This window comes from Chenopodium quinoa, unplaced genomic scaffold, assembly GCF_001683475.1.
Source record: "Chenopodium quinoa cultivar QQ74 unplaced genomic scaffold, ASM168347v1, whole genome shotgun sequence".
Classification (NCBI taxonomy): Eukaryota; Viridiplantae; Streptophyta; class Magnoliopsida; order Caryophyllales; family Amaranthaceae; genus Chenopodium; species Chenopodium quinoa.
The window spans coordinates 2,266,838-2,338,926 of NW_018742309.1; the positions used below are offsets into that span (position 1 = coordinate 2,266,838).

At 39.0% G+C, this 72,089-nt stretch overlaps 1 protein-coding gene and 2 long non-coding RNA genes across 5 annotated transcripts; 1 reads left to right on the forward strand and 2 right to left on the reverse strand.

The window, feature by feature from the left end:
* Positions 1-14,828: 14,828 nt before the first annotated feature.
* On the reverse strand, positions 14,829-50,247 carry LOC110688019 (DExH-box ATP-dependent RNA helicase DExH18, mitochondrial-like). Of its 3 annotated transcripts, none has more exons than XM_021864702.1 (3): positions 47,596-50,247; positions 41,338-41,409; positions 14,829-15,075 (listed from the first exon to the last, which is right to left on the reverse strand). In XM_021864702.1, the coding sequence occupies exons 1-2, from the start codon at positions 49,866-49,868 to the stop codon at positions 41,346-41,348; spliced, it is 2,337 nt and encodes a 778-aa protein (XP_021720394.1). In that variant the 5' UTR covers positions 49,869-50,247; the 3' UTR covers positions 14,829-15,075; positions 41,338-41,345. The 3 variants fall into 3 exon arrangements, with proteins under 3 accessions (XP_021720394.1, XP_021720386.1, XP_021720378.1); XM_021864694.1 differs by lacking the exon at positions 14,829-15,075 and adding an exon at positions 37,873-38,448 and having other exon boundaries at positions 47,596-50,086; XM_021864686.1 differs by lacking the exon at positions 14,829-15,075 and adding an exon at positions 37,873-38,530 and having other exon boundaries at positions 47,596-50,086.
* A 98-nt stretch (positions 50,248-50,345) lies between these two features.
* Positions 50,346-51,783, forward strand: LOC110688040. The gene is made up of 3 exons (XR_002504499.1): positions 50,346-50,383; positions 50,544-50,640; positions 51,485-51,783. It is a non-coding gene; the product is annotated as an uncharacterized LOC110688040 (long non-coding RNA).
* A 214-nt stretch (positions 51,784-51,997) lies between these two features.
* On the reverse strand, positions 51,998-53,799 carry LOC110688046. The gene is made up of 2 exons (XR_002504501.1): positions 53,307-53,799; positions 51,998-52,490 (listed from the first exon to the last, which is right to left on the reverse strand). It is a non-coding gene; the product is annotated as an uncharacterized LOC110688046 (long non-coding RNA).
* Between the last annotated feature and the right edge of the window lie 18,290 nt (positions 53,800-72,089).

Sequence of the window (72,089 nt, forward strand, 5' to 3'; positions counted from 1 at the left end):
ATTAAAGACCGGCAAAATATTCAGAGCCCCGGCCCCCTGGCCGGGTAAATACAAAACAAACGGCACGCAGGCCGTGGAAAGAAGATATAAAGCTTAAGAAGGGGGCAGGTCTTCAATATTAGCAGCTGCCGCCTGGTCAGCACTCTTCTTGCTGGACTCGACTTCAGCTGCATCCTTCTTTGATGCATTACCCCCAAGCGGCACAAGCGCCACTACCGGCTGCTCCTCCTCCAACGCCTCCTCCAACGCCTCTTCCTCAGCAGCCGCCAGGATCTCTTGATTATATCTATCAGAACACCGGCGGTACGTTTTTTCTCATGAGGCAAAGTCGGCATTGGGGAAGAGGCGGCCCCAAGTCATGCGCTGGATTTGAGCAGAGTCTTCCATCATCTCCCGGACCAGCTCTTTCTTTTCTTGCTCGGCCTTTTCCGAGAGCTCCTGAGTAAGACTCTTCTCATGGGTCACCAGGTGTACCTTTACGCTCGCCAAGAATTTCTCTAAGGTTTCGTATGAGGACATCTTTTGGCGAAGAGGTTTCAGCTCGGCCTTGAGGTTGTTGATGGTCGCCTCCAGCTCGCTATTCCTCTTCTGGGCCGCCTCTAACTGAGCCCGGATAGCGGCGGTAGCCTGCGCCTGATAATAAAGAATATCAATGGTCAGAACTTCATTTTGGGCAATTTGAAACATTTCCTTATCACAAACAGAGGCGGCCATAGCTTTTGCAGCCTTTACCTCTTCGTTCTTCCGGTCAAGCGGCTTGCGAAGGCCGTTCACTCGGAGCAGGGCCTAAGTAAAAAGGGAAACAGGCGTAAGTTTCCAAACAAAAAGAAAATAGGCGTCTTGGAATTCAAATACTCAAAAATATGCTAACTATACCTCAGCAAGGACCCCTGCAATTCCGTCTAGGTCAAGGGTGCCGACACCCCTGACCGCCTCTCTTTCAGCTGGAGGAACGGCCTTGATCATAGACTTGGCCACCTCGACCAAGTCAGGCTCCTGAGGGCCGGCTGCATCAAGCATAAACAAACGGATTAGACCTAGTAAAAAAGGGAGCAAGTCTAAAATTTACAAGGACAACTTCATACTTCTAGGCGGCCCAGCTGGAGTTTTAGAAGAAGTGGACGGCTGTTTCTCAGCCGCCGCATGTTTCCTGGAAGAACCAGGAGAGCTCGCAACAGTCGCCCTCCGGGCCTTGGGGTCCGGCTGTTGGGAAGAAGAAGCTCTTGGAGCGCCCGTCTAAAAAAGAAGAAGTCAGTATATGCATAAACACAACTCCAAAAAGAGGGTGAAAGGTTCGAAGCCCACCAAGGGTGCCCCCTTGTTGGGGGAGTCGGTTGAAGACTGTTGCATGATGGAGGCCCGCAACATGGTCGCCGCAGTCTTGGAGGCGATAATTTTGCTCATAGCGTCCGCTGCAAAAACAAATAGCAAAGTTAATAAGTCATAACAAGAAATGCATGGAACAACAGAGTATTCGACAGGCCGGCTACCTCTTGAGCACCGACTGCTGAGGCCACAGGCGGCCAAAAAGTACTCGTCGTAGAGCCATTTGAAGCTCGGGACGCAGTGCAGGGGTACTTGCTCTCGTACCCCTGAAGTAGAGTTCACTTTCGACTCTACTTTGAAGAGTCCTTTATCTAGGATCTCTTTCTTAGCCTTGGGGGGAACAGGCGGCATGCTGCGGCCGCCTGCAAGAAGGGGCGGATTCCTGTTCCACCTGTTGAAGCGCTTGTTCAGCTCTGTGTCTGAACTCTCAATGATGAGGAAGGTGCTCCGCCAGTCCTTCCATTTGTTTGCTTTACCTCTCGTCATGAGGTAGCCCCTGTGGCTCGTAAATTGATACCAGTCGGCACCGCCTGCCTTAGGGGTCCGGCTGAGGTAGTTCATGTGGGCGAAAGCCTCGAAGCTCGGCTCCACCCCGTGCAGTTCGCACCCGGCCACATAGCCGAGTACATTGACCCAGGAGTTCGGGGCTAACTGCCATAACCCCAACTCATACCCATCCAAGATCCGCTGAACAGCCGGATGTAGTGGGAAGCGTAGCCCAGCCTTGATGGCCGCCTCGTAGCAGCCAAAGCATGCGCTATCATAACTGGTACCAGCCGGCCAGACGATTGTGTCTTCTGGATCCGGCACAAACACTAAAAATCCGGGGCCCATTGTCTGGTTTGCAATAAAGCTCTCCACTTTCTCTTGCATGGCTGTGATCCGGCCCCGAGGTACCGTGCAGTAGTAGGGGGTATTTTGCTCTCAGTGAGAGGCGGATGGCTCCGCCCAATCGTCCCCCTTCTCAACTGCGTGAGAAAGCCTCGCCTCTTGCAGGCGACTGTTTTTCTCTTCTCTGTCCAGAGAAGCATGGCCAGAAGAGCTAGACTCGGAATCGTCCTCTGACGAGTCCAAAGAGGACGACTCTTCCCTTCTCCCGGAGGGGCCCGCCTCCTCTCCTTTAAAAGGAGCAGGAGAGAATGAAGAATTGTCAACTGTAAAATGGGAAGGGGTCATTTTGACTCCTCCCTCAGAACTGCCGGCTTTCAAGCCGCTTTGTTTCACCTCCACATCTGGCGCCTGGTCAGATGTTTCACTAATCGGCACTCTGTGGGAGGAGCCATCTGAGTTTGAGATCCTGGCAGTCTTTTTTTTCCTGGCCATCATGCTCTGCATAGACACAGATACAGTCGGACTTTGTATAAAGGGCAAAGATGGGTCCAGAAAAGGGTAGGCGGCACTCCTAGTCCTAGATTCAGCCGTCCCCGGTGACCGGCTGATCACTAACCTAGGTCGTGTCGTGTGCTTCCGTGGTGCCATTTCAAAAAAGAATAAAGTAAAGAGAAAATTAAGAGTAAGAGAACCGACGGTTACCTGAACGAGTGACGTTGATGGAGTTCTGAAAATCCTGTGCAGTCGGCTTGTCAGAGCAGGCGGTAGGCAGAAAGGGTCCAAAATGTCAGAGCAAGTTCAGGGGTCCGAATGTTCTCTCACAAAGTTCTCAAGTGTGAAAATGACCGAAGTCAACACTCCTTTATATAGGCAAAGTGAGAAGGCGAAGGGTCACTTCCAGAATTCATAATTTGGGCGGGAGAATCTCTCGGACTTTCGCCGAGTGACACGTGTAGCAGGCCGTCGCCTGTTACAGTGCGACACCTGTCACAGGTAACACGTGACCAGTCACGTGCCACCTGTGAGGGGCAAATGATTAGGGGATTTTGCTCCCACCATTCACCATCTGACAAGTGGACCAATCAGGTTCCGCCATGTGTCCGTCACATGGGCCAATAGGAGCCTACCACGTGTCAAGCAATGATCTGTCCACCTTAGACCAATTACGACACGACACGTGTCCTTCCCATGACACCCGGGATAACCGGTCACCTAGGCCAAACTTCCGAGGGAAGCCCAATTAGCCCAAGGTTAACCTAAACCTAGATTGGCACGTTTCCCGAGGTTATAAATACCTCCCTTAATCCTCGTTAAGGGGGATTACATGCTGATCACGCTAAAAAAGCAGATTACATACATTAAACACTCTCACCTACAGAGACCCAATCACTTTAATTTCCACATTAATTACTCCTTAATCAAGTACTAACTTGACCGTTTGAGGCGGAGCTCCCACCACCAGGAGTCTCCGTTGTTTTGCAGGTACAGGCGTCCGGTTCCAGTCTCGGAATTGTAACTCTCCCGCAGGACATCAGAAAACCCCATAACAATTCCGATAGAGGGTTCAAAATTATTGGATAGCTAATTCTTTAGTAAGGTCAAGTGATCGGAATACCTAGGTGGAGGCCGCTTCCAATCAGTAATGTTAATGTATAATTATTATTACTTCTTAATCTTGACTGAACCCTTTGGGTCAAACCCAATTTAACAACCGATCTGAGACGACAAATCAATCCGAAGGATTTTTGAGTCGTCGGAGTTTTACGAACAAAGACGTCAGATATCGAGCTTAGAGCGTCGAGATCGAGCGTCGCAAGTCGAGTCGAGTTTAGAATTCGATGAGACGCGAAATTAATCAAGTTACAAGTACGAGCCTAGCCGTAGCCTCGCATTGGCCTAGTCATGTGACTGCTAGGCTAGGCAAGACCCATCGCAAGCCTAGCATGCTAGGCGTGCTAGGCCCTTGCGTGTGTGCTAGCAGGCCATGCGCCCAAGCATCGCAAGGCTAGGCCTTGCTAGCATGCTAGGCGCTGGCGCTAGGGAAGGCCTAGCACTACTCGTCGCACCATCGCAGCCAGGCACCATCGTATAGCAGCATGCTAGGTGTGCTATGCTATGCGTGGTGCTAGGCGTTGGCACCCTTGCTAGCACTACATTGCTAGCACAGCACCAAGCAGCAGCGTACGTGTGCATCGCTAGCACAGCACCAAGCAACAGCGTGTGTGTGCGTGTGCATCCCCCTAGCACAGCACCAAGCAGCAGTGTGCGTGTGCATTGCTAGCACAACACCAAGAAGCAGTGTGCGTGTGCGTATACCTAGTATTGCAGCGCCCAACATGCGTGGCTCGCTAGTTGCACGCATGCTGGCTGTGCGTGGGGTGCTTGCTAGCTGGCTGCGCTTTGTGCGTGTGGGGTGCTAGCTGTGCTGGCTGGCTGCCTAGCCTTGGTGCTAGGCGCCAACTGGCAGCCTTCGCAGCCAAGGCAGGCTGCCAGCCAGCCACATGGAGGATGCCGGTTTTGACTAAGTGGGGACCAAAGGGTTGTAGGCATTGCCTTGGGCACAATGGCCATAGTCCTCCCCCTTGGAAATGGTCCTCACCTAATCTCTCTTCCTCCTTATGCCACTTGTAACTTATTGATTGCTTTGCAATTTTAATTTTGTTTTGATTAAAATAAAATGGGAAAAATTGCAAATCTCCCACATTGATCAAGAGTGGGAATTCAAGGTTCATTTCCTTATAAATACCAAGGTTTTGGGATTTTGGAAGAACACTTGAATGGAACTAAATAGGCATCTCCTTAAAAAAGTGGGAAAACCTTAAGTTCGTAAAACTCTAGTTTTTATTGGTCGGGTCCCGACTAACCTTCGGGTCTTGGATCGTTCGAGTCGTGTTCGTGGGTATGAGCCGTCGGAGACCTTGCATTTGCGGGGTTCAAGTAAGAGCTCGGAATTCGAGCGAAGCACGCGACAAGGGTAAGAATGTCTTTTCTTTCTCTCTCTTAATTGTTGTTTAATTAGTGATTGCATGCTTAGTCGTTTTAATTATAGCACTACAATTCTCGGCAAGGTTCACTGTCTCAATGACATCTAGACTCCTCTTTGTACTACAAACTTCCTTTAGAAACTTGGCGTAGTTAGGCATTTGTTGGATAACCTCGGTGAAAGTCAGTGAAAGGTGAATTTCTCTAAGCATCTCAATGAACTTCCCAAATTGTTCATCCATTTTATGCATCTTAAACTTTTGGGGGTAGGGAAGCACAGGTTTCAAACATTCGTTTTCCACCTTCTTCTCACAAGGTGTCTCAACAACTTTCTCACCCTTAGGCTAGTCATTTTCCTCATCATCAACCAAAATATCATGTGAGATCTCCTTAGCTACACTCTTCTTAGGCGAACATTCCTCAAGAACTCTTCCTTTTCTTGTTACAATAGCATTCATGGGTCTCTTTGGATCTAAGCCTTGAGAAGGTAAGGAAGAAGGGATTGCATGGTCTTTCAAAGCATTGGCTAATTGAGAGATTTGCCTCTCAAGCATTTGTTGTGGGTCATCACTTCATTTAACTTCTTATCGCTAACCGCCATGTAACTATTAAACAACTTAGTTTGGTTTTAAATGATGTCTTCCAAATTAGACCTAGAAGTAGAAATAGGAGCATAGGAATTATCATTTTGAGCATGAGTCTTCGGAACAAATCCAAGAGGAGGACCACTTGACAAGCGTTAAATTGGTCACACAATATAACTCTTAATCAAACAATATTTATACGAACACCCTATAACCAGTACAATGGCAAATAAAGGTTCGGTCCACGAAGAACGGGAGTAATTGCAAATCAATCTTAAAACCTAAGCTAGTTCAAAGTCGAATGAAAGATGGTATTCTAAATAACTACTAATGAGATGAATAAATCAATAAACTAAAACACTAGGGAGAACGGGAATCCACCTAACCATTGGTAACTAAGCAATAAGGAATCATAGAGACAAACTGGATATGCAAAGACTGTATGACCGATCAATATCATGTGATAGGAAGACAACGGGCAATACTAAGCTTGGATTTCTCATGCACTTAACATTACTCGATACATAATCAAACCACATTCAATAATGAAATACTCAATTCACAATCTCTTGTTCAAACCAAGAATAACATGCAATCAAATTCAAGACTCTAGGTTAGCTACTCCTATTATAATGAATTAACATGCAATCGCATATAATCAGTTTAATCACAATCTGTTTATCAAAACCATTCCTCAATTACATAGATTACCTAGGCCGGGTTTCATCCCGAAACACTAGTTAGGGAACTACACACACATATTCATGATCAAAGCAACAATAAATTCTAAAGGCATAATAAATCTAAACATGAATTCTAATCAAGGATAATAAAGCTTTGAATAATAAATAGGAGCGAATAATACCAATAAATCGATGCGAATCAATGCAAAAGATTGGAACTTTGATATCCGATGTCAATGAATAATACAAAGAATCCTAATTAATCTTGCCTTGAATAAAATCCGAAAAACTAGAGTATCTCGAATCTGATGAACTATGAATTTTCTAGAATAAAATCTAAGAAAACTATGGAACCTTAACTACAGAAGTACTCTCAATATCTCTCTAAAAATTTGTCTCACTTAACCCTTACAATCGGGCTATATGTATGTGTTGTAATTCGGAAAATAAATGCGCAGAAATCTTCTTGAATCGGCACGGCCGTGCTAGAAGCGGCACGGCCGTGCAAGCGTGGCAGTAGCTTCGTCGCTATTTTCTTAAACTTCAACACGGGCGTGCTGATATTGGCTAAACCGTGCTGATGGTTTGGCACGGCCGTGCTGAATCTGGCACGGGCGTGCTACAGGCTGAATTGGCACGGGCATGCAGGACGAATGACACGGACGTGCTGGACTGATTGGAACGGGCGTGCCAAAAGTGGCACGGACGTGCTACACTCTGCACGGGCGTGTAGCATAGGCAGTGAAGTTGAGGGCAATCTGGCACGGGCATGCCAGATGTGGCAAGGTCGTGCTGCTTGTGCAACTTATGCAGATTCTTGCAACATCCTTAGTTTGCTGAACTATGACCAAAGTTGGCTCGATCACGCACCAACGACTCGAGACCCGACTAAACTCGGTCAATTATACTTGAAAACACATCAAAAACAATCCGAAACCTGTGAAGCACATAATATAAGGGATATAAGCATAACAAGGCAATAAACAACCAAAACGGTCCTAAATACGACTAAAATCCTCCAATTATATGCCCTAAAGCGCGCCCTAAAGTGCGCTTGTCAGAGGACCTCTTTGAAAATTATTTTGATAATTGCATCATCCTTGATTGTTCCATTACCCCTACCATGATTGTGGTTTCCAAAACCTTGGTTTTGATTCCCATAACCTTGGTTTTGTTTCCCATAACTTTGGTTGTGGTAACTTTGATTACCATAACCACCTTGGTTGTTATAGTAACCTTGGAAACGTTAATTTCCTTGGTTTCTATAATACCCACTTTGGTTATAATTACTAAAATTACCGCCTTGGGTTTGTAGTTCCTTTTCCCTTGGTTGTGATGACTATCAAACCTACGTCTATTGTCATTAGACGCATAGTTCACATGCTCGTTCTCACTACCATCAAAATCATCACACATATCCATAAAAGCATGAGGGCACATAGATGAATCGTGCTCATCGGAGCAACACACATTATTATGCAAGCATTCATTAGACAAATCATTAGAAGAAGAAGGGGGAATAGAGTTAAAAGATCTACCTCTCCCCTTAATTTGGGAAGGAAGAATTGGAGCTTTGGAGGCAGCACATTCCAACTTTGACTTAATGGAAGTCAACTCCTTGCCCAAATTAGTAACTTGAGAGGTTAAATTATTAATGGCATTAAGATGGTATATGGAGTACACCGCATTTCCTTTACCTTGAGACTCTTTCTCCCTTGCTTGCCATTCCATGTAACGTCTAACCACATCCTCAATTATGTTCACCACCTCTTCTTCTGTGCAATTCATGATAGGGCCGTCGGCTCTCGCATCCAAGCACGATTTACCTTGTGGAATCAAGCCTCCATAGAATATTTGGATGATTTGATATGTCGGGATTCCATTATGAGAGCACTCCCTTTGGTACTCTTTGTATCCCTCCCAAGCCTCATAGAGAGTCTCACTAAGCTTTTGCTTGAAGCTTTGAATAAGAGCTCTAGCTTCTGCCGTCATCTTTTGTGAATAAAATCAAGACAAGAACTCTTTAGTAACCTCATCCCATGTTCTCACAGAATTTGGCTTTACCTCTTTATCTAACCACTTCAAAGCCCTTCCTATTAGGGAAAAGGGAAAATGCTTCAACCTAATGAACTCATGAGAATCTTCATTCACCTTGATCGTGTTGCAATACTTCTCAAACTCTTTGAGGTGATTTAGAGGGCATTCATGCTTAGCTCCACTAAATTGAATTCTCTCAATCAATGTGATCATGGCCGGACAAATCTCAAAGTCATTAGCGGGAGTTGTTGGTGGAGCTATGCCAATTTTAAACTTATAAGCACCCGGAATACCCAACTCCTTCCAAGCAACTCTTGGATTTTCACCCATATTTGCTTGTTCAAATTCTTGTTGCACCTCTTCTATCAATGGAGTAGGACTCAATGAACTTCTAGCAACTCTTGTTCTAGATAATGTCCTTTCTATCTCTAGATCAAAAGGCACAAGAGAACAATCACGTGCACTATGCATATAATCTCAATGAAACAATTAGTAGCACGGCTACAAGTGTAGCCTAAAGGGGAAAAAAATCTTTTTGTGTTTTCAGAATGAATGAAGTAGACTTAACAAACTATAGCAAACAAACCACACCATTCCCCGAAAATGGCGCCATTTGACATAGGGAGGGTCGTTAAACTAGCTTACCTAAGTCAACCAATTTAATAAACCGAACCTACCACTAGTATAGGGGCAAGTCCAAGTAGATCCACAAGGAATAGGGGAGTCTATCACTATAGTTTCGTGTTAAGCTACTTCGAAGAAAAAGTATGAAAGTAGTGTGAGCTAAAATAATCAAGCAAGCAAGAAATCGAGAAAGAATCAATCACAAAGATGCTACGGATTAGGTTCCACGTATAATCATGATAGAGGTGCCAAATTGGGTGTAAATCGAAGCAATGGAGTGTTGCAAGGACTAATGGTATTTGCACACACTCACATACACTTTCACATAGTTCAAGTCATACACAGTCTAAGTACACACTGGACACAGTACGTCATACACAAGTAAGTCGTAATTAAGTCATGTCAAGTCAAGTCAAGTTTGGTTAAGTCAGTCAGTCGAGTCTTAAGTCAACACCAATCCATTTGAGTCTCTTGATAGAGCTCTCTTTTCCAAGTTTCAGGTACACCAACCAATATCTATACAATCAAACAAACTTGACTTTAAGGCATTGTTTCATAATCACTATCATCATTATCTTAACTCTCACTATCATTTTCTCAAATCATCACTTTCCGCATCATCACTTTCGTTTCAACACCTATATAGTCAAATACACATGACTTGAAGGTGCCACCATCATTATCTTTATCATTGCTTTTATTATCTTCAATATCATCTCCTTCATCAACAAAGCATTTATCGAATCTATTCGGGGACAATCGAACACTTCACAACATTATCACTTTTATGCAGAGACAATCGCACGCTCATTCATTTTCTTTAGAGACAATTGAAGACACTTCTATGTTTTCCTTTCAACATTGATTAATCTCTCGAGTCGTGGAGATCAACCATTTAACCCGCTGTAATCATCCCGAGGAGCGGAGGATTACTTTTCATACATTCATATCGTAGATCTCTCGAGGCGCAGAGACTTGTGATTCTTGTTATCATCAAGCAGTTTTCACGTGGTTTGGTGAATTGTCAACTGTTGCTAACTTCTTGAGGCTCATAGGTTTGCAGCATTGTCCCAAAACGCAGACACCCCTTTTAGTGTAGTTCGCGAGGCGCGGAATTTCGTTTTTCACTTCGTGAACTACTCGAGGCGTAGGAGTTCACGATAAGATTTCCTAGGCGTGGAAGACTATCAATAATCATCTAGTATTCTTCCCGAGGCGCACAAGATTACCAATCGCATCCAGTAGACTACTCGAGGCATAGGAGTCTACAACATGTTTCTCGAGGCGCGGAGACTTGTCATCATCTTTTCAACAACGTTCCTACGGGCGTAGTGAGTTGTCAATCATTCATCCGACTGTGTCCTACGGGCATAGCGAATCGTCACCCTTTATCATTCATTTTTCACCGCATTCAATATGTTGCTCAAGGCGTACGAGCTCACGGTAGATTTCTCGAGGCGCATAAAGCTACAAATGTATTTGGTGCCGATGCACTGGTGTCAGATATGCATTTCTATCCCTTTACTTTTTATCTATGGAACTAACGCTCTTCTGCTGGTCAGCGTATACAGAGTGTATTAAAATCGAAGAACGTTTTAAATCATTCACCGTCCCTATGGACTACTTTGACTTTCGTTTTCGAGACTTACGTCTCTACAAACTCAGTTAAAGTAGGGGCTTCTGTAGACACTTAAAAATGTCTCCCCAACCAAAACCCGATAATAAGGAAAGCCTTTCATTGCCATTTGGTTCGACTTTAGTATTGAAGAGGTGTACTTAATTTTAATTAGAAATACATTTAATTTAACTATTCTAGCCCACATTTATTTTAATCTTATGTCCAATCCATTTGTTTAAATCTTTATTCTTATTCTTATTTTTCTAAAATATTATCTAAATCGTAAAGTAATCTAAGTTTGAAATAAACTTCTAAAGGTCTAAACACATTCAAAATCGTGTTAAAATAGATGAATTATTATAAAACGAGACGTAAAAAAGACTAATTTTAATAAAACTCAAAACCGTAATCTGGCGTAGGGCGACGCTTGCATCGCGTCGCGCCTGGTTGCATCACGCTGCAACAAATTGCATTGTGGCGCGATGATACTGAGCTAGCGCGATGGTCTTTCTTATATGATTTAATTTTTATCTTTTTTCCGTCTATTTTTCTATAAATACGGTGGCCTTTCGTGGGTTACGGGCACGGTTTTCTACCCATTTTCTCTCTCAAACTCTTATTTTCTTAATTTTTTTCTTTCTAAACTTTCAAAATTCCTCTTTAAATGCTTCTAGACATCAATACTTCACCTGAACCTTCATTGGCGGTCCTCAACATGAAAGGTTGATCATAAACCCTGAGGTTTTAAATCTAAACTCAATTTAATTTGTTTTCTTTAAATTAATTTAGATTCTTTTGGTTTGTTATTTTATTGAATTACCTAACCGTTTATTCATGATGTAGTTGCAAGGTTTCGTAATCAAAGTAAGTAGATTTAATTATTCTTTTGTTTAATTAATTCTACTCTTGCTAGAATCATGTTTACGGTTGTTATTTTAAATTATTATTATCATGGTTAGGCGTTATATTAATCTTGTCATGCCTAGGATTTTATTAATAATTATTTTGTATCATGTTTAGGGTGTTTTAATTCGTTTCTTTAATTATTGAGTTGCTTCCAATGTTTATTATACATGTTTATATGATTATTCTATTTGTTTTGATCACCGATATTGCATGTTTAATTAGGAATATGTAATTAAAAATCACGCTTAATAAGATAATTTGGACAACCGGTTTAGGTTCCCAGTAATCTTGTTGTTTAATTCAAATTATCACAATAATTAGATTGTGTGCATTAAATATTCAACCGACTTAGATTAATTAGTTTGGAGGGAATTGAATATTGTTTGTATGTCTTGTTGGATTTCGTAGCGTCCAACGCTACGCGAAAGAGAAACCCGCCCAAGACCCGCTCACTAATTAAAGCAACTAAATATTTAATCACATAATTAACAAATTAAGAGAGAGAAAGAGAAAAGACATTCTTACCCTCGACTCGTGCTTCGCTCCTATAGAGCTCAGACTTCAAAGCCTTAGCTCCACAAGCGCGAGAGCCTCCGACGGAGTCCACCCTCGAGACCTGACCCGAACGCCCTCTGCCCCGAAGGTTAGTCGGGGTTAGACCAAGAAAAGTCTAGAGTATTACGAACTTAAAGGTTTTCTCACCTATGGGGAGATGTCTTATTAAGATCAACTCAAGTGTTCTTCCCAAAACCCAAAACTTGGGTATTTCTAGGGAATGGAGACTTGATCTCCATTCTCCCATCAATGTGAGAGATTTGCATTTTCCTCTATTTTATTTTAATCAAAAAAAAATAAAATGCAATTCAATCAACAAGTTATAAGTGGAAAAGGGTGACCAGAGGTAGGTGAGGACCACTAGGGGGGACCAAAAATCCCCTTGCTCCCCAAGCAAGGCCACGAAACATCGATCCCCACCAAAACTCAAGAGCAGCCCACGCATAGCAGGAAGCCTGCCTGCCTTGACTGCCAAGGTTGCCTAGCAGGCGCCTAGCACCTTCGCTGGGCCGACTAGCTAGCCTGCATACGTATGCACGGAGCAAGCAAGCCACGCATGCAATGCGGACTACTGCTGATGTGTAGTGTATGCTAGACGCTGCCTGGCACACAAGCTTGCTTAGCCTCAGCACATAGCATGCTGCGATGCCCAGCACGCAAGCATGCACAGCTACAACACATAGCACGCCGCGATGCTAGGCGATGCTGCGATGCGTGGCTGTGTGCGAGGGGTTGCGATGTGTGAGGGCTGCTATGCTAGCACACATCACCATAGCACAACACGCATAGCGCGCTGCTGCTGTGCTTCAGCTAGCGATGATGCGGCTTGGTGCGTGGCCAAGCACACTAGCTGCTAGTATGCTTGCGGTCTAGTGTACCAGCCTTGCTAGCATGCTTGCGGTATGCCTATTGACGCGCATGGCATCATAAGCTAGCCTAGCACTCGCATTGCTAGGCAAATGTGAGGCTACAGCTTAGCTCGAACTTGTCGCTTGCTTAATTTCTCGTCTCATCAAATTCTAAATTCAACTCGACTTGCGACGCTCGGTCTCGACTCTCTAAGCTAGATATCCGACGTCTTTGTTCGTAATACTCTAACGACTCATTTAATCCTTCGGATTAATTCGTCGTCTCGGATCAGTTACTCGATTGGGTGTGACCCGAAGGGTTCAGTCAGGATTAAGCATTAATATTAATTACACATTAATATTACTGATCGGAAGCGGCCTCCACCTAGGCATTCCGAACCCTTGACCTCACTTAAGTAATAGCTTTCTAATAATTCTAAACCCTCTATTGGAATAATACACTTGTTAGAAGGACATCATTCCTTTCAATCTCCCACTTGTCCTTCTAGACAAGTGTGCAATTAGTGTATAGCCCATTTCCTATGTCGCTTAATGTCTCTTCATGAACTATAAGGTAAGCTTCTTCGTCATCCTTATCACGTCCAGAAGTGTTTCTCGATTTCCGAGTTCGACTGTCAATAAGCAAGTGATTTCCAAAATCCATCTGAGCATAGTCATGCATTTTCACAGTCTCGCTCTTCGAGAGGCCTTATAAACAACAAAGACATGTTCCCTATTGTTAGTAAGGGGACATTCCCAGTCTTGCATTGTTAGCTTCCCTTACTAAGAGGACCTAGCCGCCCGAGTGTTGTCGTTATAATTCCCATTTACGGCAGACGTTTGACAACATCAAAACGGACTAGTAATCAAACAAGAGAACTTACAATACTCATGGTCGAGGAAAAAGGCTCTGATAGCTATAATAAGAAATATACTTATGACGATTTTAAATTTCTTAAAGTACTCTCATAGGTCGTTCCGGTATAGTTCCAAACTAATACCTGTGCAAATGATTTATGACAATCATATCCTCGTAGCACAAGAAACGGTGCTATAAATCATACTACACACTAATCTCAATTGGTCATTAATCATCCATCATTTAAATGACCCTGATTAGGGATAATTTTCGATTGTAATATTCAATGTTCACTTAACAGGTATTTCTTTATCTAAGACATGATCTTGATTCCCTATTTTGAATATTCTCATAAAATCGAATGGACTCGTTATTTAATTCTAAACCAAAATTAAATAGTTGGTGGAATTTTATTAGTAAAATTTTATTCCACTATGAAACTTCCAAACGTTTCATCTTATGATAAATGGTTTTCCCCAAATGTTTTAAGAGTAACACTCTTAACAAAACATTTATTTACACTAGCGAAAAACCCCAATCCCCACCGGTTCAAACCACACATTCCCCACTGGTTTTGAACCGTTCTTGATTTGGGGGGTGCTAAATCCCCAAAGATTTCCCACCGGTTCAAAACCGGTGGCAGAAACCACTTTTCCCACCGGTTTTGGAGTGAACCGGTGGCAAAAACATGTGATTTATCTTATAGCTGGAGGACTTTTCCCACCGGTTTTCAAGTGAACCGGTGGCAAAACTATAACATTTCCCACCGGTTTTCACACTCACCCGGTGGCAAAAGTGCCCCAAAAAATTAAAAATAATTTTTTTTTTTGCATTTTTTTGCATTTTTTTCACTTAAATTGTACCAAATACTTATATATAAACATAATATACATAAAACACATATATTTGCCTCAATAACTTGTAATATTACACTTTACAAAACTAAAAAAAAATGGACATATAAACACTAACATATATATTTTTTGACATATAAACACTAACATATGTTGTCTGACAGTATACAAAAACTAATAGAATTCAGGACTTCAAGGGCGGCAAGAATGCAAAACTGATGCAGAGCAGAGCACAGTGACATTGGTGGCAATGATGTTTGTCTTTGTAGTATCAAATGCCATTTCCCCACCCAAGCTGGTGTCCTCATTGCCGATGGCAGCATTGATGTCCATTACTGGGGAAGGATTCAAGCTAACTCTAGAGTTAACTGCAGCATGATAATTCCGTTAGTGCACATCTAACTGTATCAATACAAATAAACATCAGGCATAAATCAAAAGAATCTAAAAATTCTCTATTTTTATAAGTTGAGCCATTAGCTACCAAATCTTGTAAATATCATAAACTCATTTCTAACTCTTGTAGATACGGGCTGGTTTGTGACTTGTGAGTGCTCAATGTTAACTATTACAGGCCTCTAGACTCAACAATCCTGAATAATACCATACATTGATGCTAGTAGTATATAACAATCCTGAATAATATCATACAGATGGGATGTCGTCGGAAATAGACAGGAATCAGTCCTATATGGCTATATCTATCATTTACAGCCCTTGGGCAGAATTAGTAATAATTGACAATTAAAGTGTAACTTGTCAACTTGCCTTTTTAAATCATCTCTCCCCCCCCCCCCCAAACACACACCCAAAAAAACAAAAATCCCACACGTGAAGAAAAGAAAACCTCTGCCTCCGTGAGAGGGGATGGTGTGTATATCATCTCTCAAATTCAAAAGGAAAGAAAGAAGATTAAAATGGATGAAAGACATGGAACATTGTATACAAGGGGAAAATCCTAGAGTGTAAGTTGACACATGCTAGATAGTTATCCTAGTAAAATCAAGATCAAGTTGAATAGCGTCCAAAGCTTTATCATATGTCTACTCCCTTAATCAACCGCCTAGTGGCTGTTGTCGATAGAGATCCATGAGGAGCTTGGTGAACCATTACTGCCATTTCTGGAGATAACTCTTTTGGTAATATTCTAATATTCACCTAATCATAGGTTGTTAATTGAATGCATGAAAACTGCTAGGCTCTCACAAACAGCAAGAGTTGAGTAAATTGTTGTATATGTTGTGGATTTAGGTGTAATAGGAAGAGAGGCAGGTGAGACACATAAGCTATAAGGCTAATACTAATTATAACTATCTAAGGTGGGGTTGGTAGCCTGGTATTTATGAGCTCGATGAGTAGCAACAAGTGAATTGTCATGAAATGTTGGGGACTTGGGAATCTCAGACATTTAATTTCTAAACATCACTATAATGAAAACATGCAAGTAACCTTTCACTAACAGCATACCCGCAACAGAGAAACATTGACATGAAAAGAAAGGGGAAGGGGAATGTAATATAGTAGAGAAACAATTGCTTCCTCCCATCCTCTACTTTCAAACACCTAAGCGTTCTACCCTTCAGCCACGTAAACCTACAGAATCTCCAAGTAACAAGGAAACGCCTATAGTATTCTCAAATCATACTAACATCTAGAATGTCTTAGAAAATCCAACATTCTATTTGGACACCAGAAAATCAAGACAATAACATTATGACATATTTCCTTCCAAAGCTCAATTAAATCCACTCACGAAAGTGCATCATACTACATCTAAAGCTATATTGCAAGCCACTTAACATATTATATAGCACATAAACAAATCAAACCACACCATTAAAAATACTGTTAAAAAAAAAAGGTACTCTCGACAAGGGTTCAACCGGAAGTAAACACTGTCGGTCTATTCAGTCATACGCGAAGGATTATCATCCAAGGGAACTGATATTGGAGCTCAAATATAGGATCCTACACTTTTCTCTGTCATATTGCAGTGGGAGGGGACATCAACTTATAATCATTAAAATAAGGGATAATAAACGAGAATCGATCCTCAAAAAACTTAAGTGAATTGGTATTTCTTCTGAGTTCATACAAAGTGTATTCTTCAAAGTGTGCCATTGTTATCATAGCAATATAGTGAATTGAAACTCAGCCTCTCAATGATATAATCAGTAGCACATTTTATCCCCCAGAGGCAATAAATAAGGCTAAACATAATGGGCTATAAGCCTACACACTCTCCCTATCACACAACAACGCAAATATGCAATAACACAGAAATCAAACCAAAACCATATAAACAAACACTAACCAGTCCCAGCAGCAGTAACAGCCTGCCTATACTTCTTATCCTGAACATCACCCGCTACAAAAACACCCTTCACACTCGTCTTCGTCGTACCCGGTGTCGTAACCACATACCCATCCGCATCCAACTCCACCTCATTCCCCAAAAACCTAGTAGCAGGTTCATGCCCAATAGCAAAAAACAACCCAGAAACCTGCACATCCTTAACCTCCCCACTAACAACATCCTTCACCTTCAACCCTCCCAAAACCCTATTCTCTTGTCTATCTCTTGACTGCGTTTCAGCCCAACAACCACTCCTCAAACCAGCCCCGACAGCCACCTCCTCCCCTTGCACCACCACCAAAACCACCCTCCTTCCAGAGCCACATAAGCGCAATAGACCCCCCGCCCCAGCCCCACCAACGAAACCGCCCAAAACTTGAATTCCTTAACCCGAAACCACCCTAACTCCCATCCCTTTCCCCACCAGAAACCCCCACCCCTTTCCCTGACCCGAAACCGCCGTAGACTCGAAACTCTACCCCTGAAACCATTCCCCCACCCCCAGAATTTGTGAATTTTTGTTTTTCCTATAAAATAAAATAAATAAACTAAAATTCACAAATTAGCAACCAAAATTGACTCAATTATCAAACTAGACTCCAAAAATTACGTTAAATTCTTCGACTTTGTATAACCAATAGTTCAATTTTCCAACTTCGAATAACCCTAAATTGAGTATATACTAACAATTAAATACACGATTAACACTAGATTGTCAAAATTAATATTAGATGATTAAAGAAAAAGAAACATCTAACCTTAGAGACTGCTTCAATGGAGGAGAGAAAGCTCAGAAGCCCCTTCAATGGAGAATTTCAAGTACACTTAAATGGAGGAGAGAGAGAGGAAAGAGTACAGCGAGAAACGCTTAAATGGACAAGGGAGAGAGGAAGGAGTACGGCGAGAAAGATATGAAAGAGTACAGAGAGAGGAAGGAGTACAGAGAGGTTCGTTTTAATGGAGGAGAAGGAGAGGAGAGAGAGGTAGCGCAGAGAGAGGAGGAAAGATTGAGGAATTGAAGGAGAAAGAAAGAAAGAAGAATATAAGCGGTTTTTTTTTATTTCATAACACTTTTCCCACCGGTTTTGTTTGAACCGGTGCGAAAAACATACTTTTCCCACCGGTTTGGTTAGAACCAGTGGCAAATCCATTTTCCCTCTTTTTTTTTTTTATAAAACAAAACTTTTCCCACCGGTTTTCAAGAACCGGTGGCAAAAGGGGGGTGCCTTTTTCAATTTTTCTACTAGTGTTAGAAATCACACCCATATTTAATATGCTTAATTTCTTTCATGCAATTCTGGTGAATGTTGTCGTTCATTTATTGCATAAGTTTAGCTACTATCACTTTGCAAATATTAGCATCTTCATTATTGAACAATTTCAGAATAAGATGATAAAATTTTGAGGGTGTTATGGATCATATGTAATTTAGGATTTATTGTCCAAGTGATGGCTCCCACTCATTTTCAAGACTTGAGATCTTTCAACTTGACAACCTACAATCAACGTTCGACAACGAACTTTCCATTGAACACTTTCTTATTATTGCCTTCCTGGAAACATATATTTCAGTAGACATTCTGATGGTGCTTTACTCGGATTTCATTCCAAACGGCGCACAATGATTTGGGAGACCCTAATAACTTATGATTATGGAAATTTACCTTAAATTTCCGCACATTATACATGGATGCGCGTCCATGTTACCATTCTCAAGCCACGACGCATTCTAGCTCGTGCTTATAAACGACTTCCTTATTAAGGATATAATCCTTGCTAAGGATGTTCTTGCAACATCAATTCTCAAATTACATTTGTTTCCATGGATCAAGAAATTATCCCCTTTTACTTATCTAAGTACTTTGGATTTTTCTTGATCATAATCTCACGATTCATCACTTAGATTTAAATTGATTGGTATTTTATACTTCTCATGCTCTAAGCATGTAAGTTGAGTGACGACTCCATATCATAGCATATATGATGGTTTTAATTGCAGAATTATGCCCAATATGTTCCATTCATGTGACCTTTTAGCTCATCCAGTTTCATTGAGTCTTGTTAAACTGTTTGCTATGTGATACGGCTAAAAGTCTATACTAGAGTCTCTCTTGTTTAACTTAGTATTTGCCTAGCTTATACTTAGTTCAAACATTTACTTAGTTTTATACGTATGGGTCGAAAGCCTTTCCAAGTCCTTCATGTTTAACACGGTAAATTCCTCTACTCGTTTAAAAATTTCATTAAGTCTATCCAAAAGATCTTAATTCCCACTATGTACTATGTATTGCCTTTTGCTTGGTCCATTGTCGAAAATCCTTTCAAATCTAAGCATTTAGTATTTGACAGTCATTTCACAATAGAGCTTGTAAACTTCTTGTTGGACCATAGAATATTGACTCTTGCTCTCACTAAACTTCTTGTTCATAAGAATTTCTATGATTCTCCATAAGTCAACCCTTTTATTAACTTTATGAGAATACATATTCCAATTCCTACATGCAATGCTTCACTTAATGGGATTTCTTGAGCTTGCTTTCAAATCTAGCATTATATAGATTCTCAAAACCCTTAGACTATTTCCATAGTCTCTTCCTATATTCCCATTTTAGGAAGGCGGTTTCGTTATCTATTTTGCCATATTTCATATGCACAATTTTGCTAGAAAACAATCACGAAAAGACTTAAGCGTTCCGATTGGTGAATAGGTTTTTATTAAAATCAACGTCGTGAATTAATTGTATCCTTTTCAACCAATCTAGCTATATATGTGACGAGCACTAAATCAGTCGCACAATTTAGGCTCATTCAAACACATTTATAACAAACACCTCACTCAAACAAGTACAATGGCAAGCAAGGGTTCGGTCCACGGAGAACGGGAATCAAATGCTAAATAATCTTAATGCTCAAGCTAAATCAAAATCAAGGTATAAGTGGTGATTAACTAACAAACTACAACTAAAGGTTGAATTCAAGGGATTAAAACACTAGGGGAATGGGATTCACTCAACCAATAGCAATTAGGCAAATAGGGAGGAATAAAGGGTAATGGAATAGCAAAGACCACATGCAAGACCAAGATCAAACGATATGAAAACAACTCAAATTACTAAGCTTAGATCCCTCATTAACTTAGCAACAAAAGATACATAATCATATTGAATAGGTAATGAAACATTCAACTCACATTTCCATGTCGAACCAAACATTTCATGCCATCAAGTTCAATAATCTAGGTTAATTACTCCTATCATGAAGAACTAACAAGCAATCCCATATAATCAAGTTTAATCGCAATCCATCATCAAAATCACTCCCAAACTCACATAATCACCAATAGGTTGAGTTTCACCCAACCCCTAGCCAAGAGGACTACTCACAATTCATTGTGAGTACATGCAAATTCCAAGTTTGGATTATAAGCGATTCAAAAATTTGGGAAAAAAATTATTATCTATGGACAAAGCTAACATGCAACAACAATATATCAAGATTGAGAGAAAATCAAGTGGCTTACAAAACAAAAAAAAATAAAATCAGAAAATAATGAAGGACAAATGAAAGAAGTTACTATTGAAGCTTCAAAAATGTTGGATAATTGCTGAAATTCTTAAGATAAATCTTGAAATTTGCTTCTACAATGATTAGATTTGAGAGTTTCTAAAACTAAATCAACAAATTTAATGAAGTTGCTAACTAAGAGAGAGTATCTTTTTTTGCTGAAAACTATTCTACTGTTTTTCTTCTCACCCCCCCGAAAAACGACCTCAAAAGGACCTTAAATAGTCCGTACAAAATTGGCTGAGATCGAAAAAAGGTCCGACTTAACTCTGGGTAGGTTCGGTCGGACTCAGGGTAGGTTCGGTCGGTAGGTTCGGTCGAACCTCCTTGATCCTTGTTTGGTCGAACTTTTGAGGTTCGACCTCTCCTACAAAATTGCTAAAAACTGGTTTGACACTGCCTTCACTGCACCCTAGAGGTTCGGTCAAACTTTTCAAAAGTTTGACCACACCTAGGTTCGACCGGACCTTTCAGAGGTTCGGCCACACCTCCTCTTGCACTTCCTTTTCTTGCTTCCTCTCCTTCCCTTTTGCTCCTCTTGCCTTTGTCCATGGCTTCCATACTTGGCCAAGGGGCCTCCCACCGTGCATAGGACCGTCATGGAACCTGCAAAAGATACCAAAGTTCACGAGAGCATGGGGATGATAAAATAATGCATAAAGATTATCAAAATAAGCGCAAATAAGCATTACTTTTCACCAACACATAAAGAAGCCATAAGAGGATAAATGAGGTGGAAAAACCTAAGAAAAATAAGAGGAAAAAGACCTAAATACTACCCCTAAGAGTGACATAAATGTCACTCATCAGTATGATTTATGCATTTCACATTTGTCAGTTTTCTCCTTGAAAACTTATTTTCGATCGATGGGTCTTTCACCCTTCATGCAAATGAATCAAGTTCCAAACATGATTTACAAACATGGACTCTGTTTTGATTTTATGGCCTCTAACCATTATTCGGAATTTGGATTTGTCGTAGCTAATTTACAAGACACTATTCATTCACCATCCAATGGTAAATAGTATGCTTGTTTTAGGTTTATAGGATCCAATCCAAGCCTTTGGTGAATTATATACCTATACGAGGTAATTGCATCAAACACAGAGTTTCAAGGTGCTTTTAAAGCCCTTTGATTATATTAATCTTACTCCACCACTTCTAAAGTTTTATGAGTATTGAATTCTCATTTAAGGCACTTGTAAAGTCCTTTGAGTATTCTTTATCAATCATTCTCATGAAGCCCTTCTAAATTCTTCAGAGATTCTCAATTCTAGTTTATTGCTAATCTCAGTGGTCATCGAGTTCACTTTCCTCCCACTTGTCATTTTGGAAATGTGTTACTTTCCAAAAAGACACCACTTAGAGCAACAAATACTATGTTCTCAATTAGGTTGTGGAGGTAATGCCCGTAGTCTCACTTGAATACTTACAAAGAGACGTGTATGTTGTCTTTGGGTAAAAGTTTGTTGTGAAACAAACAGTTAGCTCCTTCTCGAGCTACCTTAGCCCTTATTGATCCACTTAGCTCCCACTGAGCCAAAGAACTCCCACTGAGCCAATAAACTCCCACTAAGCTAAGAGCCCTAGACATATACTTGAAAAGGCGGTAGAAACTATTTATTTCCATAACTAAATATGGTGTCCTTTCTTAGCTTCGACACTTTTGCTTAGTGTAACACTAGTCATTTGTGCAAATCTTTAAGAACTTTATAGGAAGGGATGTGATCCATCATCATTCAAGTCATTTCCAAATGGCATCGAGGTCTCCGTCAAGACACACTATGTTCTTTGTGGAGCTCATTATGAAACTTCAATTTCATAAGTTTGATATGATCACACTTTGCTCAAGCAAACATCGCTCGATCTAATCTAGAAATTTTGATATCTTACCAAGTCGATTCCACACTTCACTGAACATTTGAGCTACTCAAGGTCCAGATTGTTCCCATTTGATGAATGTAGCCACATTCATTCAAATTCTTGTGAGAGGATGAAGTAATGGAATCCTCTTTGATAAGTTGCATTTATGCCACTATTCGGGATCCTTTTTCCTACCATTTCCCTCCATTTATCTCTTGTTTAGCCCTACTTTGCCGCGCTTCTCCATATATTGCACAACAATGTAATTTCCCTCGTACTTCCCCTCTACTTTACCTTTTTGTGCTGTTTTTCGGTGTTTTCCTGTGTTTTGCAGGTAAACCAATCGATACGTGAAGTAGAAGAAAGTTCGGGATAGTTTCGAGGCCTGGTTTCAATAGCAAATCAAGTGAGGAGCTTTAATCAGGCTGCGCGCCCAGGAGAGCCCTCTCTCCCACTCTGCGGGGCGAGCAACCCAAGGGAGAGGCCGCGCATTAAAGGCCAAATCAGGATGTAAACCTCGTAGATGCCTCGTGCCCTAGAGAGGGCGCGCTACTCATCATGCGCGGGCGCGATGATTCCTGGAGAGGGCGCGCAGATTAGCTTGAACTCTTGAAGATACAAGGCAACTTTCTATAGATGCCAAGCGCGCTCAGTAGAGGGCGCGCAGTATACTTCGTGGGCGCGCAGATGTTAGTAGAGGGCGCACACAAGGAAGTTCGCGGGCGCGCATCCCTTAGTAGAGGGCGCGCACATCATCCTGCGCGGGCGCACAAAGAGCTGTAGCGGGCGCGCACGCTATCATCCCAGCCTGTTTTTATTTCCCTACTTAAAAGCTAATTCAAAAAGGGAATGAAGGCAGCTATTCCATTTAGGGTAATATGCTTAGAACATTTCTAGAGAGAGAATAGCCTCCATTGATGCTTGTATAAGTTTTTAGAGAGAGAAAATTCGGATTCTTAATTTTTATCAACCAAACTTTAAAATGTCCCCAATTACGCAAAACAATAGCCCATAACATACCCCAAGTGCCTAGCATCAAAGCCACGGGGATAGGCTTGCTAGGCACTAAGGTCGTGGCTGCTTGCCTAGGGTGATGGGCTGCGCACCATGGCTGCCTAGCAGCCCCTAGGTGCTGTGGTTGAGCTTGCTGACCTGCCTCCCTAGTAGAGCGCGCCATGCTTGCTGGCACCACATGCATCGCAGCAAGCTTCGCATGCTTGCGTGCATGCTGGTGCTGGCAGCGTGTGTTGGACTTCCTAGGGCTCGCTGCCTTGCTGCCCAGCAGCATGCGGGCACGTTCACACAACACACGCATCTGCGCAGCCTTGCATATACATCGTAGCACCATGCACCACACATTTTCACACACACTAGCGCATCTACGAGGCAAGGCTGCCCACCACGCACCTTGGCAGCCACATGTGGGCTGCTTGAGCAGTCCGGCTAGCCTAAGGGCGTGGTTTAGGCGATTTTACCCCGATTTGTGTGCACTTGCCTCGGGATTTTAATTTACGATTTATGTGTGTTAAAAGTTAATTCTAAATTTATTTTAGAACCAATTTAGAGGAAAATGAAAATGAAACAAGTCCAACTTAATTAAATTCAATTTTAATAGTGCACAAGCCTAAATTATTCAAGAACCATTCTTTTAAATCAATTTAGGTCTATCTTGATGCTACAAAATTGAAGGGCTATACTCATAACTAATTTAACCAAATGTTAATTAATAATGAGATTTGAAAATTAAAGGGGTTGGAAAAATAAACCCTTTCATCCAATGAAAAATTTACAACAATAACTTGTGTATAATTAAAAAATTACATCTTCTGATATGAAGATTAATTAAATTTCAACAAGTTTTGAACTTTTAGGACTTTAATCAACTCAAAAATGATTAAATCCAAAAATTAGTTCAACATGGAATTTAGCAATCAAAGTTCCAACCGAATAAACAATTAAGGATTGGATCTTTAAAATATTAGGGACTTCAAAATTACAAATTCACCATAAACATTCACACTTGAAACAATTTATTTGCGAATATGTGAAAATTTCAAGTTTATGTGAAAAATGAACTCACCAAATTAAGCACCAATTATGATTTCATAAACATGCTTAATAAGGTTTATAATGGCAGTAGATTAGTGATGCAACCATACATTTAATCTACCTTTAACATGCCATAATTAATAAAGGTTTAAAGATTTAAAAAATTTCGTCAAAACGAAAAACCCCTCGAAAAACATGTTTTTGGGTGGATTTTGGCTTCTGGACAATTCTCAAAGAGAGTTAAAAACGCTTTAGAACATCGATTCCACCTAAAAATCACTATTTTTGAGTCAAAATCTGGGTTCGCTTGCAAAAATTTGTAAAATACGAAATTAAAACTAATTAAAACGAGCTTCTAATCTAATTAGAAAGCAAAACAAGAATTTAAATCCATTTTAAATCACCTCAATTAATTATTAGTTACAATAATTAAAATGAGCGCGGCTCCGATACCGTTGTTGGGTTTCGTAGCGTCCAACGCTACATGGAAGAGAAACCCGCCGAAGACCTGTCACTAATTAAAGCAACAAAATATTTAATCCCATAATTAACAACATAAGAGAGAAAGAGAAAAGACATTCTTACCCTCGACGCGTGCTTCGCTCCTATAGAGCTCGGACTTCAAAGCCTTAGCTCCGCAAGCGCGAGAGCCTCCAAAGGAGTCCACCCTCGAGACCCAACCTGAACGGCCTCTGCCCCGAAGGTTAGTCGGGGCTAGACAAAGAAAAGTCTAGAGTATTACGAACTTAAAGGTTTTCTCACCTGTGGGGAAATGTCTTATTGAGTTCAACTTAAGAGTTCTTCCCAAAACCCAAAACTTGGGTATTTATAGGGAATGGAGACTTGATCTCCATTCTTCCATCAATGGGGGATATTTGCATTTTCCACTATTTTATTTTAATCAAAAACAAAATAAAATGCAATTCAATGAACAAGCTACATGTGCCAAAGGGTAAACAAAGGTAGGTGAGGACCACTAGGGGGGACCAAAAATCCCCTTACTCCCCAAGCAAGGCCACCAAGCATCGATCCCCACCAAAACTCAAGAACAGCCCACGCATAGCTGGCAGCCTGCCTGCCTTGGCTGCCAAGGCTGCCTTACTGGCGCTTGGCACCTTGGCTGGGCTGGCTAGCTAGCCCTCATAAGTATGCACGCAGCCAGCAAGCCACGCATGCAATGGGGGCTACTGCTGCTGTGTAGCGTATGCTAGACGCTTTCTAGCACACAAGCATGCTTAGCCTCAGCACATAGCATGCTGCGATGCCTAGCACACAAGCATGCACAGCCACAACACATAACACGATGCGATGCTAGGCAATGCTGCGATGCTAGGCAATGCTGCGATGCGTGGCTGTGTGCGAGAGGTTGCGATGCGTGAGGCTGCTATGCTAGCACACATCGCCATAGCACAGCACGCATAGCGCAGTACTGCTGTGCTTGAGCTAGCGATGATGCGGCAGGGTGCATGGCCTAGCACACTAGCACGCTAGCATGCGCTAACTGCTAGTATGCTTGCAGCCTAGTGCACCAGCCTTGCTAGCATGCCTGCGGTATGCCTAGTGATGCGCATGGCATCTTAAGCTAGCCTAGCACTTGCATTGTTAGGCAAATGCGAGGCTATGACTTAGCTCGAACTTCTCACTTGCTTGATTTCTCGTCTCGTCGAATTTTAAATTCAACTCGACTTGCGACGCTCGGTCTCGACGCTCTAAGCTCGATATCCGACGTCTTTGTTTGTAATACTCTAACGACTCATTTAATCCTTCGGATTAATTCGTCGTCTCAGATCGGTTACTCGATTGGGTGTGACCCGAAGGGTTCAGTCAGGATTAAGCTGTAATATTAATTACACCTTAATATTACTGATCGAAAGTTGCCTCCACCTAGGCATTCTGATCACTTGACCTCACTGAATTCTGAACCCTCTATCGAATTAATACACTTGTTGGAAGGACATCATTCCTTTCATGTATTTTGTGTTGCAACTAATACATGTCTCAAATAACAATCGAGTAGAGGCCAATACGGGCGGCATTGCGTTTATGACTCAATCCGTACCATCATTTCCGAATATCCAGTTATGGTACAAGACCATTATGGAGTTAGTAATTTCATGGATTATGATAGGGGTGTAACCTTCATGGACCAAATCGTTGTTGCCTTTCAATTTGTCCCTTTTCGTGGTTGCCTTTAATGATCCATGAACGGTTTACAAGTTCCTTAAAAACTTGTTGGCGGCTCCCTACTTTTTTTATCCCTATCGTTATATGTCAAATCCAACTTCCTATGATTGCCAATCATATTAACACATGCTAAACGTAGACGCACTTGGTGCGAAGCCTACAGAAAGGAAGGGAAGATAAATGTCCAACAAATCCAATCATGTGATAATCTTGCAGAATTGTTTACAAATTCCCTACCTTCGAAGAATTTTGAGCAGTTTCGTCCACAAGATTTGGATGCGTCGTCTTCGTGGGCTACGTTAAAATCAGGGGATGTATTATATGCATTGTATTTAGGGTAAAAAATACCCCAGCACGTGGTCCAATCCCATAGTGACACGTGGCATAATAAAAGGGTGACACGTGTACCAATAGGAAGATGACACGTGGCAAACAAGAAGAACACCTGAATGAGAGAAGGCCTCCTTACATAAGGAGGCCAAAATCTCGAGAAAGGCGCCATAACGGCGCCCCCATAGGATACTTGTCCCTATCTAATTGCGCCACCAATCAGAGCACAGCGTTCTAGGTCACGAAACCCTAGATGGCACACATCCCACCCCTATAAATACTGGGAGGGGTAGATTGAGACATCTCAAATATTGCATAAGCAATTTGCTCTAACTTCTCTCTACTTCATCTCTCTAAATTCATTCGTTTCCCGATCACTAACTTGATCATCGGAGGCGAATATTTCGTCTAACGGAATATTCGTTGTTTTGCAGGTGTCCAAGACCATTAGGCTATATTCAAGACCTGCATCCCGGGGGATTCCAAAAAAAACACCCAAAACATTTGGTGCCGTCTGAGGGGATACATATCTGAAATGGCTAAAGATGGTCAAACACCTGGTCCTGGTCAAGATGGCCATATAGAGGACATAGTCGCTATAATCAATAACAATGACCCTCTGACCGCCTCATTGCATGAGGCCAAGGACCACCCTGTAATGGCTGGCTCCTTGCAGGCTGCCTTGAATAAGATACCTTCCTCTTCTAGACAGCCCGTCTAGAAGAGAAGAAGAGGGCATTAGGAAAAAACCCCAAGACAAGACGGCCAACACTGAAGATGCGGGGAATACCCTGTTCAGAAGACATCTGAGGTCCCCTACGGTGCCTTGGATGAAGTGGTTTAGGCTTCTTGAGAAATCAAAGTTGGCTAGGGGGGCAGACCAAGCAGCCTCTTAGGCAGCCAAATGAGTCGTCCCAACATTGGAAGGTTGCTAGAGACTATTTGCGGCACAAGCGGCAGGAGCGAGCCCAGTCCTACTACTCAGACACTGCTTCCACTCCCACCATGCCGGAAAAATTTTTAAACCATACCCACTCCAAGCATACCAGCTCGGCTAGGACCAGCAGGAGTCTAGCTCACCGTACTCCAACTCTAGTTCCTTTAACTTAACCACTTCAGTTTCAAATGCCCCATGATTATGGTGTAGTTTTGCCACCTACTCCCCCCACGTACGGGTAATACGAACAATATGGCCCGTCGTATAACCAAACAGCTTACCTCGTCGGACCAGCCGCTCAGCCTCAGCCTATTGATTAGCAAATGCACTTGTTGAATCTTGGTGACAAGCCGCCTCCGTTTTCTCAAGAAATTCTCAATTCTCCTCATCCAGTTAAAGTGAAGAGTGTACTTGTGGGTGCCTATGACAGTCCGGCAACCCAGAGAACACATTTCCTCGTACAAAAATTTACTTGCAAAGTGTGGATGATGCCAACTGGTGTAAATGCTTCTCGAACACCCTCAAGGGTGTGGCTCAAGACTGGTTTAACAGTCTGCCGGCCGGATGCATAAATTTCTTTACAACTCTCAGCCTGTTGTTTGTTGGAAACTTCTCCTATAATACTACCCCGTAAGACTAGTCTTAACTTAGCGACCATCATCCAAGGAAAGAAAGAAGGGTTGCTTTCGTACGTTAAGAGGTTTAACATGGAGAAGGCACAAATTCAAAATCTGTCGGATGAGATGGCCTACTTGGAGTTTCTTCGAGGTCTAAGGCACATTGGTTTCAAGTTTGATTTAATTAGAGAAAAGATTTGGACATACGCAGGTGTTCTACGGGAGGCCAAATCATATATTGAGGCAGCTGATTTCTGTTCGCTGACAGAGTCAGAAGAGCAAGCCAAGGGCGTCGAGAAGAGACCATCTTCTCAGCAAGACTCGGCCTGCAAAAAGAAAGAAGGAACCAACAAAAAAAGAAGTCTAGGTAGCTGATTGCTAACAGACCAAGTCCAAGAAAGTCAAGACGTACGAGCCGCAATATGAGTACAACAAGGACTGTTACTCAATTTTGATGGAAATCAAAGACAAGTTTGAGTTTCAGAAGCCCCAACCTTTGAGGGGGCCGGCCCAGTACAGAAACAAGAACAAGTACTACCATTACCATAAGGACGTGGGGCAAGATACAAACGACTACAACAACTTGAAAAGGTTGTTAGATAAGTTGGCCGAGAAGGGCATGCTCAACTCGTACGTACTGAAGTCTGCAAAGGTTGTTAGATAAGCTGGCCGAGAAGGGCATGGGAAGAAGATCAAGAAAAAAACAGCATTTGTGACCGAGCAGGGGTTGTACTGTTACAAGGTCATGTCATTCGACCTAAAGTATGCCCCTGCCACATTTCATAGACTTGCGAATACGGTCTTCAAAGATCAGATCGGCTGAAATATAGAGGCTTATATTAATGATATGATTGTTAAATCAAAAAAACTGGTCGACCATCTGAGTAACCTCCGAGAAACATTTACCGATTTCAAGCAGCATAAGATGATGTTAAATCCGAAAAAGTGTGTCTTTGGTGTTGAGTCCGAAAACTTTCTCAGATTTTTTATTGATCAACGCGGCATTGACGCCAACCCTGAGAAGATCCAAGTGGTCTTAGACATGAAATTGCCGAGAACCATCAAAGAAGTTCAGAGGCTGACCAGCTGCTTAGCCGATCTCGGATGGTTTATGTCAAGATCAGGGAATAAGTGTCGCTACTGTTTTCAAAATATCAAGAAAAAAGCAATGTTCGAGTGGACCAAAGAGGCCGAGGAAGACTTTATTCTGTTGAAGAATCATTTGCATACACTCCCTCGGCTCGTCAATCCGCTCAAAGATGAGAAGATATACATGTATCTTGCAATTTCTAATCACTCCTTAAGTGTTGTCGTGCTTGCTAAGCGAGACGGCCATCAGATCCCTGTGTATTTTATCATCCATGTTTTGCACAATGCCGAGCTTAGGAACCCACCCATTGAAAAGTTCGGCTTAGCATTATTCATGTCATAAAAAAAACTAAGGCCATATTTTCTTGCTAAAATGGGCCTTGGAATTAAGGGGATTCGATATTACATTCGAACCCAGGAAAGGGATCAAGGATCAAGCCTTTGCAGATTTTTTGACTGAAATGACACGGTCGGACCTACAGCCGACAGGGGATCAGATCTGAAAAGTTATTGTTGATGGAAGTGCAACAGCGACCGAATGTGGTGTTGGTGTCATATGTTTATCTCTAGACAAAAATAAGTTTGAATATGCCGAGGCCGAGTATGAATCCTCCTGGCTGGCCTTAGAATGTGTAAGGCGGAAGGGGCAACAAAAATTGATGTTTGCTCGGACTCCCAGCTAATAGTCAGCCAAGTGAATGGCGACTACGAGGCTAGGAAGCCGACAATGATGAAACATTTACAAAATGGTGAAGGATGAGAACAAGGGCCTAGAGCATTTCACGTTACAACAAGTTCCTTGGTCCTAGAATCATCAAGAGGATGCTTTATCCAAGCTAGCCTCCTCGACATCATGTGATACTCAGAGAGTTCTGAGAAGTTAAAGAGAAGCGGAGCATTGATGCCAAGCCTGTGCAAGTCATTGACCGAAGATCCACATGGATGGACGGAATAATCACCTATCTCAAAGATAGAGTTCTTCCGGACGACCCAAAGAAGCGTTAGGTGATGAAGAAAGAGGTTGCATGGTTTAAGATGAAGGGTGAGAGCTTGTTCAAGAAATCATTTGTAAAGCCATACTTGAAGTGTCTTACGCCCGAGAGGGGGCATGAAGTATTGGACGACCTCCACCAGGGGCATTGCGGATCACATATAGGCGGACGAGCCTTAGGTGAAAGGTAACCCACATGGGGTACTACTGGCCGAGCATGACTTCAGACGCCATAGAGATGGTGAAAAAATGTGACAAGTGCCAGAGATTTGCAGCCCTCATCCACCGTCCGACAAACAGCTTGTCGGCCATAAGTAGTCCACTTCCTTTTGCAAAATAGGGCATGGACATCTTGGGGCCATATACTCCTACATCAGGGCACCGGCGGTACGTGTTAGTAGCAGTTGACTACTTCATGAAGTGGGTGGAGGCCGAGGCCGTCAGAGGAATTAATTGGAAAGATGTATCAGCCTTCATCTGGAAGAACATAATCACAAATTTTAGTGTGCCCCAATCAATGGTGTTCAATAATGGATCGCAATTTGAGACCGACAATCTCAGGGATTGGCTGAGTGACCAGGGCATAGCACATTTCTTTGCCTCAGTTAGATGCCCAAAGGCCAATGGCCAAGTTGAAGCATACAAAAAATTGATCTCCAATGGCATCAAACAGAAGCTTGAGAAAGCAGGAAGCCTATGGGCTGATGAGTTAGTTAATTTGCTATGGTCCATTCGAACAACAGCAAAAAGTTCAACAGGGGAGACCCCATTCTTTCTGGTCTATGGGGCTGAGGCCGTGCTCCCAATTAAAATGTACGAGCCCACTCTAAGAGTGATGCTATATGATGAATCGACCAATTGGGAGGCCATGAAGACCGCCCTAGACTTCCTTCTAGAAGCTAGGTCAATACGGGGCTCAGACACGAAATATATCGTTTACGGATGACAAGGGCATATAATCGTAAAGTGTCAAAGCGGTCACTTAAGTTGGGAGACTTGGTCCTAAGAAAGATGGAAGCGGCAGGCCGTGCGAAAGAAGATGGAAAGCTAACCCCTAATTAGGAAGGGCCCTACCAAATTAAAGAAGAAGTACGAGATGGTACATAAGGTCTTGAAGCCTTGGATGGTCGTCCTATTCCCCGTACGTGGAATACGGACAATCTCAAAAAATATTATGTATAAAGTTTTTGTACTAAGCCTTAAAGTTTTATATACAACTAGGTCTAACGACCGAGGAATGTAATTAAAGTCGTACAGCGAAACAATGTAATCTAGACAAAATTAATGAAAAAGTCACACATTGTTATTAAATTTGTGCATATGTATTACGTACATCTAGCTGATATTAAGCGGAATTACCACCTAAAAACGGAAACAAAGGTTGCTTGCAACATAGCATCTCGGCTCATAAATAAGGGCAGAGTTGAATGGCCGGGAAAAATACCTCATAAAGGCTACTCCCAGTAAAGCAACTTGGCCAAAATGGTCAGGTTGTCATTAAATTCACTTGGCCAAGACTCTAGTCGAACGGTTAAGAAATAAAATAGCCTAAAAATTGTCTAAGGCAATCTAACCCTAAGGGCAGGGCATACCTAGGATATCAAGCCCTATAAACACTTAGAAGTTATCAAGTTGAGATCATACTTGAAATTTCATGATTACGTCCGAGAGATAGTATCATAGGACGACTCGGCAAAAGCCAATTAAACAGCCGCATAATTCATTCGACATATGCCTAATCCAGGGCAATCATTATTATGATTTGATTAACTTACTAGTTATCATACCCTTCAAGGTATAAAATCTATTAAGTTAATCAAAACTCTTTGAAAATGGACTACACAAAATGTCGAATAAAGGGGCATATCCCTAGTATATAGTCGTTTGTACGCAAAAACGGATAATAAATGCATGAAAAATGGCTCAAAAAATGCTAAGTATGAATGAAGAAAGAAGAAAACTTGCATATATAAACGCCGCTTAAACAGACGGCAATATAAAAGAAAGTATGAAACAAGACTGCTCAAACAGGCAGCAGAATGTGATATCGTTCAAAATCAAAAAGAAATAAAAACAAAGTACAAAAAGCTTAACAACTGCAGCAGGGACCAGAGCTCCTCACTCATCCAGCGCCTCATCAGCATTGGCGTTGGCGGCCTCGTCTGTCTTGGCCGGCTGCTCTCCCTCGGCCGACTTCTCTATCTCCTCCTCCCCGTCATCTTCAGCATACTCTTCATCGTCGCTCTGAGAACGAGAAGGAGTTCCGATGAACTCGGGAGGGAGTACTCTGATGGCCTTAGAGACATGGTCAAGCCGGCGGACAAAGCGTTCCTGATAGTAAGCCACCTCACCGATGTCAAACATCATGGAGAACGCTTCATAGAAACGGCTCTTCAGTCTCTCCTCAGCCGCATGCTCAAGTTGGACCGCCTCCTAATGGTCGATCGGTCGTGGCGCTTTGAGCTGCTCGGTCAAGTCCGCAATAGACTTGTTCAGATGCTCAACCTCAAGCTTAAGGGAGTCCACTTGGTCCATAGCCGCCTGAAGAGCCTGAAGGCTGGAGTCCAGCTCGACCTTCAGCTTCTCAGAGGCTTCGAAGCCCTCTTTCCACTAAGAAGCGTTAGCAACCGCCTCGTCCCTCTGTTGTTGCATAGTCACCCGAGCCAGCCACTCCTGCTGAAGAACATCGCCCATCATGACGATGTCCTCGGTCTGCCGGGCTGACTTCTCAGATAATGCGTTCAGGGCTACCCTGTGCTGGATCTCTTACATGGCCAGAGTTCTGGTATTTTCATAGGAAATCTTTTTTATTTCGTCCTTAAGCCGCCTTGATCTTTTCATTCTCCTTGGACCGCCAGTCCATAAAGGCACTGATCCTAAGGAAGAGCTGCATTCGGACAGAAACGAGTTAGTAAGAGCAAAGCATGAAAATAAACTAAGTATTGATACTTAGACAAAATGCAATTACCTCACCGCTGCAGTTAAGCATTGGGACAAGGAAGCCCTCATCAATTCCGCGGAACATGACCCGCTGCTTCTTAACAAATGGCCTTGAGCATGGCCTCCCTGATGGCCTTACAGTCAACGCCAGTGAGCGACTAGCCGGATAGCTTCATGTACATATCCTCGGCGATGTATGCATCAACCATAAAGAAAGTTAGATCATTGAAATTAAAATACAAGTACCCAACATGCTAGTGTCTTATATACCTTCCGAGAAGGGTGGAGGAGATGGTATACGGAACTCGGCCGAGTGGATGGGCAGCGGCTCCCCAATTTCTTAGGTGCGACCGTGCTGCTCATCGGCCGCCTGAGAGGCATCCTTCTGCCACTCATATTCAGTAATTACCTCGACATGCAGAATCGAGGCAGTGTTTCCAGTCATTTTGGATGGGGATGACTTTTCCCCTTCGCCCATGCGGACGGTTTCCTCATGGACCACCTCAGCTTGCAAATCCACGAACTTGGAGCCCCCACTCGGTGTCAGCTGGGGTTGTTCTCCTTTAGACTGCTTAGAAGCAATCTGCGGTGTGGTCTTGGCTGCCTTGGGGGAAGGCTTAGCCTTTGAGGCTGTAGTTTTCCAGGATTTGGACGACTAGCCATCCTTGGAGACAGAAACCGGTTTCTTCCTCTTGGTCCAGGGAGTGGAAGCTTGAAAAGAACAGAATAAAGCCAAAGTAAGAAACAGTGTCCGAGTAAAATTAGGAAGGACACCCTTCCCAACATTCAGCTCGACAATATAATAAAAAGAATTACGTCCGAGCGAAGTAGGAAAGACACCCTTCCCAACATACCAACTCGGCAATATAATGAAAAGAATTCCATTCGAGTGAAGTAGGAAATGATTCCCTTCCCAACATACTAGCTTAGCAAAAAAAATATATATAAAAAGTGATCAGTACCTCCTTAGCCTGGTCGTACTGTTGCTGACGAAGCTTTTACCGCACCAAGCTGAAGTCGGACATGTTGGTCTCTCCTTTTTGTTCGGGGTCCAACATCGCAAGAGCTTCGTCTGAAAAGAAAATAGAAGAGTTAGAAAATTTTCAAGTTGTAAAAGCATTCGAACGAGCAAGTCACAAGGTTCCACCTTGGGGGTAGATCCGGTATAGGCCGCAGACCGACATGAATACCGGATTCCTAAGCTCGTCGGCTAATGGAATCCAATTAGATGGCACGCTCACAGACTTCCCATTCCTGATCTTAAAATAGCCAAGTTGAAATTCGTTGTCAAGGTGGACGGGCGGCTTAGTGGTTTTATGCATCCCACTTCCGAGCTGGATAGGCTTGGCGTTGAAGCGATTCATCCGCAAATTGACTCTTCATTGCTAGTTCTGATGTGGTAGAATCGGTGCTTCAATTTGCGCCACTTGGACGGCTTATGCATAACCACCAGATATTCTTTCTAGGTGTTCAGAATAAACCAGCCGCCCATCTCAGCATCTAGCCACACCATGGTGTGCATCTCACAAAAAACTGGGGTCCGGATTAAAGCCTTGCCTGAGGCACATCACCAGATAGCTAAATATATTTGTCATACTGTTCGGCACCAGCTGGAAAATGACAATGTTGTATTCGTCTAGTAGAGCCAAGACGAATGGATGTAAGGGGAAGCGAAGGCCCACCTCCAAGGCGGCGCGATAGACACTAAAGCATTTTTTCCTTTGCCTCCTACCTTCCCAGGCTGCCACCGAGTATGAGCGAATCAGCGCCACAATCTAATAGCCTTCCCCAAGTTGGAGGAATTCTTTGAACTCTTCAAATTTATGGTTCAAAAAACCTAGGGCAACGTCGCCGACCGTACAGGCACATGGGTCTTTGAAGTTCTCGACATTGTCCTCTTCGGCCGCCTAATCGGCGTCCGGATTTTCAACTTCTTGTTCGGCAGCCTAGGGTTTAGGGGCCCTGGCCGAGCCGAATTCAGAGGACAACACTGTGTCCAGGGCAGCAGCCTCGGTCGAGCTTCCCCCCTAGAGCCCTAGCCGGCTTTAGTAACAATGGTGCCCTCAGGCACCGAGGGTCTTTTACCCTTTTCTTTCTTCCCTCCATCAGTGTCCGCCTGATTTCCCGAAGGAAAAGCACTGCGAGTGGGAAAGTCGGACGATTCAGAAATATGTACCCCAATCCTAGGCCTGGCCGACCTGGTAGATTACGTTGAGGGTTGTTGGGGTATCTTGCCCGGAAAAGGAGGCAGTCACCTCCACCATTGAACAGGCACTACCACTAACAGTAGCACCCGTACTCTCCCCGTCTGTATTACTTGGATCATAGGGGACTAAGGGATTGACCATATTGTCGTCTTGGTTTCTAGCGTCGTCACGCTCGTACGTTTGTCTCGTACGCGCCATGTTCAACTGCAAGGACAATGAAGAACAGGTGGGGGTGAGTTGGTACGCATTACAAAGGGACCCACTCTAAAGAGAGGAGGAGTCGTCTCCGTCCACTCTAAACTTTTCAGTCCCAGGCGAACGACTAACCTCATGAGGAGAAACGGACGTGTCCGAGTATAGTGCCAGTTCGTGTTTATAAAAACTAAAGCAAGTATGGAAAAGGAAAAAATAAAGAAAAGTTGACGGTATACCTCTGTTACGAGTAGAAAACTTGAAGACTTTGAAGATCTTGGTGGGTTGACCGAAAGAAAAAAAACGGAGAATAGGTGTCCCACTTGATTATAGGCAGCACCCCTCGTCCGCATAATTTCAAAACTTAGGTCCAATGATGAAATTAGGCGGACGAATCAAGGCAATTAGCCCAAAGGATATTTCCCAAAACCAGGCGGATGGTATGGTTTGCCTCTTCCAACCAAATTGCTACATCAGCCTAGAACTCGAACGTCCCTAGACAAGTGAAAATAGAGGAGGCGGCCCGTATGTTACGAACCACCCCCTCTGTGGGGCAAATGTTTTGTGTTAAAAAAACCCAGCACGTGGTCCAATCCCATAGTGACACGTGGACCAATAAAAGGGCGACACTTGTACCAATAGGAAGATGACACGAGGTAAACAAGAAGAGCACCTAAATGAGAGAAGGTCTCCTTACATCATGAGGCTCAAATCCCGAGAAAGGCGCCATAACGGCGCCCGCATAGGACACTTTTCCCTATCTGATTGTGCCGCCAATCAGAGCACACCATTCTAGGTCACTTAACCCTAAATGGCACACATTTCACCCCTGTAAATACCCCAATAATTTATGATGGTAAGGGTGGATTGAGACATATCAATAATTGCATAAGCAATTTGCTCTAACTTCTCTCTACTTTCTATCTCTAAATTCCTTCGTTTTCCGATCACTAACTTGAGTTTATTGTACTTTTTTTCCTTAGCTATAGTTTTTATCCCAAAGGGTTTTACCTAACAAGGTTTTAATGAGGCAACTAATACCCTATTATTCTATGGATATTCAAAGGGGAGTGTTAAGAGTTACATATTTCAATATAGTGTGAATGTCTACACTTTAGTTTCTTCATTGCAATTACTGTATAGCCAACTTTACTGTCACCCCCTAATATTATACCCCACAATGTAATACTCCTGTTTTTAATTACTTACTTCATTTCTCCATTCGAAAAGTTTCATGAGAAATAATAAAATATGGTGGTAGTGGTGTTGGTAAAAGAATAAAAAAATTTACAAAAATAATTGAGAGAGGATATGAAATTAATAAAATATGATTTATGTTGGGTCCAATGGTTTAGAGAAATGAATTAAATATAGTAAAAACTTTTCAAATAAAGAAATAGAGCAAGTAATTAAAAACGATCAGAAATAAAAAGTGGAGCAAATAATTAAAAAGGGAGGGAGTAGTAATTTGCACCACTATAAAAAGCCATGCAAATTTACTTATTAAAAATATTACAAAAGTAATATATACACAAAGTAGTAATTCTCTAATTCTACGTATTTTACCTTCTTCTCTTAATCCTCTAATTTCTATATATTTCATAAACAATACATTTCCTAAAAATTTTATGACATTAATTACTTTCTTCTCTTTTTCACATAAAATACCCATTAAATGTCATTATTTACCTTCTATGTTTCCCATATAAATAAATACATCTACTTTACAAAATTACATACTCTATCCATTACCCTTAATTCCCGTAAAAAATAAATAGAAACAATCACTATATTATGAAACAAGGGAGTACAAGAAAAACTATAGCAACCCAAAAGACAATTTAATTTAAGCTAACAAAACTGAGAACAACACATATTCATTCTAAAACTCGAAAATCACTGTTGACAGAATTTTATCTGACAGCAAGAAACGCCTATCAAACTATAGTCAGCAAATCTGAACATCAGCCTGCACTAAAATCAGAATCAGATGCAGATTACAGAATTAACACCTACTAGTATTAATAGTTTAATAACAATCTTAAGAAACAATCCTCGGAAATTCCTCTTTCACCACCAAGCTTTAACCAAAATTGCAAAACTAGGGAAGGGCAAAGTGACAAGTCCCTAGGTTTCATTCATATATATATGTTCCTGTTAGACATTTATCCACTCTTTGTGCACGTAAATAGCTTGATTGGTGTAAAGTGTAGTACTGCATTTCCATAAAATAGGTGTGCCTATCAATACTGCTCCTCAAACTGCTGACCCAGTTTCTATGAATAACATTGTCACAACTTGGCAAATCAATAGGTTCTTCATGCTGAAATGAACCAAACCTTACGTTTGTTCCCCCAACTTCTGCTAAAAGTCTTCTCAAATCTCCCATGTACTATTAATGTCAGCAGGTTGGTTTTCGGTCTTCTCCAAGGCAGCCCATAAAATAGAGTAAAAATCAAACCAAATCACACATTAATCCCATCATATTGTGAAGATGAAAAACCTGTAAAAGGTACCAAAGGGGATAGTCACATGTAGTCTTGCTGTAAAAGGTACTTCAATCACTAGCAGAAACTTATTTAGCATACCTAGTCAACTCCTTGGGGAGCAATCAGCATATTATCCTACCTCTTTGCAGCATATTCAACTAATTCAACTTACACTATCACATAAATCATGGAAGCAACTGACACACTTGAAGTGAGGAGATATATCAAACCTTTAAAGCAAGTGTCAAGTACAGCAAGCCCAACAATAACACAATTAGTGGGGCCCAAAGCCACGTATGTTTTGGGTTTATGTTGTGTTTCATATCAAAGAAGAAGCATCATACACAAGCACAAAAGAGCCAATTATATAAGCATTCAAAACTACCTTGGTTGACGAAAAGTTCTGATGCAATGTCATGCATAATTAAAGACAACTAATCATTGAGAATATGTCTTGCACAGCATTTTATATGTCTTGAATGAAAGGAATAGTACAAATTTTTGTGTGACCATAATGTTTCTATAAGTCCTTGCTTAGATTGCAGTTACTGGGGTAGAATAAATCATTGTTAATTATAATGGTGCTGTAGCAGAAGCCTGGAATGAGGGGAAAGATTTGGGCCTGAATCGTTTACCCTTGAAAGAAGGGTAATACACTACCTACCCACCAACCCCCAGTGTAATTTATTCCTGTTTAAAATTTTAACCCACATTTCTTCTATTTGCCTGTTTCCAATTCTCCTTACCAGGCTACCAACAGTCATCCTTTCTTTCTCTTCTATATATGAATATATCTATCTCGATTTACTTGTTAAGTTAATTTTTGCCAACAATCTGGATTGTTCCTCCTAAATTATCAAATGCAAATCTCTGCCAAGTTCATGAAATGGAAATTTATTCCCATCTTTTTATTCACTTCTGTTGTTTTTTTTTTTTTTTTTTCCTTCTTCTTTTCTTTTTTGGGTTTTTCTAAGCTATTCCCTTGAGGTTGTTGAGTATCTAAGGTATGCCTATGCTTTTTCAAAATTACAAGTTGTGCCCTCCAATTTAAGTTGTTTAATCAATCGTACCCTCTGACGTTATCTCGAAAATAGTAATCGTAAGAAAATGGGAAGTAATAAGAAGCTGATGAGAAAAGAGAAGAATTACTCCTAGAACTTGATATATCAATGGTTGCTTTTAGAAGAAAGAAGAAAAAGTGGATGATAAAATGTGGAAAAAAATGTTAAATGTTAATCCCCTTGTATAACTCTAACCCAATTTGGGCGTCACATTTCACTTCAAAGTGGGGTAATTAACAATTATCACAAATACTAACGTTGGGTTAATGTCAAAGGGTACGGTTGAATAAACACCTTAAGTGGGAGGCCATATCTTGTAATTTTGAAAAAGCATTGACACACCTTAGAAACTCAACAACCTCACGGACATATCTTAGAAAAACCCTTCTTTTTTATTTTTTTTAGAAGACTTTCAAGAAACCTGCATCGAAATTCTGATTGAGATATTAAATTTTAGGTTATAAGTTTTGAGAAAATACAAGTTAATCTTAATGATTGATATATTTTGTCAATCTAGTGGCAATATTGTAAATCAGTGTCCTTTTTTTAATTATTTATGGGCAAAACCGCTACTTGAACTAGTGATTTTAGTGCATAACCGCTACTTCAAGTAGCGGTTTTGCCCATGAACAATTATAAAAGCGAACTTATGTACAATATTGGCACTAGATTGAAAAAATTTGTCAATCATAAAGATTAACTGGGTTCACCTCACAAGTTTTATATATATATATATATATATATATATATATTTTTTTTTTTTTTTTTTTTTTTTTTGCAGCTTTCATTTGATGTTGAATTTCAAAGTAGCATTTTGATAAAATTTATGAGTTTGTTTCTATCTGTTATATATATGTTGTTGAATTCTATTTGCATCGTTGCGGTTTGATTCTTGAATCTATTGTAGGATTTCGTTGCAATTTGTGTTGAAGATAAAATTGTTTCTCTCGTCAAAATGAAGAAGTTATTATCCCAGTATTTGTTTAGCTCATGTCAAACCTTATCAAAACTAACTCCTGAGTAATCCCTTCTCCTTAATTAGTCCTCCAATATCAATTCCCCCCTGTAATGAGTCCATCCATACCATGCAAGGCCTAAAAGTGAAAGGGAAATTTTATAAAACTGATATTCATTCTATACAAAATAGAATGTTACAGAAAAATCATGTCTGAAATATGGGCATGGCAGAGATGTGAGGTGGATCTACTGAAAAAGATCTAGAAGTAAAGTGGAGAATCTACTGTCTGACCCGACATTGATTTAAAGAGTTGAACAATGATGATATTATGATATCAAAGGGAAAAAAAAAAAAAACATTAACCCAAAACAGAAGGGGTAAATAGGGTCATGAATTAATTAGGGGTATTGTGGATAGGGCTGAGCGGAGAAGGATCCACATGAGTGACACATGAGCAAAATTACTAGTGTTGACATCCAAAATGAACACAAACACAAACTATGCCCAATGTTTCATCCAACAAGCTCACAGGTCACCCCATGACAGGTTACCACATCAAGAGAGAGAATTCAGTAAAAAAAAACCAGACAGCTGAACATATAACCAGCATGCAATAAGTATAAGACGACATGAGGACTATAACCAGAACAAAGACAGTATTTGGCATGTCCATCTTACTTCAAACATGATTAACATTAAACTCATAGCATCAAGCTAATTATCCATAACATCATCAATGAAACATTCAAAATACAGGATTTAAAAAGAAAGCATGCTTAATAAAGTCCAATGGAGAACATACCAAGTAAACTATGCAAGTATCTTCTTAGATTTATCAGATTTATCCTGTGCCAAGGACTGATCTTGCCTTTTCCTGCAAAAAAGTTTCACACGTAGCTTTTTATATAACAGAGATATAGACATCAGGTACTGTAATATCATGCAACGAGTTATCAGTATAGTTGAACAAGTCAACAACCCTCAAGCATTTCAGCTACCACTAATTAAAAATTGCACCAATCTTGCATATTACTTGTACAATTGTACTAGAAATAAACAATAATGACACCCGAAACCTTTACCACCATTATAAAACAGACAATTACTAGCATAAAAGAAAGAAGAGGATCCATAAACAGGATTCAATTAGGGTAAAAAAATAAAGGAAAATAAAGATACAACTTTATGACATGCCCTGTAGAATAACGTTCTTACAAAGTTGTGGGATGCTTCTATCTCCCTCTCCCTCTTCCTCACTCCCTTCCCCACCTAATCTTTATTAGAAGTATTCCCTCCATCCCACATTCCCACTAAAAAAAATAGAAAGGTTTGATTCTCATATCAGTAGGACATTAAGGTGGTGTCACTTATGTAAAACAAGAGAACTAGAACAAAGTCAAGCATGTACTCAGCATTAAAATTAAACAGAAAATTTTGTCAAACAACTACCTTGTAGAAATAATGTTTTTTAAATGATCAATTTATAAATCCATACTTATGTTCTTGCTACTACTTAACAAAAACAGTCTAATTCTCTGTCAGAGTATCAAAATTTAGAGTTTTAGGACTTAGGCTCTGTTCTTTGCACCATGTTTTCACTTATTTCATACCTCCTCTGTTCTTTCTAAATTGCAACGTTGGAAATTTCACACAAACCAATGCACATTTTATAACGTTTATATCCTAAAATTATCACAAGGTGATATTTTAAAAATATATTTCGAGATGAATCTAACAAGATTCCACTTGACTTTACTTATTCCAACATATAAATCACTAAAGGCAATTAAAGTAGTGGGTGTGAATAGTGTAAGATTTCAAATATTGTGAATACAAAAGAACAGATGAAGTATAAGACAAGGGTTAGTCAGTTTTGATACTATAAGATAACTAGATTAGTTCCCGTGTTATGCACGATTTGTTTCAATATCCATTATTAAACTATCATTATAATTAATTTTTTTATAAACAAAATAAAATCTAAAACTATAGTTGATAAATGATTACGAAAGATATATTAGATATAAAATGATAGAAAATTATCAAAATTATGTTAAGAATTTTTTATTATTTTTTTATATCTATATATATTTATGTTAAAGAAATGTCAAATCTTTTTTATTTTAAGTAATTATATTGTATAAGACTAGGGAATTATTTTTGTATAAAATTTGTTTCTATAATAGAATTTTATTAGAAATATAAATAAATAAATTAACTAAAATAAAAAACTAAGGATACACCAGGAGATGACACATGTCATTGGTGGTGTGTCTTTTAGTATATAATTATTGATGATTAATATGTTCCAATAACGTCTAATAGGGTTGATAAGTTAGATATGATAATGTATGATAAGGGTTGACAAGTTTTGAAAAGATTGATAAAGGCTAATAAGTTTAAATAAGATAGTTCAAATGTCTCATTTTGTCTTTCTGTACTATTCACATTAACCACTTTGACCACGGTTAATGATTTATAAATAAAAATAAAAATAAAATAAAAAATTAAAAAAAATAAAAAAGTTCAAAAAAAAAAAAACAATCATATGGGTACTTGTTAGAATCGTCTCATTGTATAGTTTCTGTATATCAAATTTTTTTATAATTTCTTATTGATAATTAAATATATTATTAGTCAAACATTTACATTGGCATACGTGCCCAGTTTGACTCGGGCATTTAATCTTAAACAAAAGGAGTATAAGATACGTGAAATTTAAGTAAAGAGAACACTACCTTATAAGATATTCCCCCCATCCCAACACTACCTTATAAGTTAGATATGATAATGTATGATAAGGGTTGACAAGTTTTGAAAAGATTGATAAAGGCTAATAAGTTTAAATAAGATAGTTCAAATGTCTCATTTTGTCTTTCTGTACTATTCACATTAACCACTTTGACCACGGTTAATGATTTATAAATAAAAATAAAAATAAAATAAAAAATTAAAAAAAATAAAAAAGTTCAAAAAAAAAAAAAACAATCATATGGGTACTTGTTAGAATCGTCTCATTGTATAGTTTCTGTATATCAAATTTTTTTATAATTTCTTATTGATAATTAAATATATTATTAGTCAAACATTTACATTGGCATACGTGCCCAGTTTGACTCGGGCATTTAATCTTAAACAAAAGGAGTATAAGATACGTGAAATTTAAGTAAAGAGAACACTACCTTATAAGATATTCCCCCCATCCCATCCCAACTCTCATGGTTCCCACACAAACCAACTACTATATTTTTTATTATTACTTTTTTCTTTGTCACATCCCTTACTTTCCTATAAAATGCTAACTCCACTATCCTTACTTATGATTTTTTTAATACCCCTACTACCCACTACCCCACTTGCATCTTATTCACTCAGGGCAACAAGAACGTACAATATTTTCATTAACATTTTTAGAAAACGACACATGTCTGAATATAGGTGTATGCTAAGAATAGTTTTTAACAAATTTTCAAAAGAGTAACTTTACAACAACAAAAATTTACTATTCATCCTAAATTATATATTATCAAACTGTCACTAGCCTTTAATGATGGGGGTTAAACAAAACATAAACCAAAATTCTAAGACACGTCATGATGGCAAGGGTAAAGCTACTAACATTTAACCCTGAAGTCCCGAGTCCCAAATTATATAATAAACAGGAGCGCCTAGTCTCTACTCTCTAACACTAAGATAATTGGATGGTATAATATACTTGTAGCTCCCTACAACATACTTTTGTAGGAACAAGTCGAGATATAATTTTCATTTTCACTTAATTGGTTAATAAAAAGTTCAAATTTTTAAAACCATGACAAAATTTGGAAAAACAATTCTTACAACCAGCCATTTTGAAATACTATATCAATTAATTCTCAACGCCTTTACCAACGACTTTCATGCATACTAGTTTTTTAATATTTACTAAATTGACATGATAAAGAAACTTCTTATTAAAGAGCTACAGAAACATACTTCTTCCGTTCCCCTATTATTGCAACATGGGTGGGGGACACAAATTTTAAGAAGAGGAGAGAGATAAAGAGGAATAAATATATGAACCCATGTGATGAGGAGAGAGAAGGAGAGAAAACTTGTACAAATAAGGAAATGTTGCAATATTTGTGAAACTTATTAAAATTAAAATGCTAATTGTTGTAATATTTGTTAAACGGAGGAAGTATTTTTTTAGGCAAAAGCATACATACGACAAAAATAAAAGATGGTATTGCCACTAATGGAAGCCGCAAATTTTGCAAAAATTTTATTTGCACCAACTCCAATTTTATTTGTCATTCTTCAATGGTAAGTTGTTTAAACTATTTGTGGAAACTAAAGGTGATTAAAACATACATACTATAGTTAAAATCGCTAATTTACAAAGGGTTTAGGTAAAATTATTATCGCCGTTGTTACAACTTGAAAAAGCTTTTTTCATGATTGATTTTCTAGCTTCAAGTTTTACACGAAAGGATCCTAAAATTACCTACTATGATTTTTAATGGTGTAAATTAAGGAATAAAAAGTGGCTTCAATTTTCATAAAATTAGGACCTTTTGAATAATTTAATTCATAACATTATGTGTGAAACATAACTAAGGACTATATTTCAAATCATAAGCCTATAAATCAAAATTTAAACTTCTTTGCAAAAACCAATCTTATTCACCATTGAGACTCTTTAGGGGTAATTCAGTAGGCCTTTTTAAGAAGAGAGAAAGAAGAGGAAGTGAGAGAAAAGGAGAAGGGAAGAAGATGACGAGAACAGGCTTTCCATGGAACTAACACAAAGGATTTTCACATAACTAGTCATTTTCAACTAGGGAGAATTGACTGCGTTGGTTTAGGCATGTCAAACGTAGATCAGAAGATGCACAAGTAAGGAAAGTACAAGGTTGCGATCAAGGGGATCTCATGAGAGGAAGAAGAAGACCAAAGATGACTTTAGCAAAAGGAGTTGAGAAGGACATGAACAAGTTGGGTTTACGGGGGCAACATTGAACAAGAATCATAATTAGCGAGCACATGAGATAAAACCTTGGTTCATGTAACCGACCTCATCTTTGGATTAAGGTTGTGAATATTGTTGTACATTATAAGATGGATGCAAAAGTTGGGATTATATTAAAATTTTTGAAAGGTTAGACCAATATGAGAAGGTCCCTCAACATTGGGATTATCAATGACATTTATTTAAAACCAAATGAAATAAAAAGGAGCATTGCAGATTCAAAAACAGATCTTCATAGAGAAGTGAAAACTAATGAAGAAAGAAGTAAAACAATGATTAGGGACTCATGAAGAGAGTAAAAGATCGGAGAGAGAGAAGGAAAAAAGATCAAAGGGAGAGACTAAAGTACTAAACATAAAAATGCTTGACAATTAAAGCAATGCAAAACTAGACTGCTACTCAATTTCAATTTAGGTTTTGTTCAATTTGGGTATTTAATATTTAGGGTTTTACTCCCAAATTGGGGATTTATATGGTTGACACAAAAGACAATTCATGCATTTGATTAAGGTATCTCACTCGATTACTCTAATTTAAATGCCAAGTACTATTTAATTTGAAAATTTTTCAGCTTTTCTTTAGAGAGTTTACAGGAAGATAAACCAAGATGCAGAGGCGGTTCCGGTCGACAGAACAGGATCCCCAAATTTTAGGGGCCCCGAATTTTGGATATAGGTTAATTACTTTCATTGAGTTACAAGAAAATGAAATTGGAGTAGTGGTTAAGAGGTTGGTGTGTTGTGTTTAAGGTCTTGAGTTCAAGTCCTATCAACTACACTTCTATATTTTTTTTTTTTTTTTTGTTTTAAGCACAACAGCTAGACATTCATTAAATGCGTGATACATTAATTGGAAACCAAAACTGCCCTTAATCTCCTTTTTTCTGCCTCAATTTTCGCATATTTCATTAACATCAATTTAATTTCCAAAATTTTTTTATCTCCCAAAAAAAATTTAATTACCATTGTCAATTTGTCATCAAATTTGATTCTTTTATCTCCCAAAATTGATTTCACTCCTATCAATTCTTTTTCAACACTTAAATCTTTAATTTTTACTGTTTAATGTAACAAAGTTTTTGGTTTAATAAAAATTTGTTATTTAATTTACATACACTCCCGTTCTTTTTTAATCACAATGTTGAAATTCATGCTTAACAATCCACAATTTATAACATTACTTTTTGAATTATGTTATAGTAAAAATTTTACAAACTTGATATTTTGAAAGTATATTTCAAGATATCTTTAACAAGATCACACGTAACTATATTTTTTTTCGGTGTATTAAAATCACAAAAGAACTGAAGAGTATTAATCGAGGGCCTCATTTTAAGAAACTGCACAGGGCCCTATTGTTGTGGCGACATTGGAGCCCCGGCACTGCCAAGATGTGCTGCATACTACAAATCCTCAAAGGCACTGCGGCGTTCACCTTGTAAAAAGCACTAAGAGGCGCATTCCTTTTCGCACTTTCTAGAAATTGCACGGAAGGTGGATTCGCTGTGGCCTGCACCTAGGGCGAACTTTACAAAAATAAGGAAAGGATCTATGGTTTTTATTGGCTTGCCCAAATGGATCTAATGCTAGCTATAACATATTCATTAATGACTAACTTAGCATAATGACTAAAAATTAAAGGCACTGCATACTGCATTGATGAGAAGAAATATACTTGCCATTTCAAAATGTAATAAGTTTGATCTGTCAGTTCAACTGTAGCTCTTTTTCAAATGTTTATCAAAAAAATCACTCAGGAAAATCATGAGCAGTGTTGCTTCACTTGCAATCCAATTAGTTATCATGGCATAGAAAGATAAGATGGAAACAAAAATAATGGAATATACAAAATGTACTGAGGAACAATCAAATTGACACCAGACTATAAAATTCTTGAGTAGTAATTGACACCATAGTACAGATAATATGAAAGCTAACTAGTCCAGACTGAATCATAATACAGATGCGGAATGTCCATTCATGGTTACTCTTTGATATTCAAAATGTAGGCAAGAAGATTATCTCAAATATATAAAAGCATAAAACTTACTTGTCAAATATTTGTATAAGTGACCGTGGTCTTTCATATCCATCCTTCTGTTCAGGCTTCTTCCTATTTGGTCCTCTCGATTCAGGTTTCCACGTTGCTTTACTTAAAGATTCTCCCAGCAATTCAGCAATATTAGACGCCATAGATTCTGCCCTTAGCTTATAAGGAAATTTATCTTCGTTAAAATGGTTTGACAACCACATATACATAGAACAAACTTGGTGCTTAGTCTCAAGATCTAATAGCTCTGAATCATTTTTAGCAGAATTCTTAGGAATGCCCATAGCTATATTGACAGGAAGCTGTTGACTAAATGATGAAGCAAACTTTAGGAGATGATACATTGCCTTTGGGTCTCGAATGTTAACAGGAGCAAAGCAAAAATTATAGCGATCTTCAAGTGATAAACCCGGAACTTTCTCCAGCATATTAGCGACCTTCTTTATACCAGCATGTTGACACAAGAAGTAAGATCCATCAAGGCGACAATTTTCAGCAAACTTTTCAAGAAGTTGAGCAAAAGTTGTATCAGGTAGTTTCCCCGCAAAAAACTCAACTTGCTCATAACATGGAAATAGACCCACTTTCTCAACATCCTCAAAAGGTTGTTTTAGACATTCAATTAGATAATCAAGATCTTCCATATTCAAAGTAGTGCAAAGACCATCTGGATAGATACTTCCTCTCCTACCAGCCCTACCTGCAATTTGTTTCACCTGTGAGGCTGGAACGGGAACAACCTTGTCCCCATTGTACTTTGAAAGGGTATAGAAGACTACCCTTCTTATGTTAAGATTCAAGCCCATTCCTACAGCATCACTAGCAACTAAGACATCGAATTCGTTATCTTGGTCATTAAACAGAGTAGCTTGCTGCCTGCGAGTTTCCGGCGGCAAAGCACCATAAATAACACAACAACGGTGCTTAGTTTGCTTTTCAATAGCTAATTTGACCTCAAAAATCTCCCTCCTGGAGAACGCAACTACACAGTCACCAGACTTTACATTTCGAAGATCCGCTTGCAATGTCTTAGCTTCAACCACCAATGGTTTAAATCTACCATAGTGCTGTTCCACCAACTCATCTCCTGTATCTGAACAAATCTTCCGAACAATCTTTAATACACTTGGATCACCACATAGATGTATTTCATCAGCCTTTAGTCCTAATAATGCCCTAGTCCATGCAAATCCTCTGCAAGAATCAGCCATCATTTGTATCTCATCTATAACAGCAACATCATACATTTCGTCAGTCGACACCATTTCAACCGTGCAGGCAACGTGATTAGAAAAGGGCACAACTTTCTTCTCCTGTCCAGTAAGCATACTACAATAAACACCGAGATCATTAACCTTATCAAAAACTTCCATCGCCAACAACCTCAATGGACTACAATATATCCCTTTCTTTGCTTCCATGAACCGTTGCAAAGCATTATATGTCTTCCCACTATTAGTAGGCCCACAATGATAAACAACCTTGCGTTTCATTGCCCTTGCAAAGGGATACCAAGTGTGAGGTTTGGTAAGATCAGCAGATTCAACCATACTTCGAAAATTCTTAATCTTATCAGGAAACTCTTCAAGACAAAATTCAACAAACACGGGAAACAAAAACCTCTCCGCTTCATCACTCGGTCCCAAAGAAAGCAAGTACTTAGCAATATCATTCCGGCAATGTTTTATGAAAAAAGCCCTGAATTTATGTACTGCAGTTGGAAAAATCGACGCCCCAATGTATATAGCTAAAGCTTGATTCGTTGCCCAAGCAGACCGCAAAAAACGCCCAAAAATATCATGCAACAACTCCCAATCCTCCCTGCCTAATTTCCCATCCCGGGGCAACTCACAAAGCTGCCTATAAATTTCTACGGGGTCAATCGAGGCAACATGCTCAAACCCTTCATAGTTTCCAGAGGAACTTAACTCGCCATTATTAACATCATGCTCATTTGTGATATCATTATCAACTAAACCATCATTATTAGCAGCTATATCACTGGTATCAACAATAACATTATCGTCTTTTCTTTCATTAACATCAGTTTCAACAAAAGTCGAAAAAGCCTTAACACCATATACATTAAATTTTGGCAGTAATGACAACGATGACACTCTTAAGAACGAATTAGAAGACGAAGGAAAACCATTACTTGGAATACAATAATTGTGAAGATGACAAATAGGGTTTAAAAGTAAAACCCTAACCTGAGAAATGGTTTGCTTGGACGAATAGCGACGGATAAAATGCGTCAATCGGCCTCCCGCCATTGAAGAAAGCTAGATGAGCATTGAATGACTGAATTTGCAGAGGCAGATAGAGCAGACGTTTGTCTGAAAATGGAGATTTTTGAAGAAGAAGCTAGTGGACGGAAAGGAGGAGAGAGAAAAGCGGGAAATCGAGAAAGGCCGAAATGTTCGAAGAATGCCATAGAATTGGGCCACCATATGTGGAGAGTAGATTGTTAAACATCTAATTGGTATACACTAGACCCTAGTGTAGGTAGGGATACCTACACCCCCTCTAAACGATGCGTTTATCATGTTACCCACATCCCATAACCCACTAACCTACTGTAACTACCCACCATTCTCTCTAAAACCTTCTTCTTCATTTCTCTAGACTTTCTCTCTCATCAAAACTAGAAAATATGAACCAAAATTGCTTCAAAATACTACAAAATTGCTTCAAAATACTACGAAATTGCTTCAAAATATTGCTAAATTCCTTCAAATGTCTACATTTGTGAAGAAATTCAACAATCGCAACAACATTCACAGAAAGAGTAAGTAATTTTACTAAATTTTTTTGTATGAACCTATTTTTTCTACTACGTATTTCATTTTGAAATTACATGTTCAGAAACATAATCTAACTTGATTAGAACTATTTTATGCAAAAATCATTAAAATCTACTATGTTTTGTGTTTTTTTATTTTTTACAGAACCGAAAAATATATTTCGAATTAGAGAGATAAAGAGAATGATGATTCAGAGAAGAATCATGTTCGTTGAACATAACAAGGCATAGTCTGAAGAAACGTAAGTATTATTTCAAAAACCTATTTAAACAAGAGTAGAAATTTTTTTTAAAAAAAAAACAACGAACAAAAGTCTCAAGTTGTAGATCTAGAACTTTTAAAAGATATTAAAAAGTCTTATGGTATAGATGTTAACATTTCTACGATTCCGAGTTAATATATGAACATATATAGAATTATAAATGTTCATTTGTATATTTGAATTTATTTGAGTTTATATTTGACTTTATATGCCTAAATAAATAATGTTCATTTTTATGATATGTTATGCACATTTATGAAATGCATAAATAATCATTCATTTGAGTTGAGAAACTGACTTATTTATTCTATCAAATCTTTTGATCATTTATGAAATTCATAATGTTCATTTACATATAAAGTAATGTTCATTTTAAAATATATGTTAATATTGGTTCATTTCAGTTTACATATATATTTATATGCCTAAATAACGAATGTTCATTTCTTTTATACATTATCCTCATGTATAATATTGATAATGTTCATTTGTATGCATTAAAACTAATATCTTACAACCAATCTAGCTATATTGTAGTGATGTCCAAAGTTACACATTTGATATAAATTTGCACATGGAATTGAAGAATACGTAGTTGTTTTGGAGAAGATAAAATGGCTTAACAACGCTGATTATACAAACTGCGGAGTATAAATTATGAAGCATATAGAAACATTCACTACTAAACTTAATGAGAGTTAGATTTGTGATTTGAAACCAAATAGTGTAAAAGTGATAAATGTTCAATAATGTAAGATATATTGTTCATTTATAAAGTAGTGTATATAATAATTAACATTTGTTAATTCATTTCGTTCAACAGGTGAACCAAATTAGGAAGCAAGGATGCGGAACTGATGCTATTTGAAGAAAAACACTAAATATAGGTTAAATCGAAGATAAGCAAGGAAGTTTGCAAATGAATAGTACATGTTATATGTTCATTTATGAAAGTGTATATGTTCATTAATGAATGTGTATATGATCATATCTTAAACTTCCTCCATTTCTTTTTACTTGCAACACAGCCTTGTGGCACGTGTTTTGAGGTCGGGTTTATATAATGTAAACGGATAAATTATTCATTATAATTTTTACAAATGATACTTAACCCTATTCTAATCTTCGTGTAAAAATTATATTGATAAAATAGCTCGTTTACCCTCACTAATCATCTCCTAAAATTGCGTGCCTAAAAGGTGTGTTGCAAGTAAAAGAAAACGGAGGAAGTATATAGTTTTATAGATGATTTTTTTTGGAGGAAAATAGACTTATAGATATTATTTGTTAAAAAAATTATTGTAATTGATATTTCATTTTAATCTTTATTTGTATGAAAAAATATATATAATTTTTAGGTTTTATGAATTGGTTGTTGGTTCTTTACTTTTGTTCATTTTCAAATTGATAAATAATCATTTACATATGTTGAATTTTAAACAAACAATATACTAAAAAAGGTACTATATAGAAACAAATTCTTATGTCTTTAACACTTGAAGAACTTTGAACAAGAGCACCTTGATCATTTATTGGAACCGTGGGAGGAATAACTTAAACATTTGTCGATTGAACATTTCTGGAATGGGGTTTAAACATTTCTAGATTGAAGTTTGAACAATCCTGAGTTGAAGTTGGAACAATGCCAAGAACTACGGGTGGAACAAAATATCTAGTTTGAGATTTTGTAGACGCATTAGTACTCTTGGATTAACTTGAGCATCATTTTTAACACCAGCACCACCTTTATTTATAGGAACATTACATTGAGCTTGAGCAGCAGAAACACCAGCAACACTTTTATTTATAGGAATATTTAAATCCTTCGACTGCAAAACAAATTAAATGATCATATTAAAATATATAAATGTTCAATTACAAACACTTAAATAAACAGATAAGAAAAACAAAACTTTAGCAAGATATGAAATATCAGCTTTTTTTCCCACTGCACAAAGTTTTAATATACAATTATAAATGAACATAACAAGTTTCAAAAAATGATCATATTAAATCCTTTAAACACTAAATCCTTCGCCTTCAAATAAAAGTTAAATGATCATATTAAAATATATAAATGTTCAATTTCAAACACTTAAATAAACAGATAAGATCAAAACCTTAGCAAGATATGAAATATCAGTTTTTTTTCTCATTGCACAAAGTTTTAATGTACAATTATAAATGAACATAACATGTTTCAAAAATGAACAATAATTAACAAATACAATGTTCAATAGCAAAATTGCACATGATCAATATGGAAAATTTTGACACATAATATTATCAAGAAAAAATGGTAAAAACAAATAATCATATATGACATAAAAAAATTAAGAAGTACAAATGATAACACATAATTGATTAATTTTAAATATAAAAATGATCCAAAAAAAAAAAAAAAAAGCATAAAAACAAAATCACGCAATTTTCAAACATAGAGCAATGAAATAAATTGAAGCAGCGAAATATTCATAACAAAGTATGAACAATCCAAAAACGTTCATCATAATCATAATCAAATTTTGAAAATTGAAGCAACGAAAAGAATAATAATACATAAATTAAGTTGAAATAAACAGAGCATTATAACACAACAATGTATTGATGATAAAAATTACAAAATTATGATTGTAATTACTCACATTGTTGATGAACAAACGAATCAATCAATCGAACTCTAGAAGACGGAAACACACTTTCGTAATCACGATCGAAATTAGCAGAGGAAGAATCAGCCATTGATGATCAACAACAATTATCAAAATCGTAGGAAAAATAAACGGCAAAATTAGTATAAAATCAAATGAAGAAGATGAATTAACTAGAGAGAATGTAGGTAGAAAAATGGAAATTGATCAATTGAGGAGAGAGAAAATATTGGGTTTAAAATCATTTATATACATAGCTTGAATAATAAGAAACAAGGAATTAAAAAAATAAATAAAAAAAAGGAAAGAATTGAAGCATGAATTAGCTCGTGAGTACTCCCCGCAAGCTACAAAACGGCGTAGCATCAGGGGGTGTAGGTAGACCATCCTACACTAGGATGTAGGGTATAATTTTCACCTACAAATTACCAACTAAAGCCCATAAATTTACATTGAATTGACAATATTGTCCTTGACCCAAAAAAAAAACACTCTCTCATTACCCAAAAAAAATGGATCCACTTTCATTCTACGTTTTTTTTTAAAAAAAATTCAAAGTACGGCAATGTCAAGGCGGCAAGGCAAGAAATTAGCGGCGGCGACGGCGGAGGAAAGGAGGTCTCACGGTGAAAAGGTAGGTTTTTTTCCAAAAAAAAATAAAAAAAAATAAAATTAAAAACCGTCGAGGTGGTGGCGGCGCATGGGGAAGACGCCACGGCGGTGGTGGCGGTGCCAGAAGCAGACGCCAGAACCACGGCCATGGCGCCTGGGTTGGACGCCGCTGCCACGGATCTGGCGTCTGGATTTGGCGCCGCCACCACCGGCGTGGCGTCCTCCCCATGCGCCGCCACCACCGGTGTGGCGTGAAACCCATGCGCCCCTTTTTTTATTATTATTATTTTTTTTTTTTTTGAAAATCAGTTTTCTTTTTTTTTTTGGAAATCAGTTTTTTTTTTTTTGAAAATCGTATTTTTTTTTGTTTTTTGTTTAAGTTTTTTTTTTAATTTAGAATTTTGTTTTGGTTTTTTGTTTTTTAAAATCAGATTTTCTTTATTTTTTTTTTTAAAAATCATTGTTTTTTTAATTTTGTTTTTTGTTTTTTTCAGTAATTTATTTTTGAAATTAAAATTTTGTTTGTGCTTTATGTTTTTTTCAATTTTGTCGTATTTTTTTAACGTTTATACTTCCTTTACATTTCTTTGTATGTTTGTTTTGTACATTTTTTTTATATTTGTTATTGCAATTTGTTAGTATGTTTTTCTATTTAGTTGATATATTTTCGTTTAGTTTATTATTTTTTATTTTGCTTTTATGTTTATATAAATTTTGTATGTGTTGGTATTTTGTTTTTCTTTGTTTGTGTATATTTTATTCTGTAATTTATTTTAAGTGTTCTGTTAATTTCTGTTTCAGGTTACTTTGCTAGTATTTGTTTAGTTCATTTGATTTAGTTTTTGGTAGTTATTTTTCTTATAATTTTTTTAATGTGTATACACTTTTTAATTTTTTGAAGGTGTCGCATTTTCGCCATGGTGCGGGGAAGAATCTAGACCTTATTAGAAGTGGAAACTACTCGATGGAGAGCTCGGGGCCCAAACATCTTAGATCCCGTGGTATTTTGGCCTCAGCTCGTAGAGAACGGGTTCACCATCGGGATGAGGATGAGGATGATGATGATGATGAGGAGGAGGAGGAGGAGAAGGGCGCATATGAGGATGTGGACGATGGGAGTGGACCATATGATGATTACGGTCCATTCAATTAATGGCTAGATGACATGTACGAGACGCATAGGGTAGATGTGCGTAAGGGTAGGGATGGTAGGTTTGTGAGTAGATCTGGCACATCATCTGCGTCCACCGTGTCTGGGGCAAGAAGAAAATGGTCGAGGGCCGTTAATGATTCTTGGGTGGTTAAGGGTGCGGTGCCTAGGGGGCCTATAGACAGGAGTGTGATTCTTAGCTTTCTAGGACACATAGCTACCCGTATCTAGGAGGACTAGGAGAAGGGTTTGGTGACGGGCATTTTGAAATGCCAAACCCGAGAAAAGACTTGTAGCGTTTTGAGCAGATGGGCTGAGGCTTGGCTGGTGGAGAGCGAGATGTTCGACCGACTACAGGGCACTGGGGTGAATCACCTTCCTACCACCATGCACGATAAGATTGATTGGACGCTGATCACGGCTTTCGTTGAGCGATGGCAGCCGGATACGAACTCTTTCCACCTTCCATTCGGTGAGATGACGATCATGTTGCATGACGTCGAGGCCATTCTTGGGATTCGCGCAGAGGGTAAATGCCTTTCTGTTGTGACTTATGCGGATCAGGCAGATTTGCTGGCGGAGCTGTTGGCAGTGGACAGGGTTGCGTTGTACACCAGGGCACTTAGTGTTTGGGGCCACGGCGGTGTGAAGATCGCATCCGTCTTGCAGCGTTGTTTGCACCCCGGTGCTCGTAGGACGCACGATGCACAGCTGGTTGCTTATGTTTTCTTCTCCTCGGGTGTACCTTGTTTCCGGATAAAAGTGGAAACAACCTCAACCACGCGACATAGTTGATGCGTGTGAGCCCGACAGTGTTGGTCAGTTTTCTTGGGGTTCGGCTACGTTGGCGAATCTATATCGCCAACTAGGATTTTCGAGTTGGGTTGACGCGGCAGGTATTACTGGATGTCTGAATTTATTGCAGACCTGGATATACGAGTATTTTCCTGCATTTCGACCGCACCGTGACCCGGTTCCTATTGGTGATGGGATGCCCCGTGCCTGTGCGTGGAGTCCGCGATTGGAGAGGAAGTCCGTTGACCGCCTCCGATCGATACGGTTATCGCTTGACAGGGTGTCCCCCTTAGAGGTAAAGTGTATAAATTATTTCTAAATTTGTACAGTAATGTATTATATGAATCTTACTAATTTGAAAAATTTTGTGCAGGTGAACTGGATGCCTTTCGGCCAGATTCCTAGTAATAGGGTACCCAGGACCCTCTACACGGGACTCATACAGTATCGTGAGATCGTGGAGGCGTACATGCCCCAGCGCTGTCTTCACCAGCTTGGATTCGTCCAAGTTGTCCCTCCTCCACCGGCATGGCCGAGTAAGGCGGTCCGATCTGCATCGTAGAAGGTGTACATCGTCCAATGGCCGGATAGCATGATTGCCACGTGGGAGCAGTTTCCGATGGTTGCTCGCTTATGGACTGCAGAGTTGCAAAGGCCACCTACTGGGGTGCCTCCCATGTGTGACCAGCACTACATGGAATGGTACAACCGGTATTCGCACCCGAGGTTGATTAGAGACCTCGACCATGGCGACGACGCCGATGATCATGATATGCCACCGCCAACTGCCGTAGATGCGGTATGTCTGAACAAAAATTTATTGTTGCATTTTTTTAAGTTTTATATATAGTTATTCAATTTTATGTTTTATTTTTTCTTGTGTGTAGTGGATGGGAAAGATAATGCAAGGCGTACAAAAACTCTCCCTGGAGAAGGACAGCATGAGTGCAGCAGGGAGAGCTGCTGTTGATGAGTTGGAACAGACCCTTGCGCATTAGGAGTCCGCGGCAAAGAGGGATTACTGATGTTATTGGCATTTTGTTTGTTGAACATTTTTTACATTATCATATTAGTTTGTGAAATAGGACATTATCTTTGTAGTTTGCAGAATTTAATACAATCGTTTTAGTTTTTAACATTTAAAATTATTGTTTTAGTTTTTAACATTTGAAATTATCGTTTTAGTTTTTAACATCTTAAATTATCGTTTTAGTTTTTAACATTTGAAATTATTGTTTTAGTTTTTAAAATTTGAGGTTATGCATGTAACATAAAAATGTAGTGTACCAATGAGGTAACATAACGGTACAAGGATAATAAGTAACGCAAAAATAAGGTTACATAGAAATAGTGTACCAATGAAAAACTAAAAAGCTGCTAGGGTGTTCCATTGATGGATCTGGTCATGATACAGCGCATCCCAACCCTCTACGCTTGCTGTGCGAATGTCGTACCATCGAGGTATGATCGGTGGGACTGGAAAATCGGATGACAGGTCCAGTCGGATGAAATGTTTGTATGACGACCCAAGAAATGAAATAGCTAGCTCTCTGACCGGTGTAGTGACAGTCTCACGCGAAGACCAAGGGAGAACCGTTGTACAAGGATAATAAGCTCGACTATGCAATCCCATCCCGAAATGCATTACTGCGCACTTGTAAATGTTTGCAACGACAAAGAGATCTAGTGGCGCGTCGAAATAGTGATTTAGACCGCAAGGTCATCCTCCCCACCGAATACGCCGCAGAGCACAATCCAAGCCGTCCTGGTACACATGACGATAAACATCTCGGTTAGAGGCAATTTCACTGTACATCAACTGACGCACTAAACCGTAGTTGTCTTCGCCCATCTGAAACACATCAGCCACGACCCGGAATCCGCAGTTACCATCTCCAACTACATCATTCCAGCCGTCTAAGTATGACATGATGATGTTAGGTATCCTATCCTTGTATGGAAACTGGTCAATATCAAATCTTCCTGTTGAACATATCATTAAACACAGTGAACAAGTCAGCAGTAAACTCAAAACCATTAAAAAACGTAAATTAAAGTAAGTTATTGTACCAGTGCCGGGCATATTCACAGACGAAGAAGACCGGCTACGACTGGATGATGATGTACGACCACGACCACGAATGTACTCAAACGCACTCTTGTTCCGCCGTTGGTGACCTCTAGGTCTCTCGACCCCTTCAGGTTCCTCGTGATCTTAGCAGGACATGTTGAACATGTCATGCAGTACGTGAGTAGCATCACGAATAATGGAAGGATGACTGGAGGACACTTGGTCATACATAGTTCACCACTGCCGGACACCATTGGTACGAATCCCTGAAGTTAGCCAATGCTTGATCGTACACTGCCTCTGTGGTAGCTTGTAGGATCTTCCGCCACTTACCATTCACCAATCTCTCTGCCATTTCCAAATTCTTGTTGAAAAGGTTGTAGGCTTTCACTTTCACACAGTTGTTGATGTTCCATGTGCACAACAAGTGCTTCGATTGTGGAAACAACTTTGCTATGGGGGCAAAGAGACCTCCCTCACAATCACTGACGATGGCTGATGGCTGAACATTAGGGCCGATGTAGTTTCTCAGCTTCTCCAAGACCCAGTAATACCACGCAGCCGTCTCATCCTTGATGACTGCATGACCAATCAGAAAGTTTTAGTTCGTTGGAGTCATCCCAATCATCTCAACCAATGGGAACCTGTACTTGTTTGTCTTGTACGTTGAATCGATCAAAATGACAGATGGCCAAGACTTGATCATATCAGCACAATCAGGATGCACAAGGACTAGATGAGTCACCTCCGCTGTATCTTCATCAGAATCATACCAGAACAGGTAACCACGTGCTTGTGCCTAGTGTAGAAGCTGCTGTATAGGGTTCCTTCCCTCTAACCTACCATTCAAACCTCAGTTGATGTCTGACGTTGTAGATGTGTCTTCGGTTTGGCTGGTCTTCAGGAAATTTCTCTAGCACAGATGCTAATATTTTAGCAGGCTTCACTTGAGCATCACTCATTTCTTTGACAACCAGTTTTGCAGTAGGACTTAAGCCGCTCATGTAACACCCTAATAATTCTCTCTTTAAAACCTGTATTAACTTGTAATCACCTGTAAATATTTTTAATAACCTGTGAGAGAATTACTGGCGTGCTACCGTCACGTGTTCAAACGTTAAGGCTGGTTTTAGAAATCAGCAGCGGAAAACTAACTTAGTTTTAAAAAGAATATAAGTTTTAAAACTAAAAGTCAAAACTTAATTTAGTCTTACAAGTTGGAACCATAACGACCCTTATTCAAAATCCAGTAAAATAGGAAGTAAATGGAATTAGAACCAAAATAAAATTCAATCTATGATATAAAATAAACTAAGTGATTAGCCAATGCTCCACTCAAATCCCATCACCCTGATTCAATCAGTTTATGTAGAAACCTGTGATTAATCTGCTTCCCAATATTACAAGTGTAAGAATTGGATCATTACAGGGTCATTGAAGGCGAAGGCCATGACCAAAAGAAACACACAAAAGCACGTCATCAGCAACGCTGAGTACATACAAGCTACGAAACACAGTAAAGAGCCTTAGCATGATACTAACAAGCATTCCATGCACTCAATATAACCATTGACTCGAACACATGATTCAATTGTTACTTATTACAAAGTTTTTATTTAAGTAGCATTGACCACTTCATTAATTGATTGGATTAAGTAATAGACCGGGTTGTCCCCCTGTGCTCCATTCCAGAACATTAAATAAGAAAAGCCTATGCCTCCTTTCGGAAGACATTAATAAACATCCAATGGTAGACGGGCGCGACTCCGTGGCCATAACTAGTATGAGATCCCATCTAACTCATTATAATTTTAAGAGAATTGAAAACAAGAGACTCGTAGATCAGACGGCCTCTGAAAAGTACATGACTAATACCCCGTGAACCCCAACCCCTGTTTGTCATTACTCTAGATGTGCACAAATCCAGAGTTTTATTGCTCATCCTTCTTGCACTTTACGTGATTTACCAGTTTAAATTTGGTGATGACTCATATGCAAACAACACAACCAATCATACATCAATCATTCAAGTTTCCAATTCAATTCTTAATTTATCAGTGACAAACAACATTTATTATTGAATCCTTTAACTACCTCGGTATATAAACACCTTAAATGCATAAGACACCTCATATCCACAATCTTGTCTTATAAGACTTTAACTCTTCCCTTACTCATTCCATTTCAATACAAATGAATAAGTAATAAAAATTATTCATTCCATATATCCTTGTATTTTTGCCTCTAAGCTCACTTTGCAAATTATTGCATAAATAATGCTCATAAGGAAAATCAATGCAAATTTTCTCATACATAAATTAAACCAATCATCACATTTATCATCAATCAACTCATTACCAAACAATGTCAACCAATCCACAAGTTCCCTAGCACGATTCTAGGTTTTTTCCAAGTCCCTAAACATGCTCCTAAAATCAAGTTTCTCGTATTCTTATACGTACCTTAATTAAATCATCTTTCCAACTAGCCACAATGCTAGAAATTACTCAACTTAAAGTCTCCTACAATACCAAATACATAAACTCAATTACTTCCTTGATTACACAAATTTCTAGCAACTTTTAAACACTTTAAACCTTATCTAATAAGCCGAAATTTTGGTTTAAAACCTTTAAAACTCTTGCTTTAAGTGGGTAATTAAAACCACAAAGTAAAAACTCATTCATGGTGTTTATATAAAAAATTCAAGCACACTTATTAAAATTTAAACCCCCCAAATAAATCTGAAAATTATTTTTAAAACATTAAACCTTCGTCAAAAATCAAAAACTGTCTGAAAACCCTATTTACATTAGAACGTTGTTTACACACGAAAAACACTATTTTTTTGTAAAAATCGGACAAGTTATAATCTCAGCGTGATTAAAACGGGATTAAAAATAATTAAGAACGGAGATCGGAATTTGATTACCTAAAATTCGTTTTTATGTTTAATAAATCTTTATAAATTCAATAGGAATGAAATCCCTAATTTAATTGATTATTAGAACCCTAAAAATCAACACTTTAATAGTTAAAACCCTAACTTTTAATACTTTATAAAAATCATAATTTAAAACACTTTACAATATGAAATTTATAATCTTTAATCATTAAAACACAATTATAAAACATACTAATCACGTTTCAATAACTAAAATCTAAAATCCATAGTATATAATTATAGGAATAATAATTAAAACAAGAGGGGAGATAAGGGTGGCTCACGGTGGGGTGGTTGCTGGCGATTTTTGGGCGGCCGGAGGTGGCTCGCCGGCGGGATGTTGGAGGCGGCAGCAAGGTGGTGCAAGGTGGCGTGAGGTGGGAGTTTGTTTCTCCCAAAACCCTCACGTACGACATCATAAAAAAAAGAAAAGGAAAGAATAAGAAAAGAAGGAAAAGAAAAGAAAAGAAAATTAAGGGAAAAGAAAAGAAAATATTACTTACCCCAAAATCTGATTTTTGATCTCTTGTGTGGGAAAATTTTGGGGTATTGAGAGGTATTTATAGAGTAGGGAATAAAGACTAGGGTTGGGCTTAAAAAAAATAGGCTTTAGTTATGAAATATTTGAACCACAAAGGTTCAAATAAAAGAATTGGGCTTACTTAAATTAAATGGGTTGGTCCACAAGAAGTATGTAAGGATTGTTTACATACTATTATTTAAACGAGCTCAAACGATTAATAAACGTTTAGCCCAAAATAAATTATACTTTTATAAAACTCAATAATTTAAATACTTTAGCCCTTTAAATATTTAATTAAAATACTTGTGTACTTTAAAAATATATTTTATAATTAATTAATTAATTTATAAAATACATAAAAAATACGGGGTATTACAGTCTACCCCCCTTAAAAGAAGTTTCGTCCTCGAAACTTAAGTACAAACTTTAAAACTCTTTTAAAAGACAAATAAATACTTAAAATCTTAAAAAATTCCTCAATACTTTTAGTTGTTGTACTTTTTGTGACTCATACCTTCTATTTCTTTTACTCATTTCTACACAAACTTATGTGTAAAATAACGAACTTTCTAACAACTTACACAAAACATTATGTAAAATAACAAGTGTGTGGACTTAACTCGGCTCATGAGTGATTAAGTGAGGTTATAGAACACGTGCTATAACCATACTGTTTCGGGGTATTTTGGATGTCCTGCGGGAAAGTTACAACACCAAGACTGGCCTCTGGACGCTTGTACCTGCAAAACAACGAAGACTCCTGTGGGTGGGAGTTTCGCTTCCGACGATCAAGTTAGAACGTGTTCGGATGTAAAAAAGTGTGGAATGTAGATGGGATCAGACTCCTCTTAGGAGAGAAGTGATCATTAGGCTATCTGCGATAACCTCGAAATTCGAGCCTTAGCTCTCAAGTAGTGCAATTATAGTTGGAGTTTTTGCTCAGCAATTAATGTACACCTATGTGTTTATAATTTCTGAACGATGTTCCTCAGGGGGAACATCTCCCTTTTATAGGGTCTCGTAATGCGTGCCCAATATTAGGTTTCAGAAACCTAGGACTGACTGGGCTTGCCTAGGTATTTGGGCCGTATGAGGCCACTTTTCTAGTTGGCAATCTGTCTGCCACGTGTCGTGGCCTGATTGGTCCACATTGGACCTCTCACGAGGTGACATGTGACTGACTCTGGTTGGTCCAAGTAGATGACACGCGGCAGGATTTCATTGGACCACGTGGCGGGTTAAATCCCCAAATCATTTGCCCCTCACAGGGGTGACGTGGCGTGCCACGTGGCGCCTGTGACAGGTGTCACACTCTGATTGGCCCACGGTTTTTACCATTTTTTTATGTTTTTTTACTGCCCCTTGAAATTCACCTTCCCATAAATTGGGGATGTCCAAATAATTTGTCTGGATATTTCAAAAAAATTTCAGATAGAACTTTCTTGACTTTGAGAACTTTGTCCTTTTTTGAGAAACAACGACTGCCGCCTGCTACCAGACCGCTTGCTCTTACAGCCGCTGCAAATTTTTCAAGCACCTTCATCTTCATAGACTAAAGGTAACCGCGTGTTTTCTTTCGTACTTTCTCTTTGTTTCTTTTTCTTTTTTGAAAATGGTTTCCCAAAAGCACATGGCACGACCTAGGTTAGTGATCAGCCGGTCACCGGGGACGGCTGAATCTAGAACTAGGAGTGTCGACTGCCCCTTGCTGGATCACCCTTTGCGAACTGCCCCAAGTCCGACTGTCTATGTGTCTGTGCAGGACACCATGGCCAGAACTAAGAGAACTGCAAGGGTGACAAATTCAGACGGCTTTTCCTTCTATGCGCCTGTCAGTGAATTATTTGACGTGCCACCTGGTGCCCTTAGCACTCCCAATGATTTCAATTTAGAAGAATCAGGGGAGGAGGTTCAAAATGACATGCCGGGCTTTGTTTATCTAGCACATCAGGCGGACACCAAGTCCGAGAGCTCAGACAGCGACTCTGAGCCAAGTACTTTTAGCAAATTCTCAGATGAATCTGAAGAAAGGCACTCCCAACTAGAGTCCGCGACAGAGTCATGTTGGGTTTCGTAGCGTCCAACGCTACGCGGAAGAGAAACCCGCCTAAGACCCGCTCACTAAATAAAGCAACTAAATATTTAATCACATAATGAATAACATAAAAGAGAGAAAGAGAAAAGACATTCTTACCCTCGACGCGTGCTTCGCTCGATACACGAGCTCTTACTTCGAAGCTAGAGCCCCACAAGCGTGAAGGCCACCAACGGCTTATACCCTCGACCTGACCCGAATGATCTTCGTCTCGAGGGTTAGTCGAAACTTGATTAAATAAAACTAGAGTATTATGAACTTAGAGGTTTTTTTACCTTAAGGGAGATGCCTCTTTGAGTTCAACTCAAGTGAATTCCCAAATTCCCAACCATTGGGTATTTATAGGGAAAATCAACTTGATTTCCTATTCTCCCACCAATGTAGGAGAATTTTCATTTCCATCATAAAATGACATGCAATCAATAATCAATAAGTGGCATAAGGAGGTTAGGTGAGAAGTTGAGGACCACTAAGGGAGGAGACCATCCCTCCTTGCTCCCCAAGGCTATGACTAATTATTGGTCCCCACCAATATTCAAGATCAGCCACGCATAGCTAGTAGCCAGCCCGCATACACATACACGCAGCCAGTAAGCCACGCATGCAATGCGGGCTGCTACTGTAGTGTAACGCATGCTAGGCGCTACTATTTGGCGTTGCTTGCTAGGCACACACGCACACGCACAGCCCAACACGCCTAGCATGCTGCTGCCTTGTGCGTGGCGCTGGGCTGCTGCTATGCGATGCCTAGCACGCACAACACGCTGCTGCTATGCCCTGCTTAGCTAGCAATGGCTGGGCGCCCAGCATGCTAGCAAGCACGCAAGGACTATATGCTTGTGATGCTTGCGATGCTTGTGGGCGCATGGCCTAGCGACACACAATGGCTAGCTAGCACACATAGCTCTAGCACGAAATGCATGCTAGGCTTGCGGCTAGCATTGCGATGGGCATGCTAGCTCGAGCTAGCCTAGCACTCGCCTGACTAGGCCAATGCGATGTTACGGCCTTGCTCGGACTTGTTGCTTGTTGATTTTGCGACGTTTGGTCTCGACGCTCTAGGCTCAATATTCGACGTCTTTGTTTGTAATACTCTAATGACTCATAAAATCCTTTGGGTTGATTCGTCGGTTTGGATCGGCAGTTCAATTGGGTTCGATCTGAAGGGTTCAGTCAAGACAAAGCTGTAATATTAATTTACATTAATATAACTGATCGGAAGTAACCTCCACCCAGGCATTCCGATCACTTGACCTCTCTGAAGAATTAGCTTCCTGATAATTCTGAACCCTCTATCAGAATAATACACTTGTTGGAAGGACACCATTCCTTTTAATATCCCACTTGTCTTTCCGGACAAGTGTGCAAATAGTGTATAACCTATTTCCTATGTCGCTTAATGTCTCTTCATGAACTATAAGGTAAGATTCTTCGTCATCCTTATTACGTTCAGAAGTGTTTCTTGATTTCTGAGTTTGATTGTCAATAAGCAGATGATTTCTAAAATCCATATGAGCACGGCCATGCATTTTCACAGTCTCGCTCTTCGAGAGGCCTTGTAAACAACAAAGACATATTTTGTATTGTTAATAGGGGGACATTCCCAGTCTTATACTGTAAGTTTTCCTTACTAAGAGGGCCTAGTCGCCCGAGTGTTGCCGTTATAATCCCAGTTACGGTAGACGTTTGACAACATCAAAACGACTAGTACTCAAACAAGAGAACTTCACAATACTCATGGTCGAGGAAAGAGTTTCCGATAGTTATAATGAGAAATGTACTTATGACGATTTTGAATCTCTTAAAGTACTCTCATAGGTCGATCCGGTGTAGTTCCAAACTATCACCTGTGCAAATGATTTATGACTATTATGTCCTTACAACACAAGAAACGGTGCTGTAAATCATACTACACACTAATCTCAAGTGGTCATTAATCGTCCATCATTTAAATGACCTTGATTAGGGATAATTTTCGATTTTAATATTCAATGTTCACTTAACAGGTGTTTCTTTATCCAAGACATGGTCATGGTACCCCGTTTTGAATATTCTTAGAAATCGAATGGACTCATTATTTAATTCTAAACCACAATTAAATAGTTTGTGGAATTTTATTAGTAAAATTTTATTCCACTATGAAACTTCCAAACGTTTCATCTTGTGATAATTGGTTTTTCCCCAAATGTTTTAAGAGTAGCACTCTTCACAAAACATTTATAGAAATCACACTCATATTTAATATGCTTGATTTCTTTCATGCAATCTGGTGAATGTTGTCGTTCACTTATTGCATAGGTTTAGCTACTATTACTTTGCAAATCTAAGCATCTTCATTATCGAACAATTTCATAATAAGATGATAAAATTTTGAGAGTGTTATGGATCATGTGTGATTTAGGATTTATTGTCCAAGTGATGGCTCCCACTCATTTTCATGACTTGAGATCTTTCAACTTGACAACCTATAATCAATGTTTGACAAAGAACTTTCCATTTAACACTATCTTATTATTGCCTTCCAGGCAACAATATTCTCAACATATATTTCAGTAAACATTCTGATGGTGCATTGCTCGGATTTCATTCCGAATGGCTCACAATGATTTGGGAGACCTTAATCACTTGTGATTATGGAAATTTACCTTAAATTTCCGCACATTATACATGGATGCGCGTCCATGCTACCATTCTCAAGCCACGACGTATTCTAGCTTGTGCTTATAAACGACTTCCTTATTAAGGATCTAATCCTTGCTAAGGATGTGCTTGCAACATCAATTCTCAAATTACAATTGTTTCCATGCGTCACGAACTTATCCCCTCTTACTTTGGATTTTCTTGATCATAATCTAATGATTCTTCACTTAGATTTAGATTGATTGGTATTCTATGCTTCCCATGCTCCAAGCATGTAAGTTGAGTGACGACTCCATATCATAGCATACATGATGGTTTTAATTGCAGAACTATTCCCAATATGTTCCATTCATGTGTCCTTTTAGCTCATCCAGTTTCACTGAGACTTGTTAAACTGTTTGCTATGTGATACAGTTGAAAGTCTCTACTAGAGTCTTTCATGTTTGACATAGTATTTTCCCAGCTTATACTTAGTTCAAACATTTACTTAGTTTTATACATGTGGGTCGAAAGCCTTTTCAAGTCCTTCATATTTAACACGATAAATTCCTTTACTCGTTTAAACATTTTATTAAGTCTATCCAATAGATCTTAATTCCTACTTTGTACTAAGTATCGCCTTTTTCTTGGTCCATTGGCGAAAATCCTTTCAAATCTAAGCATTTAGCATTTGATAGTCATTTCACAATAGAGTTCATAAACTTCTTGTTGGACCATACAAGATTGAATCTTGCTCCCACTATACTTCTTGTTTATAAGAATTTCTTTGATTCTCCATAAACCAAACCTTTTATTGACTTTATGAGAATACTTGTTCCAATTCCTACATGCAATGCTTCATCTAATCCCATAATGGATTTCTTGAGCTTGCATTCAAATCCAGCATTATTTAGAATTACAGAACCCTTAGACTATTTCCATAGTTTCTTCCAAAATCTAATTTTAGGAAGACGGTTTCGTATTTTGCCATATTTCATATGCGCAATTTTGCTAGAACAATCACGAAAAGACTTAAGTGTTCCGATTGGTGAATAGGTTTTTATTAAAATCAACGCAATGAATTAATTGTATCCTTTTCAACCAATCTAGCTTTGTATTTTTATGCATTTCCACATTTGTCAGTTTTCTCATTGAAAACTTATTTGCGATTGATGGGTCTGTCACCCTTTATGCAAATGAATCAAGCTCCAAAAATGATTTACAAACATGGAGTCTATTTCGGATTTTAGGGCCTCTAACCATAATTCGGAATTTGGATTTGTCGTAGCTAATTTACAAGACACTATTCCCTCACCATCCAATGGTGAATAGTATGCTTGTAAGTCTTAGGTTTATTTCTAACTTAATAGAAATTTATAGGATTCAATCCAAGCCTTTGGTGAATTCTATACCTATACGGGGTAATTGCATCAAACACTGAGTTTCAAGGTGCTTGTAAAGCCCTTTGAGTATATTGATCTTTCTCCACCACTTCTAAAGTTTTGTGAGTATTGAATTCTTATTTAAGGCACTTGTAAAGTCCTTTGAGTATTCTTGATCAATCATTCTCATGAATCCCTTCAAAAGTCTTCGGAGACTCTCAGTTCTAGTTTGTTGCTAATCTCGATGGTCATCGAGTTCATTTTCCTCCCACTTGTCGTTTTGGAAATGTGTTACTTTCTAGAAAGACACCATTTAGAGCAACAAATACTATGTTCTCAATTAGGTTGTGGATGTAATGTCCGTAGTCTCACTTGAATACTTACAATGAGACATGTATATTGTCTTTGGGTAAAAGTTCGTTGTGAAACAAACAGTAAACTCCTTCTCGAGCTACCTTAGCCCTCATTGAGCCACTTAGCTCCCACTGAGTCAAAAAACTCCCACTGAGCTAAGAGCCCTAGACATATACTTGAAAAGACACTAGAAACTATTTCTTTCCATAACTGAATATGGTGTCCTTTCTTAGCTTCGAAACTTTTGTTTAGTGTAACATTAGTCATTTGTGCGAATCTTTAAGAACTTTATAGGAAGAGATGTGATCCATCATCATTCGAGTCATTTCCAAATGGCATTGAGGTCTCCGTCAAGACATACTATATTATTTATGGAATTCATTATGAAATTTCAATTTCATAAGTTTGATATGATCACTCTTGGCTTAATTAAACATCGCTCGATCTAATCTGGATGTTTTGATATATTGCCAAGTTTATTCTATACTTCACTGAGCATTTGAGCTACTCATGGTCCAGTTTGTTCACATTTGATGAATGTAGCCACATTCATTCAAATTCTTGTGAGACGTTGAAGTAGTGGAATCCTCTTTAGCTTTTGGAGTCAATTGTCTATGCCAAACACAATAGCTCCTTTCTTTGTCAATTTCAACAAGTAAGACTGCTTGTCTTAGAATGATTCCGAATCGATCAACTAACAAGAGTCTATCTAATAGAGCCTTGAGTATGTTCTTGTCGATGTGACATTACTAAAGATGTTTAGAACACAAATCATGTTCATGACTTGAACTTTTGAGTTTTCATGTCAGGGAAATGTTTGTTTATAATCAAGCATTCTTGACTCATGGGTTAGACAACCATGCCATTCAAATAAAGCCCGCAACTATTGCTCTTTTATTGAATGTGAGTCTTTTTGTGTGTAAACGGATTGTTTGCTGTTTATGGAACACAATAACCATTATTCGTTCCAGCCTAGGCTTAAAAGGACTTTAAACAATACAAATGACCTTACAAATGATGTAGTACTACTTGCTTCATTCTAAGCTTGTAAGTTAATAACTTAGCTTGTCGTCAATGGTTTGAGGTCACTTACAAAGTGGAACAGTCAAGCAGTATTGAATACTTGTGAAGATAACGAATTGCTAAGTTGACCATAATGACATGAACTCATGGGTAGAGAAGGAATCTTATTCCTTTGTTTTGTTCCTTCTTTCCTTTATTTCTTATCATAGACCATCTCATAACTTTAAGAACCATTTCTTTAAATTCGTTGACTTATATACTTTGTTAGGCATAATTAAGCATCTAATGCATCGTGAAAACAAAGTTCCATCTTTTCCTTCAATTCGTACTTGAATTGCTACATCAATGAGTCCTACTCATTTGTGTATGAAGCAAAAAGATATGTTGGTTGTCAACTATAGACAACTCAAAATTTCATGTTCATCAAAACTACCCAATATTTTGAATACATGATATCCAACCGTCCTTTCGGACTTAGGTAATAAAAGTCAATTATGAGAGGTTGTATTTTAGAAATGCCTTTAATTTCCATTCTTTGAGAACCATTCTCAAAAGATTTCCTTTACCAATCATTGTAAACAATATAATTTGATTTAGAATTCTACAAATATAAGTGCAAAGTATAACCATTTATCAAGTTCATAACATAATAAGTTTGAAATTCAAAGCATACATGCAAACTTTCATTCTTATTACGCGTCTTGTCCACGCATTAAATTTGTCCCTTTTAGGGGAGAATAAAATGATTCCAAGATCCCAAAAATCAGAAAGTGATTAAGCATGGTTTGGCTTATCTTAACACTTAATATTTTAGGGTAAGCAATCCAATTGCTAATAGCTCCAAGCTACTCTTGGTTTGATAAAACGTCGCATCTAATGCTTCCTTGACATTTTATCTCCAGTGCCACGACATCTAATGACTCCTTACGGATATCGTTGAGCTTAACCAAGACAACTTGTATACCTAGTATACCTCACGTTCCTAGGGAAGTAGTGATGCCTCGCTTTGGCGCAGCCCATCGCATTAGTTCAGTAAGTGTTGTTCTTGGAACTCAATTAATCATCACAACTTATAAAATCCTAAACATGCACCTAACATATCATTCACATATATAAGAACAATTATATATATAGAAAACATGAAATAAGATGCATTTGGCAACTGGCATGACCCCTTGAAATCTTCAAATCTTCAAGAGTCTTCATCTTGGCTCGTCTTCATAGAAACGCCGTCTTGAGACATCTCTGCCAAAATAAAATTACTAGCTACTACGACTAAGATTAATTTAAATAATATGGTACAAAAATACGCAACAGTATGCTGACAGTATTTAGATTTACTAAAATACATAACGCATCGCAGTCCGTATTTACTATCCTAATCGGGCCCCACTAGTTGCCATTTTCACGAAACCTGTGAAACAATATATACATTCCATTCATCCATCCATTATATGTGAATGGCCCATGCATTTTACAACAAAAAACAAGTAACAATGCATAACACGCATAAACTAGTAACTAACTTAGGTGGTTAATCCGATTAACGCATTTTATGTGATTAAGACGCAATTAACGAAGCTCTCACTAAATTCCGCATCCAACTTAATTTAATCCAATTAATTGAGCCGGTTAACCTAAATTTTGTCAAAATTAAAATTTTTTTTTGCAAGAGCCGAAAAACCGAGGCCTAGCCTCGTTAAAATAATTAAAAAAAATTAAAACGGCAAAATTTTGCAAAACACGTAGCCCACGCATCGAAAAATCAGCCTACTCTAAACCGAGGGCCTAGCATCCTAGCCATGGGCTAGGCTTGCTAGGCACCAAGGCTATGACTGGGGCTTCTTAGGCGCTGGCAGCATGCCTAGCAACACACTGCTGCGCCTGCTAGCACAAGCATGCATCAGAGCATGCTAGCATGGTTGCTGGCAAGCGTGGCTGGGCCTGCTTGGGGCTCCCTGCCTTGCTGCTGAGTAGCATTGCGAGCATCCTAGCAGCCACGCACCACAATCCACAAGCATATCCCTTGCGAACTCCTAGCCCTACCACACAGCCGCAACGCTTCAAGGTGGGAGCACCACCATGCGCACCAAGGCAGCCACATGTGGGTTGCGTGAGCAGCCTGGGTAGCCTTGGTAGCGTTTGGGTGATTTTACCTCGATTTGCGTGCTATTATTTTGGGATTTTAATCCCGATATACGTGTGACATTAAATTAATTCTAAATTTATTTTAGAATCAATTTAGAGCAAAATGAAAATAAAACAAGTCCAACTTAATTAAATTCAATTTTATTAGTGCACAAGCCTAAATTATTCAAGAACCATTCTTTAAATCAATTTAGGTCTATTTTGATGCTACAAAATTGAAGGGCTACACTCATAATTAATTTAATCAAACATAAATTAATAATGATATTTGACAAAAATTAAGGAGGTTGGAAAAATAAACCCTTTCATCCATTGAAAAATTTCCCAACAATAACTTGTGAAAAATTGAAAAATTACATCTTCCAATATGAAGATTAATCAAAATTTAATCACAAGTTTTGAACTTTAAGGATTTTAATCAACACAAAAATGATTAAATCCAAAAATTAGTACAACATGGAATTTAGCAATTAAAGTTCCAACCAAATAAACAATTAAAGATTGAATCTTTGAAATTTTAGGGGCTTCAAAATTGCAAGTTCACCATAAACATTCACACTCAAAGCAATTTATTTGCAATAATGTGAAAAATATAAGTTTATGTGAAAAGTGAACACACCAAATTAAGCACCAATTATGACTTCATAATCATACTTAATGAGGTTTATAATTGCTGTAGATTAGGGATGCAACCATACATTTAATCTACCATTAACATGCAAAAATTAATCAAGGTTAAAAGATTTAAAAATTTTCGTCAAAAACGAAAAACCCCTCGAAAAATGGCTTCTAGACATTCCTGAAGGTTCAGAAACGATTTAGAATGTTGATTCCACCCACAAATCACTATTTTTGAGTCGAAATCTGGGTTCATCAGCCAAAATTATAAAAATACGAAATTAAAGTGAACGCGGCTCCGATATCGCTATTGGGTTTCGTAGCGTCCAACGCTACATGGAAGAGAAACCCGCCCAAGACTCGCTCACTAATTAATGAAACTAAATATTTAATCACATAATTACCAACATAAAAGAGAGAAAGAGAAAAGACACTCTTACCCT

Excerpts from the sequence above, each read along its gene's own strand:
- LOC110688019 (XM_021864702.1), bottom strand. The coding sequence starts at position 49,868 with ATGGCGGGAGGCCGATTGACGCATTTTATCCGTCGCTATTCGTCCAAG. Across the intron at positions 41,410-47,595 it reads CTTATACAAATATTTGACAA|GAAAAGGCAAGATCAGTCCT; the intron begins GTAAGTTTTATG and ends ACTTTTTTGCAG.